Genomic DNA, 72,089 nt, shown 5'->3' on the forward strand with positions numbered 1-72,089 from the left:
TCGCTAAAGTCAAGTCTAAGGTTATAGTAAGGGACAGTTTTATGGTTAGGTTTATGGCTAAATCTATTGTAAATGTCAGATATAGGGTAATAATCAGGTTTAGAGCTAGGGGAATTATTAATGTCATCCTCAGTGTTGGGCTTTGGTTTAGGTTTGAGTTTAGGGATAGGGCTCGAATTAGCTTTAGGTTTAGCATTAGGGTAATGATAAGGTTAGGTTTAGGGTTCAGGTTAGGTTTAGGGTAATTTACAGTTTTGGGGATAGTGATAGGGTTAGGGTTAGGCCTAGGGTTACATTAGCCTAAGGGTAATGTTTAGAGTAATGAATACAGTTAGAGTTAAGGTTATGACTAGTTTTATGGTTAGAATTAGGTCTTGAGTTAGGGGTTAAAATTAGGATTAGTTTTAGGTTTATGTTTAGCATAAGGGTTAGGTTCTGAGCTATGGTTAGGGCTAGGTTGGGAGTTAGCTTCAGGTTTAGGTCTAGAGAAAGGATTATCATAGTTTGGGGGTTAGATTTATGGTTAGAGTTGGACCTAGGATGAGTGGTAGGGTCAGTATAAGGGTCAGGGTTAGGGTTAGAATTTGGGTTAGGGTTAAGATTAGGTTTAGAGCTAGAATGAGAGTTAGGGTTAGGGCTATTAAGAGAGTAAAGGTTTTGGTTAGCCTAAGGATTGGGGATGGGTCAAGGGCTACACTTAGTCTTAGGGGTTTGCTTAGGGTAAGGGATTAGTTTAGAACTAGGTTTAGGGCTATGTTTAGGGCTAGAGTTAAGGTTAAATCTATGTTTAGGTCTTGGATTAGGGCTAGTGTTTGTGTAAGGGTTAGGGATAGGATTAAGGCCACGACTAATGTAAGAACTAGGGTTAAATTTAGGTTAGTTTTAGTGTTATGGTTAGGCTAAGTGTTAGGGTTAGGTTTAAGTTTAGGGTGATATTGAGAGCTAGGGTTTGTGTTAGGATAAGTGACAGGACAGGGTTTGTTTTGGGGTTAGGGATAGGACTCGAATTATTGGTAGGCTTTTTTTTTAGCATTCAGAGTGTTAGGATATGAGTCATGGTCAGTGTCAGTATTAAAGTTAGTGTTAGAACTCAAATTAGGGCTAGGGATAGGTCTAGGTTTAGTTGTAAGTTTTTGGTTTAAGTTAATGTTTAGGGTTAGAGCTATTGCTTGGTTTTTGTTTAGTCCTAGGGATAGGTTTAGGGATAGTGTAAGTGTTAAACTTAGGCTTAATTTTAGGGTTAGATTTGGAGTAAGGGTTACATCTATGGTTACGGTTGGGACTAAGGATAGGGAAAGGGTTAGGGCTAGGGATAGGGTTATGGTAAAGGATAGAGTTAAAACTAGGGATAGATATAGGCTTAGAGTTAGAGTCTTAGGGCTAGGGTTAGTGTTAGGGTTAGAGATAGGGCTAAATTAGTGTAGGATTATGGCTAGGTTTATTGTTTGGCTTGCTCCTGGAGTTAGGTTTAGGGTTGGGTTTAAGTTTAGAGTAAGAGATGGCATTATAGCTAGGTATAGAGGTAGGGTGAAGGTTACAATTTGGCTTAGGGGTAGGGTTAGGGTTAGGGTTATGATTAAAGCTAGGTGTAAGGCTAGGATGAGGGCTAGGTTTTGTTTTAGGTTTAGGACTAAGATTAGGGCTAGGGCTAATTTCGGGCCCAGAATTATGTGTAAAGATAGTTTTAGGGTTAGGTATATGGCTAGATCTAGGGTCAGGGTTAGATGTAGGGTTATGTTCAAGTGTAGAACTAGGGGTTTTATTTGACTGAAGGTCAGGATTAGGGTTTGAGTAGGTTAAGGTTTAAAGTTAGGGCTTGGATTAGTGATAGTGTTAGGATTAGGTTTAAGTTCAGGTTAGGTAATAGATTCGGTTACAATTAGGATTCATGCCTAGAATAAGCATTAGGGTTATGATTTTGATTATGGTAATGTATCAAGTTAGATATCAGTAAGGGCTAGGTATATGGTTATGAACAATGCTAGTGTTAAAGCTAGGATTAGGGCTAGGTTTGGGGTTAAATGAGTGATAGGGTTAGGGGTAGTGCTAATGTAAGTACTATAGGGATGCTTAAAGCTAGTTTTAGGCTTTTATGGCTAGAGTTAGTTTTAGAGTTAGTTTTAGGGTTAGAGTGATATTTAGAGCTAGTAGCGTTAGGGTCAGTTTCAGGTTCAGGGTTAGTTTAAGGGTTCAGCTTAAAACTCATATTAGGGCTAGAATTAGGGCTAGGTTTAAGGTTAGGGTTTGGTTTAGGTTAAGGGTTAGGGTTATAGCTATAGCTAGGTTTTGTTTTAGAGCTAGGGTTAGAGCTAGTTTTAGAATTAGTGTTATTGTTTGGGCTAGAGTTAGGATTTGGCTTAGTCTTTGGGTTAGGGGTCAAATTAGAGTTAGGTTTTGTCTAAGTGTTTGGGCAATGGTTACAGTTTAAATTTGGGTTAAAATTAGGGTTAGGGATAGAGCTATGTTTATGTTTAGGGTTAGGATTAGGGCTCAGTTTAACCTCAGTTAGGGTTAGAGTTACTTTATTCAAATTTCCTTGATAAAATTCAGGATTAATCTTTAATAAACTTTACTGTTTCCCACATTTAGGCATTTTGGTTAAACGTTTTGGTGTCCGGAATCGTTAATATTTTCATTTTACTTCGTTTGGACCTATACTAGTAAATGTAAATTGACCTGGAAATCAAGCAGGATTTATGCTAGCTGCTTGAAACTGCACACATACCCCCAATTCTTTGTGGGGACACTCTGGTATATTCCTTGTGAGTGTAGGCCTAAGCTAAAGCATGGAAAAACAACTTTATCTGAGAGCCCTTTAGGAGAAAGCTGGGAATATGCATGCACTGAAATTCCTCCCATAATTATTGTGTCAGATTTGTTTGATACTGAGTAGCCTTCATTACTTAGCTTGCCCCACAAAGCTCTACAAGTGTGGGACTTCTAGAATCAATGGTTCTCTAATCAGGTTAGGATTAGTGTTAGGTTTAGAGTTCGGGCTAGGTTTAGATGTAATGTTAGAGTGAGAGTAAGTTTTGTACAAATTTCTTTGATAGTTAGAAGGAGTCATCTTTTACCTAGCATTAATATGTTTCTCAGGTTTGGTATTCTCATTTCAATGGTTCTCTAATAGGGACACTGTATTTTAAGGTTTCACTTCATATTGACCTATATAGGTAAATTAAAATGGAGGTTGAAATCAAACCGGGTTGATGCTAGCTGCTTGAAACTTCAAACACTGAATCAGTTCTCTGTGGGAACTCTCTGGTTTGTTCCTTGTGAAAGTATCCCTAAGATGAAGATGACAAAAACAACTTTATCCAAGAGCCCTTTAGCAAAAAAAACAGTGAAATATGCATTAACTAAAATACCATCTCAATTATTTGGTCATATTTTTGATACTGCATAAGATTCATCTAGTACTTTAGCCAAATAGGCTCCCCATGCTTGGGAATTCTAGGGTCAACAGTTTTTCAAGCTGGTTAGTGTTTGTGTTAAGGGTAGTGTTAGGGCTAGTGTTAGATCTAGTATTAGGGTTAGAGTTAGTTTTGTTCAAATTTATTTGATACTTGGCAGGATTCACTTTTTTTCCTATTGTTACAATACTCCACATGTTTGGGCCTCCTAGGTTCATACAATGTTTCATTGTAAGGAACAGTTTGTATTTTAAAGTTTCAGTTCATTTTGTCCTATTCAGGTAAAGGAAAATGGAGCTAGAAATCAAACAGCATTGGTGCTAGCTGCTTGAATCTTCACACTCCAACAATTCCCTATGAGGAATCTTTTGTTTGTTCTTGTGACAGTAGGCCTATGCTGTAGTATGTAAAAACAACTTTACCCAAGAGTCCTTTAGGAGATAACAGAAAAATATGCATGTACTGATATACTCCATCAACTTTTTGGACAGATTTATTTGATACTGTGCAGCATTCATCCCTTAGCTTTCCCCACTAGGCTGCAAAAATTTGGAAAGTCTATGGTCAAATGTTTCATAAAAAACTAGGGTTAGGGGAAGCATTACGATAAGAGCTAGTGTTAGGGTTAGAGTTAGTTTTATTCAAAATTCTTTGATACTTGGCAGGATTTATCTTTTAGCTTGATTTACTCTGTTCCCAAGTTTGAGGCCTTCTCTGTTCACAGGTTCGATGTCAGGAGCATTTTGTATTTTAAGATTTCACTTTATTTTGACCTATATGGAAAAGTTGAAAATCAAACAGGGTTTGTGCTAGCTGCTTGAATCTTCACACATTTCATCACTTCTCTTTGCGGACTCTTTGTATGTTCCTTGTAAAAGTAGGCATGCAAAAACAACTTAATCTGAGAGCCCTTTAGGAGAAAACAGGAAAATATGCATGTACTAAAATACCTCCCATAATTATTTGGTCAGATTTGTTTGATGTTGCATAGGATTCATCACTTAGCTTGCTCCACAAGACTCCCAAAGGGTGGGAATTTTAGAATCATAGGTTTTCTAATCAGGTTAGGGTTAATGTTAGGTTTAGAGTTATGGTTAAGACTAGGATTAGAGGTAATGTTAGAGTGAGAGATAATTTTGCTCAAATTTCTTTGATATTCGGCTGGATTTAATTTTTTCTATCCTTAGTATGCTCCCAAGGTATGTTCCTCAAAATTCAATGGTTCACTATCATGAACACTAAGTGAAGCCCTAAACCTAACACTAAACCTAACCCTAACTATAACTCTTTCCCTGACACTAACCCTAATTCTAACACTAACACTAAAATAACCCTAAACCTAACCAAATGCTAACCCTACCACTAACACTAAACCTATACCTAACACTAACACAAACACTAACCCTATCCCTAAGCCTAAGCCTAAACATAACACTAACCCTAACAATAACCCTAAACCTATCCCTAATTTTAACACTATTTTTAACCCTAACCCTAACTCTAAGTCTAACACGAACACTAACTCTAACTCTAACAATAACCCTAAATCTAATCCTAAACCTAATTCTAAAACAAACCTAACCCTAACACAAATCCTAACCCTAACGCTAAAACTACCCCTAGTCAAAAACTAAAAATAACCCTAACAATAACACTAAACATAAACCAAAACCTAATAATAAAACTAATTCTAATTTTAACCCTATTGTACTCATAAACCTAACCTAACACTTACCCTAACCCTAACTCTAACTTTAAACATAGCCCTAAAATTACCCTAACACTAATGTTAACCCTTATCATAAACATAACCCTAACACTGATGCTAACCCTAACCCTAAACCTAACACAAAATTTAACCCTAATCCTAACCCAAACACTAAGGCTAACCCTAACATTAAACCTAACCCTAACCCTAATGATAACCCTAACACTAACCCTAACCCTAACTCAACCTAAACACTAACCTAAACCCTAACCCAAAATCTAACACAAACCCTAAACATAAACTTAACCCTAACACTCACCCTAACCCTAACCTTAACGCTAATGCTAATCCTAACCGTAATCCCAACCCTAACCCATCTCTAAACCTAACACTAACCCTAACCCTAAACATAACACTAAATGTAACCCTAAACCTAAACCTAACCCTAAAACTAACCTAAACCTAAGACAAACCCTAACCTCAATCATAATTCTAAACTTATCCTAACACTAACTTTGACCACAAACTAACCCTAACCCTAACGCTAATCTTAAGTGTAACCTTAATGCTAACACTAACCTTAAACCTAACACTAACCCTAACTCTAAACCTAAACTTGTCACTGACCCTAACTGTAAATGTAACCCTAAACCTAACACTAACCCTAATGCTAATATTAACAATAACCCTAACACAAACCCTAACCCTAACCCTACACTTAAACCTAAAACTAACAGTAACCTTAACAGTAACCCTAACACTTACCCTAACCCTAAAACTTACCCTAATATTAGTCTTAAACCTAACCCTAAACCTAACACTAAACCCTAATTCTAACACCAAAATTAAATCAACCTGAACTCTACCACTAACCCTAATCCTAACCCTATACATAACCATAACCATAACTCTTACTCTAACTCTGATTCAAACCCTAACACAAATCATAACCCTAAATCTTACACAACTCTAACCCTAAAATTACCGAATTCTAACCCTAACACTAACACTAATCATAAAACTAAAGCTAAAAGTAAACCTAACTCTAAAACCAACAATAATTCTTAACCTAAGCCTATCCGTAAAACTAACCATAACCCTAACCCTAACCCTAAAGTTAAACCCAAACTTTTCTCTAAACCAACTCTATACCTAACAATAACTGTAACCCTAACACTAACACTTATCCTAACACTAAACTTACCCCTATCCATATTACTAAACCTAACACTAGAAGGAAATCTAACCCTAATCCTAAAACTAACCCTAACCCTAACCCTAACCCTTTTACTAATATTAATCCTAACCGTAACCCTAACTCTAACACTAACCATAAACCTAATCCTAACCCTAACCCTAAGATAACACTAGCCATAACCCCAAAACAAAACCCAATCAGAAAACTAACCCTAACACTCTCACTTATGTAACTCTAACCCTAAACGTACAGTAACCCAAACCCTAAGACTAGCACTAAAGCTAAACCTAAAAACAAACCAATCTCTAACACTAACCCTAATCCTAACACTAACCCTGTCTCTAACCCAAATCCTAACCCTGAAACTAACACAAACCCTAACCCTAACCATAACCCTTACACAAATACTATCTTGAACAGGAACGCTTACCCTAAACTTAACAATAACTCTACTCCTAACCATAACCTAACAAAAACCCTAAACACTACCATAAACCTTACCCTAAAATAATCCTAAAACTAACTTATTCCTAACACTAGCACTAACACTAACCCTAATTCTAATCATTACTTTATCACTAACCCTAAATCTAACCTAACCCTAACACTAATCCTAATCCTAATGGTAATGCTAACCTTAAATGCAACACTAAGCCTAACCCGTACCATAATAGTAACCCAAACCCTAATCCTAACCTTATCCTAACCCTAATCTGAACTTAAATCCTAACCCTAAACCTGACCCTAAAGCAAAACTTAACCCTAATCCTAACACTAACCATAACCATAACCATAACTAACCCTAAATCTAATCCTAATCCTAACACTAAACCTAAGCCAAACCCTAATTCTAACACTAACATTAACCCTAATGGTAACACTTTCACTAACCCCAAACCTAACCTTAAACCTAACCATAACACTAAACCTAACCCTAACCCTAATGCTAACACTAACCCTAAACCTAAAAGTATCACTAACATTAACACTTTCCCTAACCCTAACACTAAACCTAATTCTAATGCTAACACTAACTCTAACCCTAACCCTAATGCTTACCTTTTCCCTAATCCTATTCTGAAAAATAACACAAAACCTAACCCTAACACTAACACTAACCCTAACACAAAACCTAACCCTAAACCTAACCCTAACACTAACCCTAAACTTCACCCTATCCCTAACACTAACCATAACTAACACAAAACGTCACACTAATCATAACCCTAACCCTAACCTAATCCTAAATCTAAACCTAACCTAAACCTTTCCCTAACCCTAACACTAACACTAAACCTAAAAGTAACATTAACCTAAATCTAACGGATAATACTAACAATAAACTTAACCCTAAACCAACTCTAAATGTAACCCTAACACAAAACTGAACCCTAACATTAACCCAAACCTAACCATATCCAAACACTAACCCTAATCTGAATCCTAACCATAACCATAATGCTAACCCAAAACTAACCCTCACATTAAGACAAATCCTAACAATAAAGTTAACACTAATGCTAACACTAACCTTAACCCTAACCCTAAACTTAACCATAACCCTAAACTAACACTAACACTTACCCTAACACTAACACTTACTCTATCCATAAGCATAATATTAACCATAGTACTTACCCTAACCAAACTTTAACCCTATCTCTAAAACTAACACTTATGCTAACACTAATTTTAACCCCAACCCGAACACTAACCCTAACACCAACTCTAAACCTATCACTAACATTAATCCTAAACATAAGACTAACACTAACCCTATATCTATCCCTAATCCTAACATTGTCAATAATCCTAACCCTAAAACTAATCCAAACAATAAAACTAACCCAACCCTAAACTTAACCCTATCCCTAAACCTAACAATCACCCTAACCCTAACCCTAACATGAACACTAACGCTAATTCTAGCACTAAACCTAACTCTATCTCTAACCCTAAACTACTCCTAAACCTAACCCTTACCAGAACTCTTATTCTAACCCTAACCCTAACATTAACCCTAATTCTATCCCTAACTCTAACACTACCCCTAAACCTAACCCTTACCATAACTCTCATTCTAACCCTAACCCTAACACTAACCCTAATTCTATCCCTAACTCTAACACTACCCCTAAACCTAACCCTTACCATAACTCTCATTCTAACCCTAACCCTAAAACTAACCCTAACCCTAACACTAACACTAACACTAACACTAATACCAACCCTAAACCTAACCCTAAACTTAATCTGAACTGTAAACTTTACCATAACATAAACCTTAAAACTATGCCAAAAACAAACACTAACCTAACTCTAACACTAAACCTAGCTCTAAACCAAACCCAAACCCTGACACTAAACCTAAACTTATACCTAAACGTAACCCTAAAACAAAACCTTTCCTTAACCCAAAACTTAAACCAAGCACTAATGATAACCCTAATCTTAACCATAAACATAACTGTAACAATAAACCTAAACCAAACACTAACACTAACCCTATCTCTAACCCTGACCCTAAACCTTTCCCTAATTTAACACTATCCCTAACCCTAACCTTACAACTAACCCTAAACCTAATCCTAACTCTAAACCTAAGCCTAAGACAAACTCTAAACCTTATCCTACCACTCACCCAAAACCTAAACCAAAGTCTGACCCTAACATTAACATTAAATTTAACCTTAACCCTAACCATTACCCTAGTACTAAAACCCTAACCCTAACCCTAAACATATCCCTAATTCTAACTTTAACCCTAACACTAACCTTAATCCTAACTCTAACTTTAACCTTAACCCTAACCCTGAACCCAACACTAACCCCAAACCTAACACTCACCCTAAACATAAACCTAACCCTAACCCAAATACTAATACTAAACCTAAATCTCACCTTATCCCTAACCCTAAACATAACACTAAATCTAAATCTAACACTAACCCTAACAAAACCACTTATCCTAACACTAAGACTAACCCTAAATTTACACTAACCATAACCATAACCATAACCCTAAACATATCTCTAACACAAATCTTAACCTTGACCTTAACCATAACTTTAACATAAATCATAAACCTAACTCTAAGCCTAGCCTAAACTGAATCCTAATCATAAAGATAACCATAACCCTAAAACTAACCTAAACCTAACCAATACATAAACCCTAACCTTAATCTTAACCCTAAAACAAACCATAATCCTAACCCTAACCTTAACCTAAGCCTAACCCCATTCTTAAATCTACCACTAACCCTAACCCTAAACCTCAACCTAACCCAAATCTCAATACTAATACTAACTCTAAACTTCACCCTATCACTAACCCTAAAACTAAAACTAAAACTAACACTGACCCTACCCAAAAAATAAACTTAAGCCTAAATCTAACAGTAAACTAACCCTAAACCTAAACCTAATATTTAACCTAAACATACCCCTAACATGAACCCTAACCATAACACTAATTGTACCTCTAACACGAACCCTAAACCTAATCCTAAACCTAACAGTAAACATAAACCTAACCCTAACCCTAAAAATAAACCTAAATTTAATCCTAACCCTACCACTAATCCTAACCCTAACGCTAATACTAACACTAACCCTAACACAAACCCTAACCATAACCCTAAAGCTTACTGTAAAAAAAAAAAACCTAACCCTAACCCAAACACTAACCCTAAACTTAACCCTACAACTATTGCTAACATTAAACTTTCATTAACCTTAAACCTTACCCATCTTTACCACTAACCCTAACACTAAGTTTAACCCTAACCCTAACCCTAATTTTCCCTAAACCTGAACCTAAATCTAAAAGGAATTCTAACCAAAACCATAACCCTAACAGTAACCCTAACACAAAACCTAACTCTAAACCAAACACTAACACTACCCCTAATAATAGCCCTTACCCTAACAATAATATTACACTAACACTAATTCTAATCAGAACCCTAAAGCTAACAATAAACCTTAACCTAACCCTAACTCTAACCCTAAACTAACTTTAACCATAACACTACGACTAATGCTCACCTAACTCTAATGTTAAAACAAAACGTAACATTTACCATAACCCTAACCTTACCCTAACCCTAACCATTACCCTAATCCTAAAACTAAGCTAACATTAACCCTAACCCTAATACTAATACTAATTCTAAAGTAATTTTAACCATAACACTAACTCTAACAATAAACTTAGCCTATAACGAAACCTAACCCTTATCCTAGAGCTAACACTAATCCTAAACTTAACCCTAACACGAACCCTAAACCTAAACCTAAAACAAATCCTAACCCTAACCCAACCCTAACCCAAAACCAAACCCTATTATTAACCCTAAAACTAACATTGAGCCTAACACTAACCCTAACCCTAATCCTAAACCTAAACCTAACTATAACACTAACGATAAAACTAAACCTAACTCTAACAGTAGCCCTAAGGCTAACCCTAAACATGAACCTAACAATAACTTTAACCCTAACACTCACCCTAACCTAAGACTAACCCAAAATTTAACACTAATCCTTACCCTAAACCTAACACTAAACCTAAATCTAAATATAACCCTAACCTGAACACTAAATTTAAACCTAATCGTAACCCTAACACTAACCATAACCTAAACCTAACCCTTAATCTAAACCTAATACTAACATTAACACCCCAACACAAAACCTGTCATTAACCCTAACCCTAACACTAAACCTAACACTAACTTTAACCATAACCCTAACTCAAACACAAACCCTAATCCTAAACCCTTATCCGAAACCTAACCATACCACTAAGCCTAACCCTCACCAAAAGACTATTTCTAAACCTAACACTAACCCCAAAACTAACCTATTCCTAATCTTAACAGATATATTAACCCTAACCCTAACTTTAACACTAACCCTAATACTAATTTAACCTGAACCCTAACACTAACCCCAATACTACTCCTAACAATAACCCTAACCCTAACATTAAACCTAACACTCACCCTAGTCCTAACCCTAAAGCTAACACTAATCCTAATTTTAACACTAACACTAAGCCTAAACCTAAGTATAACCCAACTCAAACACTAACGCTAACACTAACACTAAACCTAAACCTAACCCTAACCCTAACACTAACCATAACCCTAACACAAACCCTAACCCTATCAAAACCCTAAACATAAACCTAACACGAACTATAACCCTAACCCTAACACTAACCAAAGCATAACCCTAAACCTAACACTAATTTTAACCCTAACCCAAACCCTAACCTACCATAATCTAACCCTAAACCTAACCCTAATCCAAACCGTAACCTTAACACTAAACATAACCCAAACCATAACCCTAAAACAAACCCTAACCCTAATCGTACAACTAATCCTAACTTTAACCCTAATTTTATACTAACACTAATTCTAACCATACCCTAAACCTAACCCTAAAACTTAACCTAAATGTAAAACTAAATTTAAACAGAACCCTAACTCTAAACCTAACCCTAAACCTCACTGTAAAACAAAATCTAACTCTAACCATAACACTAACTTTTACACTAACCCTAACTTAATCCTAACCGTAAACCTAAACCTAAACTTAACCCTAAACCTAACGTAACACTAGCCCTAACCCTAAACATTACCCTATCACTAACCCTAACACTAACAATAACTTTACCCTAAACCTAACCATAACCATGACACTTAACCTAACTATAATTCTAACTAACCACTAACACTAATCCGTATCCTAACCCTAACTCGAAACCAAACCCAAAACCTCACTGTAACACAAAACCTAACTATAACCATAACCCTCTTACCCTAAACTAACCCTAAACGTAAATCTAAACCTAACCGTAACCCTAAACCTTTCCTAACACTAACTCTAACTCTAAACCTTACCCTATTACTAACCCTAACACTAACAATAACTCTACCCTTAACCTAAACCTAACCATTACCCTTACCCTAACTATAATTCTAACTCTATCACTAACACTAATTCTTATCCTAAACCTAAGTCTAACCCTAACCCTAACCCTAACCCTAACCCTAACCCTATCACATAACCTTACTGTAACCTTACCACCAACCCAACACTAAGTATAACCATAACCCTATACCTAATACTAAGCATAATACTAACAATAAACCCAATTTTAACACTAATCCTCACCCTAGTCCTAACTCTAACCATAAACCTAACTCTAACACAAACCTTTACCTGAACCGAAACACTAACCCTAACACTAATCCTAACTCTACATGTAACTCTAAAACAAACCCTCACCCTAACCCTAATTCTAACTGTAACACTTACACCAACACTAACCATAATTCTAACCCTAATTGAACACTAACCCTAACCCTAACCATAACCATAACCCTAACACTATACCTAATCCTAAACCTATCCCTAACCTTAAAAGTATCCTTAACCCTAATTCTAACCCTAATACTAACCCTAACCATAAAACTAACCCTAATGCTAACATGATACCAAACTCTAAACTTACCACTAACCCTAAAACTCCTCTGAACCCTAACCCTAACACTAAGCCTAAAGTTAACCCTAACCCAAATTTTAACACTGTCACTAACTTTAACCCTAACCCCAACACAAATCCTAACCCAAACCATAACGCCTACCCTTACTTAATACAAATCCTAACCCTTACCAACCCTAACCCTAACCCAAACACTAACCCTAACACTAAATCTAACCCTAATACTACTCCTAATCCTAATCCTAAACCTAACTTAACCCTAACCAAAACACTTACCATAACCCTAATTCTATCCTTAGCACTTGTCCTATCCCTAATGCTACACCTAAACCTAAAATGAACCCTAAACCTAACCCTAACCCTAACAATAACCCTAACATTAAAACTAACCCTAACTGTAACAACAAACTGAATGCTAACCCTAACCCTAACTTTAACTTTAACAATAAACTTAATCCTAACCCTAACCCTAACATTAATTTCAACACTAATTTTAATCCTAACCTTAATATGAACACAAACTAACCATACCCTAACGCTGAAACTAAACCAAACCCTAAGCCTAACTCTAACACTAAACCTAAACCTAACCCCATTCCTGATACTAAGATTAACACAATCCATAACATGAAGCCTAACACTAACACTAACTCTAAACTTAGCACAAACCCTAACCTAAACCATAACCCTGATGGCAACATAACCCAAACTGTAACCCTTATCTAAACATAAAACTAAACCTAACACTAACCCTAACCCTAAATCTAACACTAACCCTAACCCCAACTCATACACTAATCATAACACAAAACCTCAGCCTAACACTAACACTAAAGCTAACCTTCACCCTAACTCTAACATTAACTCTACCCTAACTCTACCACTATCCCTAACACTAACTCTAACACAAAACCTAAGACTAACACTAATCCTAACCATAACCTGAATGATTACACTACCCCTAACCATAACCCTAACATAAATCCTAAGCTTAACCGTAATACTAAACCTAACAGTAACCCAAAATCTAACCCAACAGTAACCCTAACCCTAATCCTAACACTAACCTCAACCCTAAACTTAAACATAATATGAACCCTAACTTTAACTCTAATCCTAATCTAAACCTAAACCCAAACTTATGCATAAGAGTAACCCTAACCCTAACACTAACATTAAACCTAAAGCCCACCATAACCCTCTCATTAACACTAACATAATAATAACCCTAAACCTAAACCTAACCCTAACACTAACCCTAAACCTAACTGAATCCTTACCCTAAAACTAACCATAACCGTAATTGTAACCCTAAAACTTACCCATATCCTAACACTAAACCTAACTCTAAGTCTAATCCTAACCATAACTCTGACCCTAACCTTAAACTTAACAAAAAACCTATCCATAACACTAACCCTAACACAGATCATATTCCTAAAACTAACACTAACCCTAACACTAACCCTAACCCTAAACCAAATTGTAATACTAAAATTATCCCTAAACCTAATCCAAAAACTATACCTAACCATAACCCTAAACCTAACACTAACCCAAACCCTAAACCTAACCCTAATTCTTACACTAACACTAACCCTAAACCTAACAATAGCCCTAATACAAAACCTAAAACTACCCATAAACAGAACCCAAACACTAAACCTGAGACTAAACTAAACCTAACTGTAAACATATCCCTAACACCTATCCCTAACTGTAGCACCAAACCTAAGCATAACACTTACCCTAACATATACATTAACCCACCTCATAACCCTGAACCTACGCTAACCCTAATCCTAAACATAGCCCTAACTCTAAAACTAACCCTATATTTTACATGAACTGTGACACTAACCCTAACCCTAACACTAACACTAAACTTAACCCCAACCCTAACCATATCAGTAAGGCTAATCGTAACCCTAACTCTAAACCTAACAATAACCATAAAACTAATCCTAATGCTAAAGCTAAACCTAACTATGAACCTAATCCTAACTGTAACCCTCACCCTAAACCCATCTCTAACCCTAAACCTAACACAAACCCTAACAATGATTGTAACACTAACACACACAATATCCTGAACCCTAACATTAACTCTACATTACACTTAAGTCTACACTCAATTCTATAACTAACCATAACCCTTAACCTAACACTAACCCTAAACATAACTTTAAACCTAACACTACCCTAATAATAAACCTAAACTTAATTAGCAACCTAAACCTAAACCTAATCCGAAAAATAACCCTAAACCTAACCTGAACCCTATCCCTAACTTTAACACTAATCCTATCACTAATACTAACCCTAACTCTTACCCTAACCTAACACTAAACATAACATGAACCCTAAGCCTAATTCTAACACTAACCCTAACCCTGACCCTAACCCTAACCCTAACCCTAACACTAACACTAACACTAACTCTTACCCTATCAATAACCCTAAAACTAACCATAACAAGACACCTAACACTAAACCAAACACTAACCCTTAACTTAACTCTAACCCTAACCCAGAAAATAATCTTAAACCTAAACCTAACCCTAATATTAACCTGAATTCTTACACTAACACTAAATCTACCCCTAACCCTAACACAAACCCTAACTTAAACCATAACCCTGACCCTAAGGTAACCCTAACCATAACCTTTACATATCCCTAACCCTAACCACACCTTAACTCTAACATTAAAGCAAACCTCAACCCTAATAGTAACCTTAACACTAACCCTAAACCTAAACCAAACAAAAATAACCCTAATCCTAACACAATTTCTAACCCTAACCAAACACTAACTGAAACCCTAAACTTTACACTAACACAAAAAAAATAACTTTAACCCTAACCCTTACCTAACCCTAACCCTAACCCTAACTGCAACAGGAACCCTGACCATAAACCTAACCCTAAACCTATTTAAAAGGAAGCCTAACCATAACCCTAACACTAACCCTAACCTGAATAATAACCCTCTCACTAACCCTAACCCTAAAACTAACCCTAAACCTAAACCCCACCCTAAACCTAAAACTAACAATAACCCTAACCAAAACCCTTACCATAAAAATAACCGTAACATTCCTGTAAACCTAAAACTAACCCGAAACCTAACCCTAAACTTAACAATAACCCTAATCCTAATCATAACACTCAACCTAAACCTTAAACTAACCCTAACTCTATCCCTAAACCAAAACAAACCCTTAACCCTAACAGTAAAACTAATCCTGAACCCAACCCTAACCCTAACCCTTCACTAACCCAAACCCTAAACCTAACCCTAATTTTTACCCAAACACTAACCATAACCCTAACCCTAGGCCTAACACAAAACCTAACCCTAACCGTAAACAGAACCCTAACACTAAACCTAACACTAAACCTAACACTAACCCTAACCCTAACTCTGTAGAGAATCAAATGTAACTGCGTTACTATTACTGTTCTTGATGGAGTCTGCCTGCAAACGGGATATTCTGTCAAGGTATAGATAAGTAACAGCGGACATGCTTGCAAACGAGGTGTCTGCTGTCCTTGGGAGGGCCTACTTGCAAACAAGAGGCTCCTTCAAGGTTTAGATAAGGTCACAGCGGACATGCTTGCAAACGAGGTGGCTGCTGTCCTTGGGAGGACTTGCCTGCAAAAGGGATGTTCTGCCAAATGGGCTAGGAGGGCGCTGAAAAAAATTTTATTATCTGTTATTAACAAAGAGCAGAGCTCAACATACTCCGAGCCGAGAATAGATTAGCCATGAGAAGCGGGTCACTTCTGCTTAGAAAGTAAAACTCTGTATGCTATGTTTAATTAGCTGAAAGACCTGATTTATTGATATTGGAAGGCTGCCTTTTTTGTTCACAATACTATAAAAAGATTGCTTGTACACAATAAAGGACTTTTTTTCTGCTACTGCTTTGCTTGCTCTGCTTCTTCTTCTTCTTTGTTTCCCCATGCTGACCTGCAAGTGAATTACTGCAACATAAATCTAATTCTATTCTTAACCCTAACCTTGACCGTAGCCCTAAACTTAAGCATAACCCTAACCCTAACATAAACTGTAACCCACACCACAACCCTAATCCTAACCTCAACCTAATCTTAACCATAGCATTAAATTAAACCTAATCCTGTTTCAAATTCGAACAGTGACACCAACACTAACACTAACACTAACCCCAACCCTAAACCAATAACAAAACCTAAACCTAACCTTAACCCTAAACCTAACACTAATCCTAACACTAACCCTCAGCTAATTCTAACCCTAAGTAACCCATAACTTAACCATAACCCTAACCATAATACTAATTCTAACCCTAAACCTAACACAATCCCTAATAATTACCATAACCCAAACACACCATAATGTGAACCCTATCACTAACCATAAACCGACACCTAATTATAAAACTAACCCTAATCCTAACACTAATACTAAACCTAAACCTAAAACTAAACAACACTTACCTAACAGTAAAACTAACAATAAACTTAACTCTAATCCTATACCTAACCCTAACACTAACCCTAACACTAACCCTAACCCTAACCCTTACACTAACCTTAACCCTTACCCTAACCTTAACCCTAATGCTAAGCCTAACAATAACAATAAACATTAAACTAAAACTAATACTAACACTAACACAAACACTAAAAATAACACCAAACCCAAACCTAATGCTAACCCTAACCTTAACCATAAGAGTTACCCTAACACTAACACTAACACTAACACTAACTCTAATCCTAACACTAACCCTAAACCTAAACCTAACCCTTACCCTAACCCTAACAATAACTTTAAACATAATGCTAAACCTAATACTATAACTAAACCTAAACCTAACACAAACCCTAACCTTAACAAAATCCATAACCTGAACCCTAACAATAACCCTAACACTACTTTAAACCTACACTTAACTGTAAAAATAGCCATAAAAATAACCCAAAACCTAACCCTAATCCTAACACTAAACAAATACAAAACCCTAATGCTAACACTAACCCCAAACATTAACCCAAACCTAACCATAACACTAACCCTAATCCTAAACCTAAACCTAACACTACACCTAAAACTAAACCTAACCCTAATCCTAATCGTTACCCTAACACTATTCCTAACCAAAATAGTAATCCTAATCCTAACCTTAAAACTAACCCTACACCTAACACTAACCCTAATCCTAACCATTACCTTAACACTAACACTAACTGTGAAACTAATCCTAACCCTAACCCTAAAACTAACCCAAAATCTAACCATAGACCTAAACCTACACCTAACCCTAACTCTAACCCTAATCCTAACCCTAAACCTAACCTTAATCCTAACCATTATCCTAAAACTAAACCTAACATTAACACTAACAGAAACCCTAACCCTAAACCTAACATTAACCTTAATCCTTACCCTAAACTAATCCCGACCCCAAACCTAATCATACAATTTACAGTAACCCTAATTCTAAACCTAACCCTAACACTAACCCTAATCCTAACACAAATGCTAACCCTAACCCTAACCCAAACACTAACCCAAACTCTAACCCTTACTTTAACTCTAACACTAACCCTAACCCTAACCAAAACCTACACTATAACACTAAACCTAACCCTTATCCTAACTCTAGCCCTAACCATAAATCTAACACTAAAACTAATCCTAAATATAACCATGAACTAACACTAACCCTAAGATTAACCATAAACCTAATTATAACCCTAACCAAAAAACTAATTTTAAACCTAAGCCTAACCCTATCCCTAACATATCGCTAACCCTAGCCCTAATTCTAAACCTAAGACTAACCAACCACTAACCCAAAACCTAACCCTAAATATATCACTAATTCTAACCCTGAAACTAACCCTAAATATTACCAAAAACTTAACACTATACCTAACCCTAAGCATAAGTATAACCCTAACACTAACCCTAATCCTAACCCTCACCCTATTGTAACCCTAATGTAACCCTAACCCTAACACTAAACCTAATTCAAACCATAACCCTAACCCTAAACTAAACCTACCCTAAAACACACTTAACCCTAACAAAAACCTACCCTAAAACATACCTAACCCTAACCGTAACCCTAACCCTAAAACTAAACCTAACACTAACTCTAATCCACAACTTTAAACTAACCCTTATCCCTACCATAAACCTATAACAAACCCTAACCCTAAACCTAAACTTAAACTTAACACTAACCTCAAAACTAACCCTAACACTAACCCTAATCCTAAGACTATCCCTAATTCTAACTGTAACCCTAAAATTGTCCTAACCCTAAGCATAACCCTCACCCTATCCCAAAACCTAACACTAATTCTAATGCTAAACCTAAACCTAAGACTAACTGTAACCCTAAACCTAAACCTAACCATTGCCTAAACATAACCCTAATCCTACTCTAACACTAAAAATAACCCTACACATTATAACCCTCACTCTAAACCTAACCCCAAACCTAACGTAAACTTAACCTTACCGTAACCCAAACCCTAGCCCTAACCGTAACAATTACCTAATACTAACACTAATCCTAACCCTAACTGTGACCCTTACCCTATTTCTAAAGCAAACACTAACCCTAATTCTAAACACAAACCCTAAACCTAACGACAATCAAAACATAACCTAACAATAACCTTCACCATAACACTAACCCCAACCCTAACACTAACACAAACCTTAATCAAATAATAATTTTATAATAATCTTTACCCTAACCCAAACCCCAACCCTAACCCTAAACCTAAAGCTAACCCTAACCGTACACTAACCCTAAAGCTCACCCTAACCCTTACCTTAAACCAAACACTAGCACTAAATGTAATCCAGTCACTAATCCTAAACCTAACTCTAACCCTTACTTAAACACTAATCCTAACCCTAAAAAAATACACTAACCCTAATACTCATCCTAAACATAACACTAACCCTAAAACTTACCATAACCCTAACTCTAACCACAACCCTAACCCTAACAATTAGACTTACTCTAAATGACACCATGACGAAAACCCTAACTCTAACACAAATCTAACCTTAACCCTAATCCTAACAGTACCCTAACCCTAAACATAACACAAACCCTAAATCTTATCCTAACCCTACACAAACCCCTAACCCTAACCCCAAAACAATCAGTAATCTTAATGCTAACCCTAACCCTAACTGCAACCCTCTCCCCAACCCTAACCCTAAACCTAACCCTTACCATAACCCTAACCCTAACCAAACCAGAAACACACCCCTAATGTAACATGCTAATCCAAACTTTATTCCTAACACTAACCCAAACCATACCCACAATCCTAACACTGACCATATCCTACCCTAACCCTAATTTTTTCACTAAGTCTAACCATAAAACTAAACATAATGCTAAAACTAAAACAATCTCTAAAGCTAATGCTAACCCTAAAACTTAACTTAACCCAAACACTAATACTAACCCTAAAACTAACCTTAACCCTAACACTAAATTTAACCATAACCCTAACCCTAAACCTAACCTAAACCTAAGCTTTACCCTAACTGTAACCCTGTCACTAACACTAACCCTAAACCTAACAATATATCCTTAATCTTAAACCTAACACTAACACTAACCCTAACCTTAACCCTAACACTAACACTAAACCTAACCCTAAGTCTAAACCTCATCCTAAACTTAACAATAACACTAACACTAAACCAAACATGTACCCTAACCCTAACTCTAACCCGAATCTAACTCTAACACTAAACCTCATCGTAAAACTAAACCTAACAGTAACCCTAACACAAACCCTAAACCAAATACTAACCTTAACCTAATCTGAACCCTAAAACTAACCCCAACACTAAACCTAAACCTAAAGTTAAACCTTACCCTGACACTTATCCTAAGCAACACTCTAACCCTAATTCAAACCCTAATACAAACCCTAACACTAAACCAAACACTAGCCCTAAACCTAAGTCTAACCTTGAACCAAACACTAAACCTAACCATAACCCTAACTCTATCCATAATATTAACCCTAACCATAACCCTAATCAAACACTAACACAACCCCTAAACCTAACCCTAACACTAACTCTAACTGTAACCTTAAACCTATCCCTAAAATTAGGACTAACCATAACTCTAACCCTAAACTTACACCTAAAACTAACACAACACATAACCCTTACTCTAACATGAACCGTAACACTAACACTAACCCGAATTAAGCCAAACCATAAACTTAACCCTAACAATAATCCTCACCCTAACCCTAACCCTAACACTATCTCTAACCCTTACCCTAATACTAACCCTAAACCTACCCTAACCCTAAACCTCAAGCTAACTCTAAAGCTAATCCTAAAGTTTATCATAACCCTAACTATAACTCTAAATGTAAACCCTACACAACCTATAATACTAAACCTTACACTAACCTAAACCCTAACACTAACACTGAACCTAACCCTAACCAAACACTAACACTAACTCTTACCATAACCCTAAACCTTACCCTAAATTTTACCCAACCGTAATCCTAATACTAACACTACCCTAAACCTAATTCTAACACAAACCCTACTGTAACCCTAACCCTAATCATATAAGAAATCTTAACTCTAACTTTAAAACTAACCCTAACACTAATAATAATAATCCTAACTTTAAAAATAACCCTAATCCTAAACATAACCATAACAATATCTCTAAATCTCACCCTAAACCTAAAGCTATCCCTTAACCTAACCCTAATCCAAATACTAACTCTAAAAAAGTATAACCCTAACCCTCACCCAAACAGTAACCCTAACCATAACCCTAACCATAAATCCAAAGCTAGCACTTACCCTAACATTAACCCCTACACGAACCCTAAATCTAACCTAACCCTAACCTAATGGTTAACCTGAACTTAACTTTAATATTAACCCTAATCCTAACCCTTACCCAAACCCTAACACTAACCTTAACTTTGCCCTAACCCTAAACTAATTTTAACCCTAATCTAATTTTAACCCTAACCCTAATGCTAAACCTAACTGTAATCATAATCTTAAATATAATCCTTACTGTAAACTTAACACAGATCCTAACCCTAACCCTAACACTAACCCTAACCCTAATCCTAACTCTAACCCTAACATTAACCCTAACACTAATACTAACACTAATCCTAAAATTAACTATAGCCATAATTCTAACCCTAACCCTAAACCTAAACCTATCTTAATACTAACCCTTACAGAAATCCTAATGTTAACCATAACCCTAAACCTGACGTAAACCTAACCCTAACCTTAAATATATACCTAACAAAATCCCTAACCCAAAACATAACAGTAAAGATAATCTAACACTAACCCTAACTTTTAACTAACACAGACATTAACACTAACACTAACACACTAAAACTAACCCTTACCTTAACACTAACACTAACCCTAAACATAACAACCCTAACCATAACAGTAATACTAAACATATTGCTAACTCTAACCATAACCCTAACCCTAACCCTAACACTAAATCTAATCCTATTTCTAACACTAATCCTTACACTACCCTAAACCTACTTCTAGCCCTAACACTTACCCAACCCAAATCCTAACTCTAACCCTAACACTAACCATAAAACCAACCATAATGCTCACACCAACCCTAACCCCGAACCTAACACTATGACTAACTCTAAAACTAACCCTAACTGAAAACTAAACCTAACCCTAAGCCTAAAAGAGCCCTAACACTAAAACTGAACCTAATCCTAACACTAACCATATAACCCCCCAAATAACCATATCACTAACTCTAACCCTAAGCCTAAACCTAAACCTAACACTAAACCTATCCCTGTCCCTTATTTTAACCCTAACACTAATACTAGCATTAACCCTTACCTTAACACTATACCTAAACTACACATAAACATAAAACTAATCCTAACCCATTCCTACGCATCACACTAACCTTCTTTATAATTATAACCAAAACCCTAACTTTAACTCTAAAAGTAACACAAAAATTAAACCTTACCCTGACCATAACACAAACCATAATTCTTATCCTAACACAACAGTAACCCTAGCCCAAAACATAACCCCAATTATAAAACTAACCCTAACCCTAACCAGAACCCTAAGCTTAAACCTATTCCTAAAACTAAACATAACCATAAACATAACACTAATCCTAACCCTAACCCTAATGTTAACACTAAACTTAACCCTAATTCTAAACCTAAACCTAAAAGTAAACCTAATCCTATCTCAAACATGAACACTATCCCTAACACTAAACTCAACATTAACTCAAATACTGAACCAAAACCTAAACCTAACCCTAACCCTCACTGTAACCCTTCCCATAAAACAATCATTAACCCTATCTGAAAACTAATCCTAAACCTGAAACAAACACTAATCCTGTCCTACAAGTAACCCTAAAACTAACCCTAACCCTAACCCTAAGCCTCACTTTCACCCTAATCCTAAAGATAACCATAACCCTTACCCTAACTCAAACCTTATCCCTCACACCAACACTAATCCTAACACTAACCCTAACCCTAAACCTAACCCTAAATATAAAACTAATCCTGAACTTAATCCAAACCCTAACCCTAACCCTAGAACTAATTCTAAACTTAACCCTAACCCTAATCCTAAAACGAACCATAACCCTAATGCTAACTGTAACACTAACCTAACCATAGCCCTAACCCTAACACTCTCCCTAAACCTAAACTCTCCCTAACCCTAACCATAACACAAAAGCTAACACTAAACCTAACTCTAACTCTAACACTAACCCTGAAACTAATCCTAATCCCAACCTTTACACTAACCCTAAAACTAAACTTAAACCTAACATTAACCCTAACCCTAATCCTAACCCTAACCCTAACCATAAACCTAACCCTAACAAAAATCCTAACCCTAAACCTTACCCTAACACAATATTTCTCTCACAAACACAATCCTAACACTAAAACTTACCCTAACCCAAACTCTAAAACTAACCCTAACCTAACCTGAATCCTAAAACTAACCGTAAACCTAAAACTAACCCTTAACATAACCCTAACCCTAAGTATAATATGAACCCTAAAACTAACCCTAGCCCTAACTGTATCATTAACACTAACCCTAATGATAGACCTAACTGTAAGCCTATCTCTATCCCTAACACTCTCCCTAACTGTAACCCTAAAACTAACAAAAAAGCTAACCCTAAACCTAACCCTAACCCTAACACTAAACCTATTCCTAACACTAAAGCAAACTCTAAGTTTAAACCAAACACTAACCCTAACCTTAAACCTTACACTAACCCTAAACCAAACATTAACCCTAACCTTAACTCTTACACTAACCCTAAACCTAATTATAACCAAACCATAACCCTAACCCTAAAACTATCGTTAACCATAAAAATTCTAACACAAAGCTAACCCTAACTTTTATTTCAGCCCTAACCCTAAATCTAACCTTAACCCATCCCTAACTCGAATACTATCCTGAAACTAAACACTAACATTAACCCTAATGCTTACAATAACCCAAAACCTAACACTAACCCTAACACTAAACCTAACCCTAATCTTTACACTCTCATGAACCGTAATCCTAACACTAACCCTAACTCTAAACCTCATCATAAATGAAGCTCTGATCCTAACACTTACTCTAACCCTAACGCTAATACTAAGCCTCAACCTAACTCTAACACTAACCCAAACTCTAATCCTAAACTTAGCCCTCATTCTAACTGGTAACACTAACCATAATTGTAACCATAAACCTACAATTAACCCTAAAACTAACCCTAAACAAAACTCTAACACGAAGTCTAAACTTAATGCTATTTGTAATCCTAACACTAACCCACACTCCAACACTAAAGCTAACGCAAACCCTCATCCTAATGCTAACCTTAACAAAAACCCTAACCAAACCATAACCATAAACCTAACCTAACTTTAACCTTAACCCTTACTTAACCCTAACCATAACACTAACCTTAACACTAATCCTGAATCTAACACTAACACTAACCCTAAACCCAGCCCTAACCCTACAACTAGCCATAAACCTAACCCTACCCCTAATCCTAACACTAATCCTGACCTTAACCATCACCCTAAGCCTAACCCTAAAACTAACTCTAATCTTAAACATAAACCTAATGATAAGCTTAACCCTAACTCTATCACAAACACTAACTTAACCCTAACAGTAACCCTAACATAAACACTAAACTGAACCCTAACCATAACTCTAAAACTAACACTACCTCTAACCTAAACTGTAAACCTAAACCTAATCTTATCACAAATTCTAACCCTAAACCTAAAACTAACCCTAACCCCAACACTAATACTAACACTAAATTTAACCATAACCCTAATCTTAACTCTAAACCTAACCCTAAACCAAACCCTAACAAAAACAAAAGCCATAACACTAAACCCAACACTAACAGTAAACCTAAGCATAACCATAATCCTAACACTAAACATAACCCTAACCCTAAGCCTAACACTAATCATAGCACTAAACCTAACCCTAAACATAACCATACTCCTAACACGAACCATAACAATAAACCTAACAATAACCCCAAAACTAAAACTAACCCTAACACTAACCCTAATGCTAACACTTACCCTAAGCTTAACTGCATTCTTAATACTAACCATAACAATAACCCTAAACCTAACCCTAATGCTAACTGTAACACTAAATCTAATTCTAACCCTAACCCTAACACAAATCCTAACCCCAACACGAACCCTAAACCTAACCCTAACTCTAAATTTTAAACTACTCCTAACCTTAACCTTAAAACCTAATCCTACCCCTAAACCTAATGCTAATCCTAATCATAACCCTAACCCTAACCTTAACTCTAATCCTTACCCTAACACGAACAATAACCTATTCCATAACAGTAAACCTAACCCTAAACCTAACCCTAACATTAATACTAATTTAACCCTAAAACAAACAATAACCCTAACCCTAACACTCACCATTATACTAATTCTAAACCTAACCCTAATCTTACCCATAACCACAACATTAACAGTAACCCTAACACAAACCCTAAACAAACCCTAAACCTTACTTTGTCCCTAATCCTAAACTTAACCCTAATCCTAACACTTACCCTAACCTTAACCATTACCCTAATCCTAACACTCACCTAAACCTAACCCTAACCTAATCTAACCCTAACCCTAAACCTAACACTAACTCTAAACCTAACTATTACCCTGAAACTAAACCTTACATTAAAACTAACCTTAACCCTAAACCTAACACTATCACTAATCTTACCCCAAACCCAAACACTAATCTTAACACTAACACTAGTCTTACCCTAAAACTAATAATAACAATAACCCTAAACCTACCCCAACCCTAAAACTAACTCTAAACCTATCCCTAACCCTAACAGTATAATAAACTGTAACCTAACTCTAACATAAACAATAACACTAAACCTCATCCTAACCCCATTCCTCACCCTAACCCTAACCCCAACCCAGACACTCAGAGAAATCCTAACCATAACACAAACACTATTTCTAAACCCAAAACTAACTCTAACCCTAAACATAACCCTAACACGAATCTTAAACTTAACCCTAACCCTAACCCTAAACCTAAAACTAATCCTAAACCCAAACGTAAACCTAACCCTAACCCTAACCTTAACACCATAAGAAAAAATAATAACCCTGACTCTAACACAAACTCTAAGTTTAAACCTAACCCTAAGTCCAAACCTAAGTTTAGCACTAACCCTAACACTAACACCAACCGTAAAACTAAACCTAAACCGAAATCTAACCCTAACAATAATTCTAACCCAATCCTAATGTTATCACTAATTCTAATCCTAAACATAAACACAAACCTAAAATTAACCCTAACCCTAATCATGACTCTAACACTAACACTAATCCTAATTCTACCCCTAAACCCAACACTAACATTAACTTTAACTCTAAATCTCATCATAACCCTAACACTAATCCTAACCCTAATTCTAACCCTAAATATAACTCTAATCTATCTGTAACCCTAAAACTAACCCTAAATATAACCCTTACAAAAAAACCTAACCCTAACCCTAACCATAACCCTAACTCTAACTAACCTTAACCGTAACAGTAACCCTAACACTATCCCAAACACTAACCCTAACACTAACAGTAAACCTAATACTAACCCTCATACTAAACGTAACACTAAACCTAAAACTTACCATAAAACTAATCCTAACCATAACCCTAAAACTAACATTAAACATAATCCTAACCATATCCCTAACCATAACTCTAACCCTTACTATAACCCCAACCCTAACACTAACTCTAAACCTATACCTAACCCTAACACTAACCCTAAAAAAACATAACCATAACCCTAAATCTAACACTAACATTCACCCAAAACTGAACACTAACAGAAACCCCAATTCAAAAACTAACACTAAACCTAACCCTAATTCTAACACTTGCCTTAACCCTAACACTAACCCTAAAATTAACCCTATCCCTAACACTAAAATTAACCCTAGCCCTAACCCTAAGCCTAACTCTAATTTTTACTCTAACCCTCACCCTAAACCTAATCCTAACCCTAACCCTAACACTAAACCTAACAAAAAATTTAACACTAACATTAACCATAAACCTAACCTAAACTTACCTGTAACCCTAACCCTAACAATAACTACAACCCTAATCCTAACTCTAACCCTAAAACTAAACCTAACACTAACCTTAACCCTCACCATAATCCTTATTTTAACACTAAACTTAACCCTAAACCTAATCCTATCACTAATTTTAAGCCTAATCCCAAACCACTACCATAACACTAAACCTAAACACAACTGTAAGTGAAAAATATCTCTAAAACTATCCCTAACAAAAACACTATAACTAACCGTATTCCTAATCCTAATACAAAAACTAACATTAAACCTAACCATAACCATAACCCTAACCCTTACACAAACTCTAACCCTAACTCTAACCATAACCATAACCCTAACTAACCCTAAACCTAACACTAATTATAACACTAACTCTAAACCTAATACTAACCCTGAAACTAACCCTAACACTAACCCTAAACCTAACCCTTACCATAACACTAATCCTAACCATAACCCTTACACTAACACTAACCATAAACCTAACCATATCCCTAACCATAACACTAAACCTTACCGTAACCCTAAACCTAACACTGACTCTAACCCTATAACTTACCCTACCACTAGTTTATGATTAGCATTACCTTCTACCCCCAAACTAATAATATAATTAACTCTAACCATAACCCTAACACAAACCTAACCCTATTTGTAAACCTAACATTTACTCAAACCCTAATTTGAACACTAACAAAAATCCTAATTTGAACACTAACACTAAACCTAAACCCTATTTATAACCATTACCTTAACCCTAACAATAACCCTAAATTTAACCATGAACCTAACCCTAATACTAAACCCACCATAACCCTAAGCCTAACCCTAAATCTAACACTATCCCCCACTTAAACCTAATCCTATCCCTAACACTAGCACTAACCCTAACACAAAATTTAACGTTAACATTAACCCTAATACTAACCTAATCCTAACTCTAATCCTAACCCTAACACTAAAACTAACCCTAACACAAAAATTAAATTTAACATTAACCCTAATACTAAACTAATCCTAACTCTAACCCTAACCCTAAAAATAACACTAACCCTAATCCAAACTGAAAGACTAAACCTAACCTTAACCATAAATGTAACCATAACACTAACCCTAAACCTATACCTAACCCTAACCCTAACTCTAACATTAACCCTAAACATAAACCTGAACAATAACACTAAACACAACCCTTTCCGTAAAACTAAACCTAACGAAACCTAACACTAATGGTTAACCTAACCCTAAAACTTACCGTAACCTGAACATTTACCCTAACTCTAACCTTAAACATAAAACTAACCCGAAGACAAAACTTAACCCTAACCATAACTGTAAACGTAACACTAACCCTAACGCTATCACTGACAATAAAACTAACCCCAATCTTAACCCTAATGCTAAACATAAACCTAATGCTAACCAAAACCTAATCTAACACTTAACCTAAACCTAAACCTAACAGAAACTTTATCACTAACCTTAACCTAACAAAAACTTTAACACTATCCATAAACTTAACATGAACCCTCACCCTAAATCTAACACTAAAACTAACCCTAACCCTAAACCTAATCCTAACCCTAAACCTAACCAATCCCTAATCCTTAACCTAACCCTAAACTTTACCCTAACCCGAACACTAACACTAACTCTAAACTTAAACATAACCCTAACCCTAAGACAAAACCTAACTATAGCCATAACCATAAACATAACACTAACCCTATCCCTATCACTAGCCATAAAAATAACCCTAATCCTAACTCTATTTCTAACCCTTACTCTAACTGAAAACCTAACCCTAATGCTAACCCTAACACAAAATTTAACACTATAATTAACCCTAAACCTAAACTAATCCTTACTGTAAACCTAAGTGTAACAATAACACTAACCCTGATAATAACTCAAACACTATACCTAAACCTAACCATAACTGTAACCATAACACTAGCCCTAAATCTAACCCTGACCCTAATACTAACTCTAAACCCATTACTAAACATATACATAAACTAACTAACCCTAACCATAGCCATTACCCTAACCCTAATCCTAACACTAACTCTAAAAATTACCCTAAACTTAACCCAAACCCTAACAGTAACACTAAACATAACCCTGTTCGTAAAACTAAACCTAACAAAAACCTAACACTAATGCTTAACCTAACCCTAAAAGTAACCACAACACTAACTGTAATGCAGATACTAACTCTAGCACTACTCCTAACACTAATCCTAAACCTAGCCATCACCCTAATACTAACACTAACCCTAACTCTTACCTTAACTAAAACCCTAACCCTAAACCTAACAATAAATCTACCCTAACACTAACACTAAGAGTAACCCTAACACTAACCTTAACCCTAACCATAACATTGACGCTAACATTAACATAAAACCTACACTAACCCTACCACAAACCCTAACCCTAACTTTAAACAAAGGCTAACTCTAACACTAACACTAACCTTAATGCTAACACTAAACCGAAAACTTACCCTAACTCTAACCCTAACCTTAATGCTAAACCTAACACTAAATCTAAACCTAACCCTACCACTAACCCTAACACTAACACTAACACTATTCCTAACCCTACACTTCACAAGAACCTTAACTCTAACTCTAAGCCAGTACAACCCATAACACAAAGCATATCACTAAACCAAATCAAACCCTAACTCTAACATTAGCAGATTCTAAACCTAACCCGAACACTAACCATGAAAATAAAGCTAAAACTAACCCTAACAATAACACATTCCCTAATCCTAACCCTAATCCTAAACGTAACACTAACCATAACTCTAACCCTAACTCTAACCCTAAATCTATTTCTAAACATAACAGTATACTTAACACTAACCATAACTCTATCACTAACACTAACCATAACACTGAACATAACCTTACTTGTATTACTAAAACCAACACTAGCAGGAACCGTAACCCTAATCCCAACACTAATCCTCACCCTTTTACTAATTCTAATCCTAATCATAATTCTAACACAAAACCCAATCAGAACACTAACCTTAACCCTATCACATAACTAACCCTAATCCTAAATCTACACTAACCCTAATCCTAACACTAACCCTAACCCTTTTACTAATTCTAATACTAACCATAATTCTAACACAAAACCCAATCAAAACTCTACCCTTAACCCATCACATAACTAACCCTAATCCTAAATCTACACTAACCCTAATCCTAACACTAACCCTAACCCTTTTACTAATTCTAATACTAACCATAATTCTAACACAAAACCCAATCAAAACTCTACCCTTAACCCATCACATAACTAACCCTAATCCTAAATCTACACTAACCCTAATCCTAAGACTAAACCTAAACCTAAAGCAAAAAATAGACCTAACTCTAACACTAATCCTAACCCTAACACTAAACCTTTCTCTAACCCAAATCCTAACCCTAAATCTAACACTAACTGTAAACCGAACCCTAACTATAAGGCTACACCTAAACCTAACACTAACCCTAACACTAAACCTAGCCCTAACTCTAACCCTAACACTTACCCTAACAGGAACACTCACCCTAACCCAAACCTTAACACAAACCCTAACACTAAACATAAACCTAACCCTAATTCTAACCCTAACACTAACCCTAACCTTATCCCTAAATCAAAACATAACACTAACAGTAACACTAACCTGAACAATAACACTTATCCTAAACCTAACCGTAACCCTAACAGTTACCCTAACAAAAATTGTAACCCTAACCCTAACACAACCCTAACCCAACCCATATACTAACCCTATCTAAACCCTATCACTAACAGTAATTCTAAAAAAAAAAAAATACCCTAAATCTACCCATAAACCTAACCTACATAAAGTCTAACTTCAAAACTAACACAAAAAATAACCCTAAACATAACACTCACACTAACCACAATCCTAACACAACCACTAACACTAACCCTACCCCTAACCATATCAATAACCCTAACCCTAAAATAACAATAACTGTAACCCCAACCCTAAACATAATTCTAAATGTAAACCTAACCCTAACCATAACCCTAACCCTAACACTAATCCTAAACCTAATAATAACTCTAACACCAACCTGAACACAAACCATAACCCTAACATTAACACTAACCCTAACCCACACTAACCCTAACCATAACACTAACCCTATCCAAATCCTATCACTAACAACAATTCTAAAGAAAACCCTATTACTATCTGTAAACCTAACCTAACACGAACCCTAACATTAAAACTAACAGAAAACATAACCCTAAACATACACTAACATTAAACCTATCACAAACCCTAACACTAACCCTAACCCTAAACCTAAGCTTAATTGTAACACTAGCCCTAAATTTAAACACAAAACACAAACTCTAAGTCTTACCCTGATCCTAAACATAACACAAAAATTAACTCTAACCCTAACACTAAACCTAACTCTAAACATAACCCTAAACCTTATCATAACCCTAAAACTAACCCTAACATTAAACCTAACACTAACCCTAACCCTAACACTAACCAAACCCTAACACTAAACCTAACCAAAATCCTAACACTAACCCTAAACTTAACCTCAACCATAACACTAACCCTACCCCTAAGTCTAATGCTAATCCTAACTGTAAATGCCAACCCTAAACTTAATCCTAATTCTAACACAAACACTAATGCTAACCATAACTTAATCCCAACCCTAACCCTAAACCCAACCCTAAAGTTCACAATCAAACAAACCCTAACACAACCACTACCAGTAAACCTACCTCTAACAATTTCACTAACCCTAACCCTAAACCTAACAATAACTGTAATCCTAACCTTAATCATAATTCTTAACCTAAACCTAACCCTAACTGTAACCCTAACTCTAATCCTAAACCTAACCATAATCTTAACACTAACCCAAACACAAATTGTAACCCTAACACTAACACCAACTCTAATCCACCCTAACCCTAACAATAACACTAACCCTATCCAACCCCTATCACTAACAGTAATTCTAAAAAAAAAACCTAATTTTACCTGTAAACCTAACCTAACACGAAACCTAATTTTAACCCAAACACAAAACATAACCCTAACCATAACACTATCCCTAACCATAATGCAAACCCTAACATAACTCTAACCCTAGCCCTAAGCCTAACATTAACTGTAACCCTAACAATAACCATAATTCTAAATGTAAACCTAACTGTAACCCAAAACTTAACACTAACACAAAACTTAAATCTAACCCTAAACATAGCCCTAACTCCAAATCTAACCCTAAATCTAACCTCAACACTAACCCTATCACTAACTTTAACACCAATCCTAAACATAAACCTAACCCTAACACTAAATCTAAACCTAACCCTAATCCTAAAACTTACCCTATCACTATCATTAAAACTAACACTAACATAAACCTAAATTTAACACTAACACTAACCCTAAACCTAACCCTAAACATGACCATAACACTAACCATAACACTAGCCCTTACACTAATTCTAAACTTTTCACTAAATGTAACATTTTTCTTAACCCTAACCCTTTCCCAAACAGTAACACCAAACCTAAACCGAACCCTAATCCTACCACTCACTGTAAACCTAACCCTAATATGAACCTAACACTAAAACTAACACTAACCGTAAAAATAACCCTAATCGATACAGTAAAACTCAACCTAAAACTAACCGTAACCATAAACCTAACCCTAAAACAAACTCTAACAGTAACTCTAATGCAAAGTTGTACACTAACAGTAACCCTAACTCAAACACTAATCCTAATTGTAACCTAACTCAAACACTAATTCTAACTGTAACCCTAGCCCTAACCCTAAACAAAACACTAATCCTAACTCACACTCTTATCCTAATCCTAACACTAACCTAATTCCTAACTCATACCCTAACACTAAATCTAACACCATATCCAAACCTAATCCTACCACTAACCCTAACACTAACACTAAAACTAACCCTTACCCTACACCTAACCATAACACTAACCCTAACTCTAAGGCAGTATAACCCCTAACAAAAACCATAACACTAAACCAAACCAAACCCTAACTCTAACATTAGCAGATTCTAACCCTAACCCAAACACTAACCATAAAAATAAAGCTAAAACTAACCCTAACAATAACACATTCCCTAATCCTAACCCTAATCCTACCATAAAACTAAGCGTAACCCTAACACTAACCCTAAACCTATTTCTAAACCTAACACTATACCTAATACTAATAATAACTCTATCACTAATACTAAACCTAACACTAAACCTAACCTTATCTGTATGACTAAAACTAACACTGGCAGGAACCCTAACCCTAATCATAACACTAACCTTAACCCTATTACTAACTCTTATTCTAACCTTAACCCTAAACATAACCATAACCCTAACACTAACACTAACCATAACCCTAACAAGAAACCAAATCAAAATCCTAACACTAACCCTATCACTTAACTAACCCCAATTCTAAATCAATACTAACCCTAAATCTAAGACTTAACCTAAACCTAAAAATAAACCTAATTCTATCATTAATCTTAACCCTAACACTAACCCTGTCTCTAACCCAAATCCTAGTCCTAAACCTAATACTAACCGTAAACCAATCCCTAACTATAATACTACACCTAAACCTAACACTAAACCTAGCCCTAAGTCTAACCCTAACACTATCCCTCACAGGAACACTCACCCTAACCCTAACCTTAACACAAACCCTAAAAGTAAACATAAATCTAACCCTAATGCTAACCCTAACACTAACCCTATTCCTATCCCTAACTCTAAACATAACACTAACCCTAAACCTAACCCAAACACTAACACTAATACTAAACCTAATCGTAACCCTAACAGTTACCCTAACACAAATTGTAACCCTAACCCTAACACTTACTCTGTGGTGAGCCGTTTCTGTGAACTGTGGCCGCCATTACAAGATGGCGCTGGTTTCCCCTGTAGTCTGTGACAAACAACTCCTTATCAGAATGAGTTGGCACGCTGTGACTTGGCACCCTATAAGAAAAGTCCACGTGGAAGCTTCGCATTGGGGCTTGAGGTGCTTTATTAAGGCTGGGAGGGGCATCCGGGGGGAAGAAGAAAAAGTATCAAGGACCTGAATAAACTGCTGAGAGAAGATTCCCGAGTTGCGTCTTCCTTGCGGGCAAGGGGTCGCGACAAGTGGTGCCGAGACCCGGGAACCAGAACTTTCAGTCAGTCAGGGGTGGTGCACCGGTTAGTCCCAGGTAAGTGGGATCTGCGATCAAAGCAGGGATAGTCCCAGTAAGTGGGATCCGCGTCCAAAGCGGGGTCAGCTCCTCTACAAAGAAAGAGAGAGCCTCATATTTATTGCAGCTGCACTGTGTACTTTCACTTTTGTTTTCTGTGTTTCTTTTGTTGTGTCATCTCGTTTTTGTTTTTTGTGGTATCTCTTGTTGTTTTTTGTGCGTCTTTTGTTGTTGTGTCATGGGTGCCGCATCTTCAAGTCCGCTCCTCCTGGCCCTAGATGACCTGTTACGTTCCAAGGGCCTGGAAGTGAAACGTAGTACTTTAGAGAGACTTTTACAGAAGACAGATATTGCTGCACCGTGGTTTGCATTCTCGGGCAGCCTTACTATACCTAGCTGGGATAAATTAGGCAAAGACCTTGACTTTGCTTCTGAGCAGGGCATATTAGAGGGTGGGGTGATACCCCTTTGGAAGATGGTCCGTAGTTGCCTCACAGATGGCAGATGTCAGGAAGCACTTACTAAAGGACAGGAAGTTTTAGAGCAATTACATGAGGAGAAGTCAGAGACGGCAGAAAGTGAGGTATCTCAGGAGGATGGGAGTGTGCGGAACATGAAACAGGGGAGGAGGCGGCTGTCTCCGGCAAGAAGTGAGATATCTCAGAAGGATGGGAATGTACGGAATGTGAAACAGGGGAGGAGACGATTGTATCCAGATCTCAGTGCGCTGCACACACCCCCATGCGAAAGTGGGTCAGAGAAAGAGGAGGATGAGGAGGAGGAGCTTGGGAGGCTGTCTTGTCAGCTAGGGAGTGTAGGTATGGGAGAAGGGAACAGAAATAGACAGGGGCTCAAGAAAAATGATCCTCCAGATCCACCGCCGTATGGTGGGGGTGTTTCGGGGAGAGCTTTCCATGCCCAAACATGGAGGGCTGTTAATGCTGAGATGGGTCTTGCTTATCCAGTTTTTCAGGATGACAATAGGGGAAGATTCCATGAACCTTTAGATTTCAAAATTGTGAAGACCCTGGTGGAGTCCGTGCGTACTTATGGGGTGGATGCCGCCTTCACACTAACTCAGGTGGAGGGTTTGTCTAGATACTGCATGACTCCCTCTGACTGGGCTAGCCTTGTTCGGGCTTGCGTTTCCCCGGGTAAATATTTGGACTGGAGAGCATTTGTGCTAGAGGGCGCAATAGAGCAGGCCGCCCAAAACCATGCGGCGGGACACCCCGCTTGGGATAAGGACATGCTTTTGGGGCAGGGGAGATTTGCTAATCAACAGACAGGATTTCCTCTTGAGGTATATGACCAAATTAACAGCATTTGCATTCGGGCATGGAAATCACTTCCAAATAGAGGAGAGGTATCTGGTAATTTGACCAAGATTCTACAAGGCCCTACAGAACCCTTTTCAGATTTTGTTGCAAGGATGGTAGATGCCGCTGGAAAGATTTTTGGGGATCCTGATAGAGCCATGCCCCTTATCAAGCAATTGGTTTTTGAGCAATGCACCAAGGAATGTAAAGCAGCAATCACTCCTTATAAAAACAAGGGCATAGAAGCATGGATGAAGGTGTGTAGAGAGATTGGAGGACCTTTAACTAATTCAGGTCTTGCAGCTGCTGTCCTTCGGATTGCCAAAGGGGGCGGTCCTGGTGCCAGAACATGCTTCCATTGTGGTCAATCTGGTCATTTCAGACGGGAATGTCCCAAAAAAGACAGTTTTACTGGACCTCCTTACGGTGGCCCTTCCAATGGCCTTCGTCTACCGGGGTTGTGTCCAAGATGCAAAAAGGGGAAACATTGGGCAAGAGAGTGTCAATCAGTGAGAGACATCCATGGACAGCCTGTTTCAGCTGGGCCAAAAAACGGCCAACGGGGCCCCCGACCCCAGGGCCCACAAATATATGGGGCAATGGAGAATGTCACACCCGAACCCGAGACATGGCCGTCTCTACGCCATCCCATGAAACGCGGAGAGCCACTACAGGCGCCGCAGGATTGGACCTCTGTTCCACCTCCAGACTCGTATTGACACCTAAGATGGGAGTCCAATTGGTAGAAACTGAGTTTAAAGGGCCTTTACCACCTGGCACTGTAGGTTTGCTAATTGGACGTGCATCCTCTATCTTACAAGGTCTTCATATTTTCCCTAGAGTCATCAGCCCTGATGCTGTAGGGACAGTAAAGGTTATGGTGGAAGCTCCAAGGGGCATTGTGTCTATCTCTCCAGGGGATCGGATTGCTCAATTACTAATTTTGCCTAGCTTGCATACCCACTTCCCTTCTGACTCAAGGTCACGGACGGGAGATGAGATTGGTGCCACCGGAGGAAATTGTGCCTATTTGTCACTGAATATGAGCAATCGCCCCACTTTGGAGTTAAGCATAGAAGGTAAATCTATTGTGGGATTGCTGGACACAGGGGCGGACCGTAGCATTATAGCCCTTAAGGACTGGTCTAAGGGATGGCCAGTGCAGACTTCTGATCAATCCCTAAGAGGACTTGGATATGCCCAAGCCCCTCAAATCAGCTGTAGACATCTATCTTGGAAGGACCCGGAAGGACATCATGGTACTTTTCAGCCTTATGTACTTGATTTGACTGTTTCTTTATGGGGCCGTGATCTGATGAATGACATGGGGTTTACTCTTAGCAATGACTATTCCCCGGTGTCTCAACAAATTATGCTAGATATGGGGTATAGGCCAGGTCTAGGACTAGGAAAACACCTACAGGGGCGTAGGCATCCTGTGCAAGGTCATTAAAAGTTTAGCAGATTTGGTCTGGGTTTTTCCTAGGGGCCACTGGGGCTCAAATACCCATAACATGGCTCACCGAGGAGCCTGTTTGGGTGCCTCAGTGGCCTCTTCCCTCGGTTAAATTGGCAGCAGCCCATGACCTAGTTAAAGAACAACTTGACTTGGGTCACATCCAACCTTCTACTTCTCCCTGGAATACTCCCATATTTGTCATTAAGAAAAGGTCAGGGAAGTGGCGCCTACTGCATGATCTACGAGCGGTTAATGCTCAAATGCAACTTATGGGGCCCATTCAAAGAGGGCTGCCTCTGCTCTCCTCTGTTCCTCAGGGCTGGCATATTATTGCTATTGACAGTAAAGACTGTTTCTTTTCTATTCCTTTGCATCCTAAAGACTCACAGCGTTTTGCATTCACCCTTCCCTCGTGTAAGCACGAGGAACCAGATCAAAGGTTTGAGTGGGCAGTGGCACGGGCATGGCCGATGCCGATGCCGGTTCATGGTAATTCTAGTGTTCTCCCTACTCTTTTTTCTACCTCATGTGAGATGTCTGCTCCCTGTGCTTCTCCTAGAGGGGACATAGAGAGAATTTTTAATCAATCTCAAGTTAATCTCACAGGAGTTTTTTGCTTCAGCCTTGGGAACGCTAATTGCATTAGCCTTAAGACCAAAAATTTGACTAACTGGGAGGACCCATTGCGGTCCAGTCAGGACTCAGGGAGCATTATCAGTGCCGTACTGAGCCAAGTAGTTTTGGGGAAGCAATCAGGCTCAGGGACCCCCGCAAATAGCTCTGCTTTAAATATAACTACCTTGGCTATTATCTCCGAGGTGCTAATCCCAGTGCCTCCTTCTTCTAATAGTATCTATCATGCCACTCATTTCAAGGCCTCTCCTTACTGTACCCCTAATCTTGGTTTTCCCCCAACATTTACGCCTTGTCAGGATCATTCTTGGGAGAAACATCAAGTTGCTAAAGGTTTCTCCCTTTCTCCCTCTCTTAAGAGGTATGTTTATAACTTTAATAACAGTGCCAACTCTTCTACAGGAGTGGGTTGGTCCTGGTTTCAGTGGCTGATTTCCAATGAAAGGGGGGCTTCAGCCGATATTTCTACATTGGCTCAATTGCTAGGAGCCAAAAGCTGGTTGGCTAATGTTTCTGGCACTGTTAGGGAGAGTGAACGAGGAAATAGACTTACATCTGTTTCGTTCAACTCTCTGTTATATAGTGCCACATTACCCCCTGCAATGGTCTGTGTCCAATCCCCGTTCCTGTTCCTTTTGGCTAATGACACCTCGTCAGGGATGCTAGATTGTTCTAATGTTACCTGTCTCTTATCTGAGTGTTGGAATGGTTCTTGGACTGTAGCAGTGGTTATGAAAATTCCAACTTTTGTCCCAATCCCGGTAACTGCAGATCCTGAAAAATTCCCCATTGTTGAGCTATTTCGAGTCCGCAGGGATTTTGGAATTACAGCAGCCATAGTGACAGCCGTGGCGGTATCTGCTGCTGCAGCGGTTACGACCGGAGTGGCCATGGCCAATCAAGTACAAACTGCTGCCACTATTAATCAGGTTATTCAACAAACTTCCAACATACTCGAATCTCAAAGTAAAATTAATCAACATATTTTGTCAGGGATTTTAGCTGCCAACCAAAGAATAGATTTACTCCAAGCTCAGGTAGAAGAATTGGCTGACTTGGTGCTTTTGGGTTGTGTTGACCAACGTGCACATTTATGCATAACCTCTGTCAGATTTAATAATTCCAGGAATGCTTCCCGCATCATCGGAGAGTACTTGGCCGGAAACTGGTCCATGGAAGCGGAAGACATGATCCAGTCTCAACTAACCCAAATAGCTGTCTTGAACAGTACCCGTGTCGATCCTGTGACCTTGGGACAATTCACCGATTGGATATCTTATGCCTTTTCCTTTTTTAAAGAGTGGGTGGGGGTAGGCGTTTTTGGTGCAATGTGTTGCTTCGGTATGTTCCTCTGTTTGTGGTTTCTCTGTCGCCTCAAGGCCCGCAATGCTCACGATAAGGCTATGATCATACAAGCTCTTGCAGCTTTAGAAAATGGCAATTCACCTCAAGTCTGGCTTGCGCATCTTAAACAGTAAATCTTTGACATGGTCGTTGCACCCCAAGTTATTATAACATTGCACTGGGATCGACATGTCTTTCCTCGCTATTCTCTTAGTGTTGGAAAGCCCTTGCACTCTGCCGGTCTTGCTGCCATTGCACGCAGATGGGTTTCCACACTAGTGCTTCTCTATCGCTTTAAAGTCCGTGCCTTTCTTTCAGGGTGCTGTCAACTTGTTTGTCGTTGTACACAGCCACAGTTCAGCCTCAGCTATCCCCCTCCGTCCACCATCGTCACGGTACAGGATGCGAGGCAAGGCACTGCACTTGAGTGATCCTTGGAGTGGACCTCAAGGAGAGCATGTCCTATTGCATGCGGGTTTGACGTCCTTCCTTACCCCACCTTATCCACGCCCCGCCCCACGAAAAAAGGCGTCGGCTGATATGGCCTCGGATCTGGGGAAGGCGCCTCCTTAGGGATGAGCCATACTATGCAGCCACTTCTGCACAGTGGGATAGGACCTCTACTCTCGCCTGTATTGTCATACAAAAACAAAAAAGGGGGAACTGTGGTGAGCCGTTTCTGTGAACTGTGGCCGCCATTACAAGATGGCGCTGGTTTCCCCTGTAGTCTGTGACAAACAACTCCTTATCAGAATGAGTTGGCACGCTGTGACTTGGCACCCTATAAGAAAAGTCCACGTTGCAAATTCGCATTGGGGCTTGAGGTGCTTTATTAAGGCTGGGAGGGGCATCCGGGGGGAAGAAGAAAAAGTATCAAGGACCTGAATAAACTGCTGAGAGAAGATTCCCGAGTTGCGTCTTCCTTGCGGGCAAGGGGTCGCGACAGTACTCTAACACAACTCTAACCCTAACCATAATACTAACCCTACCAAACACTATTTCTAACAGTAATTCTAAACAAAACCCTAATCCTACCAGTAAACCTAACCTAACACAAACCCTAACTTTAAACTGACACAAAACATAACCCTAAACATAACACTAATATTAGCCCTATTGCAAACTCTAATCATAACCCTTTCCCTAACACTAAGCTTAATTTTAACCTTATCCCTAAATTTAAACCTAAACCTAACACAAATTCTAAGTCTTACCCTAACCCAAACCCTAACCCTAACTCTAATCCTAACACTAAACCTAACTCTAAACAACCCTAAACCTACCATAATCCTAACACTAACCCTAATACTAAACCTAACTTTAACCCTAACCCAAAACCTAACACTAACTTTAACCGTATACCTGAACCTAACACTAACCCTAGCCCTAACACTAACCCTTACCCTAACACTAAACCTAATGCTAACCCTAACACTCACTCTCAATCTTATCCAAATGCTAACCCTAACACTAATCCTAACTAACCAAATCCTAACACTAACACTAAACCTAACTAAAATCCTAACACTAACCCTAAACTTAACCTCAAACATAACACTAACTCTAACCCTAAGTCTAACACTAATCCTAACCGTAATGCCAACACTAACCTTAATTCTAACCCTAACACAAACCCTAATGCTAACAATAACTTAATCCTGATCATAACCCTAAACCTAAACCTAACTTTAACACTAACCCAAGCCCTAACACAACAATTAACACTAACCCTACCCCTCACCGTATCACTATCCCTAATCCTTAACCTAACAATAACTGTACCCCTAACACTAATCATAATTCTAAATGTAAATCTAAACTGAACCATAACCCTAACAGAAATACCAAACATAATCATAACCCTAACACTAACCTGAACACAAACCGTAACCCTAACACTAACACTAACCCTAACCCACTCTAACCCTAACCGTAACACTAACCCTATCAAAACCCTATCACTCACAGTAATTCTAAAGAAAACTCTAATACTACTCATAAACCTAACCTAACACTAACCCTAACTTTAACCCCAACACAAAACATAACCCTAAATATAACACTATCCCTAACCCTTATGCAAACCATAAACCTAACCCTAACCCTAAACATAACCTTAAAGTTAAAACAAACCCTAATACTAACACTAAACATAACCCTGTCCAGAAGATTAAACCTAACAAAAAAATAACACTAATGCTTAACCTAACCCTAAAACTTACCCTAACTCAAACACTAACCCTAACTCTAACCTTAAACATAATGCCAACCCTAAATAAAAACCTAATCCAAACACAAACCCTATCGCTAATACTTACCCTAACCCTAACACAAACATTATGCAAACCCTAACCCTAATTCTAACCCTAATCCTACCCAAAAACCTAATCTATCACTTACCCTAAACCTAAACGTAACACAAACCCTAACACTAACACTAACCCTAAATCTAAGCCTAAAACTAACCCTAATCCTAACCCTAACTCTCACTGAACTCTAAACCTTAACCTAACCATAAACCTTACCCTGATCCGAACACTAACACTAAATCTAACCTTAAACATAACACTAACCCTAAGACAAAACCTAACCATAGCCATAACCCTAACTGTAACACTAAGCCTAACCGTATCACTAACCATAAAACACTAATCCTAACCCTAATTTTACTCCTAAATCTAAATCTAAACCTTAACCTAAGGCTAACCCTAAACCTAATCTAACACTTACCCTAAACCTAAACTTAACACAAACTGTATCACTAAACTTAACCTAACACAAACCCTATCATTAACCATAACCTTAACAATAACCCTAACCCTAACACTAACTCTAATTCTAACCCTAACCATAACCCTAACACTAACCCAAACCATAACTTAACCTTAATCCTAACTCAAACTGTAACCCTAAAATTATTTTGAACCTTAAGCCTAACCCTAAAAGTAACCCTAACACTAACACTAACACTAAGCCTAAGATGCACCGAAACCCAATCCTAACACTATCCCTAAATGTATCTCTAACCCTAACACTAAACCCATCAATAACACTAATCCCAACACTATATCATAAGCATAGACAGAGCCATAAACCTAGGCTCAGCCTTAATACTAACTCTAGCTCAAATCCTTTCCCAGAAAAGCCCTAATTCTAAACCTAAATATAACCCTAACACTTACTCTAACTCTCACCCTAGCCCTATACACAGTTCTAACCCTATCCCTTATGATAATTAAAACCCTAGTCCTAACCCTAGCCCTAATCTTCACTGTAGCCCTAATCCTAGATCTATCCCTAACTCTAAATCCAACCCTAACCCTAAGCCTAAACCACACCCTAACACTAGCTCTAACCCTAAATGCTAATTTGAAAAGTAGCCCTAACCCTAGCACTTATCCCTCAAGACAAACTGAGCAATAGCACTGACCTAAACCTTAACCTAAACCACACCATAACCCTACACCTAGCCCTAACCTTAGCCCTAATTCGAGTCCTACACTAACTTTAGAACTAATACTAACCCTGACTCTGACCTTAACACGAACCCTAGCTCTACATATCACCCTATCTCTAAAAATGATCTTAAAACTAGATCTCAACCCAAACCTAACTCTGAACCTAGCCTTAATCGTAACCCCAGTACTTACAATAGCCATAGCCTTAAACCTAATACAAAACCTAGCAGCAATCCAAGGCCTAAACCTAGATTTAAACCTAACATTAACCCAGTGACTAACCTTAACCCAATCCCTATTCCTAATCCTTGCTCTATCCCTATTTCTTACACTTAGTCAAACCCTCAACTTATTGCTACCCTAGTCCTTACCCTAATTCTATGCCTACTTCAAACCCTAACTCTATTACTAGTCCTAAACCTAGCCCTCATTCTAGCTCTAAACTTAACCCAAACCCTAAACCTAACACTGATCTTTATTCTGACCCTAACACTAAATTTAGGTTTAAACCTGACCCTAATACTTATCCAAAACCTAACAATAGCCCTACCAGTAACCCTAACCATAAATCTAACATGAACACTAGCACTAGACCTAAACCTAATCTTAAATATAGCCATAACCCTAGCCTTAGCCTAAAAAAAAAAAAAAAAAAAAAAAAAAAAAAAAAAAAAAAAAAAAAAAAAAAAAAAAACCTTAACCTAAACCAAACACTAACTTTCCGCCTAGACTTAACCCTAGTCCTCATTCTGGACTAACCCTAAACCTGATCCTAACCTGAACCCTGACACTTACCCTAAAAAAAACTGCTTACTCTGAACTTTATCCTAAGCCAAAAACTAACCCTAACACTAGACAAACTCTAAATCTAGCCATAATTATAACTCTAGCTCTTACATTACTCATATACCTAACAGTAGCCACAAACCTCACACAAAACCTAGCCCTAATTACAGCCCTAAACCAAACCCTAAGCATAACCCTAACCCTAAACCTAACCCTAACCCTAACCCTCTTTCTAGCCCTAACCTAGATCAAATCCTAAACCTTGCCCTAAACATAACCCTAGTCAAAACCCTAACCCTCACCCTAACTCAGCCCTAATCCTAACTCTAACCATACCCCAAACCCTAGCTCTAACTCTATCTATTACTCTAACCATAACCCTAAAAATAATGCTTACCCTAGCCCCAAACATAACCTAACACTACCCCAGCCAAGACTCTAAGCCTAACCCTCACCCTACGCCTAAACCTACCTCAATCCCTAACCTTTTCCTTAACCTAAACCTAACACTAACCCAAGACCTAACTTTAACCCTAAACCCAGGACTAATTTTAACCTTAACCCTAGCCCTATCCCTAAATTGAACCCTACCCAATAGCCTAACACTAAACTTAACCCTAATAATAACACTAGACCTAAAACTAAACTTACCCCAACTCTAAACATGAATCAAACCCTAGAACTAACAGAGAACCTAGCTCTAACCCTAAATCTCAGCTAGCACAAATGCTAACCTTAATCCTAAACCTTAACCAAATGCTAACCTAAACTTAACCCTGTCTTGAACATGACAACTAAACATATTACCCTAACACTAATGATAACCCTAGCACTTACTATTACAGTAACCAATCATAACCCTAGACCAAACCCTCAATAAATATTAGTCATACCAAAAATCATAGCTCAAACCCTAAACTATAACCTAAAGCTAATCCTAAGTGTAACCCTCGCCCTAACCCTGACCCTAAATCTAATTCCAGCATTAATTCTATCCATTATCCTAGTCCTAACCCTAGGTCTAATCTGATAAATTACCCTAACAATAACCATAACCTTAATGCTAACCCTAGGCCTAACCCTAAACCTATCACAAACCCTAATCATATCCATTACCTTAAACCTAACCTGAACCCTAAACTTAACACTATCCATTACCCTAACCCTAATTCTAATCTTAATGGTAATTTAATCCTTAGCCCTAAACTTTAACCTAACCCAAACCCGAAGCATGACCTTGACCCTAAAAATACCCCAGCTCTTAATCTGACCCTTTCCCTAAACATAACACTTTAATTTGACCTTTCCATAAACCTAACCCTAAAAATAACACTAAATATCAACCTATATCTGACATTAGTCCTATCCCTAATTCTTGCCCTAAACCTAAAACAAAACCTAGCCCTAATCCTAGCCTTAAATCTAGCTTCAATCCTAAACCTAACCCATAACCCTAAACCTAAAGCTCATCATAAAACTAGCATTAACCCAAACTATAGCACTAAAACAAAACCGAGCAACAGGCCTAACACTAACCTTAAATTAAACCAAACATTAGCACTACACCTAGATCTAAACCAAGCCCTAATTCAAGTCCTAATAATAACCTTAAAAATAATCCTGATCCTGACTTATACCTAACACACATCCTAGCTCTAAATACCACCTTAAAGTTAAACTGAACCCTAACAGTAAACCTAGCCCTAATTCGAGTCCTAACCGTAACCCTAAATCTAACGCTGACATGACTGATATCCAAACACTAACCCTAGCTATAAATATCAACCTAATATAAAACCTAACCCTAACACTTGACCTATTCCTACTTCTAACACTAATTGTAACCTTAGTACTTATATTAGCCGTTTCCCTAACCCTAGCCTTAAACCTCACACAAAAACTAGACCTAATCTCAGCCTTAAACCTAGATTTAACCCTAACCATAAACCTAACCCTAGCCCTAACCTTATGCCTTACCCTGAGCAAAACCTTAAACCTAATGGTAACCCAAGACCTATCCCTAATCCTTAGGCTAAACAAATCTTAACCCCATTAATAGTCCTAACTCTATATCTCATTTTACTTCTAATTCTATCCCAAACCCTAAACCTAACCCTGAACTTTATTCTGACATAAACCCTAGGTCTAAACATGACCCTAACCTTAAACCAAACTCTAACACTAGACCTAATTGTAAACTTATACTTAAACCTAATCCTACTCCTAGCTCTAGAGCTAAACCTAATCCTAAATCTAGCCAGAACTCTAGCTCTAGTTCTAAACAAAATTCTAGCCCTAGCCTTAAAAAAAAAATCTTGGCCATTAGGTGGAATCCCGCCAGCCAAGCCCACAATGACCCTTGGGCCGAGTACGGAATTTCAGAAGGGGAAGGAAGCAGTACAGTCCCGTCCCATCCCCCACAGCGGACACTCCATCCAGGCAGTCAGCGGCCACCATCTGGGAAAGCTGAAGGATACACCACCACTCTCCAACAGCTTGCAACATCAAAACAGCCAGCAGCAGGACCCCAGAGATCCAGGCCAACTGATTCGTGAGGCCTGCCCCACGGCTACAGAAGGCATGGCGCCTCAGAGAAGCCATTAATTAGCAAGCAGGGAGGTTAAAGACTGCCATTAGGTGGAATCCCGCCAGCCAAGCCCACACGGACCCTTGGGCCGAGTACGGGATTTCAGAAGGGGAAAGAAGCAGTGCAGTCCCCTCCCATCCCCCACAGCGGACACTCCATCCAGGCAGTCAGCGGCCACCATCCGGGAAAGCTGAAGGATACACCACCACTCTCCTGCAGATTGCAACACCAAAACAGGTTTGTGTCAATCAGCTCACCCCCGAGACATTGGGAATTCGCATAAAATCTCTCCTAAGCTTTCCGGGGGAGGGAGTATCAAAGTAAGCCTGCATAAAGGCTAGGTGGGAAACTTGAGACACCTGACCTCCAACCCCTCCTCCCAGTAGCAGCCAAAACGAAACCTGGCTAGCCAGCGCTGGGGGAGGGGCAAGCAGAAAAAATCAAAGTGATAGAGTGCCTGGGATCCCAACAGCCAGCAGCAGGACCCGGGAGATCCAGGCCAACTGATTCGCGTGGCCTGCCCTGCGGCTACAGAAGGCATAGCGCCTCAGAGAAGCCATTAACTAGCAAGCAGGGAGATTAGAGACTGCCAATAGGTGGAATTCCACCAGCCAAGCCCACACTGACCCTTGGGCCGAGTACAGGATTTCAGAAGGGGAAGGAAGCAGTTACAGTCCCGTCCCATCCCCCACAGCAGACACTCCATCCAGGCAGTCAGCAGCCACCATCCGGGAAAGCTGAAGGATACACCACCACTCTCCAACAGATTGCAACATCAAAACAGGTTTGTGGGGGCTCACGCCAGGGGTACATTGGCGGCCCTTAGTGCTGAGTTCCTGCTTTGAGACAGAGGAGAGAAGCAGTCCAGCCTGGTTCCAGACACCGGTCGGACCACAGTGGAGGACAGTAGCCGCCATTTCAGAGAGATGATGTAATCATCCCCATGTTCTACTGATCTCAGCTCATTCAGCTACGGAACAGGTGATTTCAAGCTGGTAGTTGCCTGTGTCTAGCAGACAGATTTCTTGCTCAGGCTCTGGACTGGGGATCTTGTGGAGAATATTCCTAGAGGCTCGCACCGGGCAAGGTGTGCACCGGGCACTGAGCAGCTGGATTCTGGTTCCCGTGGCTAACCTGGCCCAGGTCTGAGGAAACTGCGGAGACTGCCAGTGGAGGCCAGCTCCAACTGGAGCATGCTCTGAGCTTGGGGCTACTGGGTTCTGACTCCCGGAGCAGTTTTGGCCTGGGGCTGGGGAACCCGTGGGGGTCGCTCGCTGGAGCCAGCTCCCAGCGGAGAGTGTATGGGGATCGGAGAGGTGGGGTTCCGGCTACCTAAGCTGCTTTGGCCCAAGGCTAGGGAACCGGCGGTGACTGCTTCTCAATCAGGGTCCTGCTGGGTGCTGTGGGGGCAGAGTGGAACTTCCACCTGTGCCCAGAGCAGGCCAAGTGACCCACAGGCGTGGTATCATGACACCCCAAACGCAGCTGGAGCTGAAGAGAGCAGCTGCCCACGCCTAGAAGAGGACCAGCGACCCCGAGGAGCGGTAGTCAAGTTACCTCATTTGGAGTAGGGGCTGTGCGGAGCTGCCATCTGAGCAAACAGGGCAGGAAGACCTGCCGCCCACTGGCAAGTCAGGACAGGTAGCTTGCCAGCGTGGGGGACATGTAACACCGAGGCAGTCGCGTCGCACTAGTTGGAGTGGGGGTGGAGCAGGGTCGCCGCCTGAGTCCAGAGGGGCTCAACGGCCTGTTGTAGAGGTAGTCAGGTACCCCCATTGGGAGTTGGGGCTGTGCAGAACTGCGACCCACCGGCCTAGAGGTCTGCCAGTGTGGTAGACACGTCACACCAATTGGAGTGGGGACCCAGCAGAGACGCCACCCACATCCAGATCAGGACCTACAACCCCAGGGCGTGGTAGTTACGTTACCACAATTGGAGTGGGAGCAGAGCAAATCCGCCTCCCGTGCCCGCAGGGGGGGCAGACCTGCGACCGATCAGCGTGGTAGACAGACCACCATAATTAGAGGAGGAGCACAGCCTCTACCCGCCCTGCAAGGGAGACTTTCCAACTATACAAGAGCAACATAAATATATAGGGGGTAAATTTCAAAAACACAACAGTTGCACCAAGCAGAAAGAAACGCTAGCAGTATGAAAAGACAAGGAAAGAAAGGACCACAAGCAATGCAGGTCAACTCAACTTTAGAAGAGGTAATAGCTGCAACAGATGGAATATAAGATAAAGGGTTCAGGATATATATGCTTCTGATGATCTGGAGTCTCAAGGAAGACATGAGACAGCAAAATCAGACAATGAAAGATCACATTGACAAACAAATACAGGAAGTAAAAGATCAATTTCACAGGGAGATAGAGGTAATAAAAAACAAACAAATAGAAATTCTAGAAATGCAGGAAACAATAAACCAACTTAAAAACTCAATTGAGAATACTACCAGCAGAGTAGATCACTTAGAAGAGAGAACATCAGACAATGAAGACAAAGTATTTCAACTGGAAAAGAACATAGACAGCTCAGCAAGTCTGCTAAGAAACCATGAGCAGAACATCCAAGAATTATGGGAAAATATCAAAAGACCAAATTTAAGACTCATTGGGATACAGGAAGGCACAGAGCTCCATTCCAAAGGAATAAACAGTCTATTCAGTGAAATAATACGAGAAAACTTCCCAGACTTGAAGAATGAGACAGAATCCCAAATCCTAGAAGCCTACAGGAAGCCGAATGTTCAGAATCATAAAAGATCCACACCTAGACACATTATAATGAAGATGTCCAACATGCAGAATAAGGAGAGAATTTTAAAAGCTGCAAGAGAAAGAAAGCAGATTACATTTAGGGGTAAACCAATCAGGATAACAGCTGATCTCTCAACACAGACACTGAAAGCTAGAAGATCCTGGAATAACATATTTCAAACACTGAAAGACAATGGGCTCCAACCAAGAATCGTGTATCTGGCGAAATTAAGCTTCAGGTTATAAGATGAAATTAAAACCTTCCACGATAAACAAAAGTTAAAAGATTCGCAGCTAGAAAACCACCTCTTCAAAAAATCCTTGGCAAAACATTACAGGAAGAGGAAATGGAAAATAACATTGAAAACCAACAATGGGAGGTAGGACAGTAAAGGGGGGAAATAATCAAAGAGGAAAACAAATCAGGTTTAGTAACATTAATAAACAAATATGGCTGGAAGTACAAACCATATCTCAATAATAACCCTAAATGTTAATGGCTTAAACTCACCAATTAAGAGACACAGGCTAGTTGAATGGATCACAAAACAAGACACAACAATATGCTGTCTACAGGAGATGCATTTGATAGGAAAAGATATACATAGACTGAAGGTGAAAGGTTGGGAAAAATCATATCACTTATATGGACCGCTGAAACAAGCAGGAGTGTCCATACTCATATCTAATAAAATAGATTTCAAGCCAAAGCTAATCAAAAGGGATAAAGAAGGACACTTCATACTGCTCAAGGGAACCATACACCAACAAGACATAACAATCATAAATATATATGCCCCAAATAATGGTGCAGCTGTGTTCATCAAGCAAACTCTTCTCAAGTTCAAGAGTCTAATAGACCACCATACAATAATCATGGGAGACTTCAACACACCTCTCTCACCACTGGACAGATCTTCCAAACAAAAGTTAAATAAGGAAACTATAGAACTCAATAACACAATTAACAACCTAGACTTAATTGACATATATAGACTATACCACCCAACATCAAGTAGCTACACTTTTTTCTCAGCAGCACATGGAACCTTCTCAAAAATAGACCATATACTATGTCACAGGGCAACTCTTAGACAATACAAAGGGGTAGAGATAATACCATGCATCTTATCTGATCATAATGGAATGAAACTGAAAATCAATGATAAAAGAAGAAAGGAGAAATCAAGCATCACCTGGAGAATGAACAATAGGTTGCTGTGTGATCAATGGGTTTTAGAAGACATCAAGGAGGAAATTAAAAAATTCCTAGAAGTAAATGAAAACACAGACACAACATATCGGAATCTATGGGACACATTGAAAGCAGTTCTAAGAGGAAAACTCATTGCTTGGAGTTCATTCCTCAAAAAAAGAAAAAACCAACAAATAAATTATCTCATACTTCATCTCAAAATCCTAGAAAAAGAAGAGCAAAACAACAGCAAAAGAAGTAGAAGGCAAGAAATAATCAAAATCAGAGCTGAAATTAATGAAATTGAAACAAAAGAAACAATTGAAAAAATTGACAAAACTAAAAGCTGGTTCTTTGAAAAAATAAATAAAATCGACAGACCCTTAGCCATGCTAACTAAGAGAAGAAGAGAGAGAACCCAAATTACTAGCATATGGGATGAAAAAGGCAATATTACAACAGACACTTCAGAAACACAGAAGATAATCAGAAATTACTTTGAATCCTTATACTCCAATAAAATAGAAGATAGTGAAGGCATAGATAAATTCCTTGAGTCTTATGATCTGGCCAGATTGAGCCAGGAGGATATAGACAACCTAAACAGACCAATAACAATAGAGGAAATAGAAGAAACTTTCAAAAGACTACCAACTAAGAACAGCCCAGGACCGGATGGGTATACAGCAGAGTTTTACAAAACCTTTAAAGAGGAACTAACACCAATACTTTTCAAGCTATTTCAGGAAATAGAAAAAGAGGGAGAACTTCCAAATTCATTCTACGAGGCCAACATCACCCTGATTCCGAAACCAGACAAAGACACTTCAAAGAAAGAAAACTACAGACCAATATCTCTAATGAACCTTGACACAAAAATCCTCAATAAAATTCTGGCGAATCGGATTCAAATACATATCAAAAAAATTATACATCATGATCAAGTAGGATTCATCCCTGGGATATAAGGCTGGTTTAATATACGGAAATCAATAAATGTTATTCACCACATCAATAGACTTAAAAATAAGAACCATATGATCATCTCAATAGATGCAGAAAAAGCATTTGACAAAGTTCAGCATCCCTTTATGTTCAAAACGCTAGAAAAATTAGGGATAACAGGAACATACCTCAACATTGTAAAAGCAATCTATGATAAGCCACAGGCCAGCATCATTCTAAATGGAGAAAAATTGAAGGCATTCCCTCTAAGATCTGGTACAAGACAGGGATGCCCTCTCTCACCACTTCTGTTCAACATAGTCCTCGAAACACTGGCCAGAGCAATTAGACAGACGAAAGAAATTAAAGGCATAAAAATAGGAAAAGAAGAACTTAAATTATCACTATTTGCAGATGATATGATTCTATACCTAGCAGACCCAAAAGGGTCTACAAAGAAGCTATTAGAGCTATTAAATGAATTCAGCAAAGTGGCAGGATATAAGATCAACACGCATACATCAAAGGCATTCCTGTATATCAGCGACAAATCCTCTGAAACGGAAATGAGGACAACTACTCCATTCACAATATCCCCCCGAAAAATAAAATACTTGGGAATCACCCTAACAAAAGAGGTAAAAATTTATATAATGAAAATTACAGAACCCTAAAGAAAGATATAGAAGAAGACCTTAGAAGATGGAAAAATATACCCTGCTCATGGATAGGCAGAACCAACATCATCAAGATGGCGATATTACCAAAAGTTCTCTATAAGTTTAATGCAATGCCAATCAAATCCCAGCAGCATTTCTTGTAGAAATAGATAAAAGAATCATGAAATTCATATGGAATAATAAAAGACCCATAATAGCAAAAACAATGCTAAGCAGGAAGTGTGAATCAGGCGGTATAGCGATACCAGACTTCAAACTATACTACAGAGCAATAGTAACAAAAACAGCATGGTACTGGTACCAAAACAGGCGGGTGGACCAATGGTACAGAATAGAGGACACAGTAACCAACCCACAAAACTACAACTATCTTATATTTGATAAAGGGGCTAAAAGCATGCAATGGAGGAAGGATAGCATCTTCAACAAATGGTGCTGGTAAAACTGGAAATCCATTTGCATCAAAATGAATCTGAATCCCTATCTCTCGCCATGCACAAAAGTTAACTCAAAATGGATCAAGGAGCTTGATATTAAATCAGAGACACGGCATCTGATAGAAGAAAAAGTAGGTTATGATCTACATATTGTGGGATCGGGCTCCAAATTCCTCAATAGGACACCCATAGCACAAGAGTTAACAACTAGAATCAACAAATGGGACTTAGTCAAACTAAAAACTTTTTTTCTCAGCAAAAGAAACAATAAGAGAGATAAACAGGGAGCCTACATCCTGGGAACAAATCTTTACTCCACACACTTCAGATAGAGCCCTAATAACCAGAATATACAAAGAACTCAAAAAATTAGACAATAAGATAACAAATAACCCAATCAATAAATGGGCCAAGGACCTGAACAGACACTTCTCAGAGGAGGACATACAATCAATCAATAAGTACATGAAAAAATGCTCACCATCGCTAGCAGTCAGAGAAATGCAAATCAAAACTACCCTAAGATACCATCTCACCCCAGTAAGATTGGCAGCCATTAGAAAGTCAAACAACAATAAGTGCTGGAGAGGTTGCGGGGAAAGGGCACTCTTGTTCATTGCTGGTGGGACTGCAAATTGGTGCAGCCAATTTGGAAAGCAGTATGGAGATTTCTTGGAAAGCTGGGAATGGAACCACCATTTGACCCAGCTATTCCTCTTCTAGGTCTATTCCCTAAAGCCCTAACAAGAGCATGCTACAGGGACACTGCTACATCGATGTTCATAGCAGCACAATTCACGATGGCAAGATTGTGGACTCAGCCTAGATGCCATTCAATAGATGAATGGATAAAAAAAAATGTGGAATTTATACACAATGGAGTATCACTCTGCATTAAAAAATGACAAAATCATAGAATTTGGAGGGAAATTGATGGCATTAGAGCAGATTATGCTAAGTGAAGCTAGTCAATCTTTAAAAAATAAATACCAAATGACCCCTTTGATATAAGGGGAGTAAACAAGGACAGGGTAGGGACGAAAGTTTGAGAAGAAGATTTACATTAAACAGGGATGAGAGGTGGGAGGGAAAGGGAGTCAGAAGGGAAACCGCATGGAAATGGAAGGCGATCCTCAGGGTTATATAAAATGACATATAAGAGGAAAGGAGGGGTAAGACAAGATAATACAAATGGAAGAAATGATTTACAGCAGAAGGGGTAGAGAGAGAAAAGGGGAGGGGAGGGGAGGGGGGATAGTAGAGAATAGGACAGACAGCAGAATACATCAGACACTAGAAAGGCAATTTGTCAATCAATGGAAGGGTAACTTATGTGATACAGCCATCTGTATACGGGGTAAAATTGGGAGTTCATAACCCACTTGAATCAAACTGTGAAATATGATGTATTAAGAACTATGTAATGTTTTGAACGACCAACAATAATAAAAAGAAATTAAATAAATAAATAAATAAATAAATAAATAAATAATAGTCAAAAACTTAAAAAAAAATAAAATCTTTACTTAACCCAAACACTATCTCTACCCCTAGACCTAAACCTAGTTCCTAATTCTTGCTTTAACCCTAACTTTAACCCAAACACTTACCCTGGCTTTAACACTAAACCTACCTCTAAACCTGAAACTAACCAAAACCTTGTCCTAATTCTAGACCCAGCCATAACCCTAATCCTAAAACTAGCCCTAATCATCCCCCCAGATCTTACATTACCCATAACCCTAACCCTAGACTTAAACTTAACTCTAAAAATAGAGCTAATTTTAGGCATAAAACTAGCCCTAAGCATTACCATAACCCTAATACTATCCCTATACCTAACCTTAACCCTCAGTTTAGTCCTAAGATAGCTCAAAGCAAAACCCTTACACTAAACATAAGACAAGACCTATTTCTAACTCTCACAGTAACCCTAGCCCAAATTCTATACTTAACCTAGCCCTAAACCTAGCTCTGAACCTACCTATTACCCTAACCCTAAAACTAAACTTACTGATAATCCTAGCCCGAACCCTAATATAAACCCTAACACTAACCAGAAAACTAACCATAGGCATAACCCTAAAATTAAACTCAGCATATCCTAACTCTAGATCAAACCATAAATCTAAACATAACACTAGCTCTAATCCTAAACCTATCACTAATTCTAACTCTAAACCAAATCTAAACCTAACATAACCCTATCCATTAACTTAACCCTAACTTTAACGTTAATGATAACCCTAGCCCTATCTCTAACCCTACCCTAAAACTACCGTAAACATATCCCTAGACCTAACCATAAACCTAGCCCTAACCCTAGCTCAAAACTTAAGGCTAAACATAACCCTAAACCTAACACTAACCCTAGTTGTTACACTAGCTCTAACCCTAACTCTAGGCATATTTCTAACCATAACTCTTAATTCTAAACTAGAGCTCTAATCCTATCAACTACCATAACCATAACCCTTACAATAATTCTAACCCTAATCCTAACCCTAGCCTTATCACTAATGCTAACTTTATCAATTACCCTATACCAAACCTGAACCTTAAAACAAACCATAACTATACTCCTAACCCTAACACTAATGCTAATTTGAGATGTAAACCTAGATCTTTACCTAAGCCAAATCCTAATCCTAATAATTCCTGAGCTCTAAACCTGAACCTTACACTAAAGCTAACCCTTACACTAGACGTAGCCATAAGTCTAACCCTAAAACTATTTTTAGCTGTAACTTTAGACCTGATATTAGCCCTACCACTAATCCTAGCCCTTAATCTAATACAAACACTAGCCCTCATTCTAGCCCTAAACCTAGCCTTAATCATAACCCCGTCCCCAAACCTAGCCCTAACCCTATCAATCACCCTACATCTAAACCTAGCTATAATGCTATTTTTTATCCTAACCTTAAACCTAACCCTATACCTATCACTAGACCTAAGCTGAACACTAACCCTAAGCCTAATTCTAGCCCTAATTTAACCCTATCCCAAACCCTAACTCTAATTTTAGCCCTATCACTAACTCTAACTCTCACCCTAGCCCTAGCCCTAGTTCTAAACCTATCTCTTACAATAAATCTAACCATGTCTCTAACCCTTTATCTATCCGTAATCCTAAATCTAACCTAACTATAAATGTATCCCTAACTCTAACTCTAAGCCTAACACTAACACTATCCCTAACCCTAATACTAATTGTAAAACTAACACTAACTCTAACCCTAGGACTAAAACAAAACAGAGCAATACACCTAACTCTAAAACTTAACTTAAACCAAACCCTAAACTACTACAAAAACTAATCCTAGCCCTAATAGAGTCTTAACTCCAACCTTAAAACTAACCTTGACCCTGACTCATATCCTACCACTCATTCTACCTCTAAACTTTACACTAATATTAAACCAAACCCTAAGAGTAAACCTAGACCTAATTTGAGTCCTAAATCAAATCCTAAAACTAAACCTGACCCTGACTGCTATCCTAAAATAACTCTAGCTCTGAATATTACCCTAACCTTAAATCTAACACTAACACTAGAAATACCCTTAACCCTAATCCTAAAGCTAACCCTAATTGTAACCCTGGTTCTTACATTACCTGTTGCCGTAAGCCTAGCCCTAACACTAACACAAAAACTAGCCTTAATCCAAGCCCTATGCCTAGCTTTAACCCTAACTTAACCCTAACCCTACCCCTAACACTACCTCTTACACCATCCTTAACCCTAAACAAAATCCTAACCATAATGGTAACGATAAACCTATCTCTAATTCTCAGGCTAATAAAAACTCTCACCATATTAATAGTCCTAACCCTGTCCCTAATTCTAGCTCTAACCCTATCCCAAACCTTAACCCAAACCATGTCGCTTATTCTGACCATAACACTAACCTAGGTCTAAACCTGACCCTAACACTAGACCAAACCATAACACTAGCCCTACCAGTAATCTTATACCTAAACCAGACCCTATCACTAGTCCTAGATCTAAACCAAATCCTAAGTGTAGACTCAACTCTAGCTCTAGACCTAAACAGAAAACCTAACTTTAGTGCTAACAATGACCCTTAACTTAACCCTAACCAGACCCTATCACTAGTTCTAGACCTAAACAAAACCTAACCTTAGTGCTAACAATGACCTTTAACTTAACGCAAATACTAACCCTACCCCTAGACATAAACCTAGTTCCAATTCTGGCATTAAACTTAAGTCTAATACTAACCTGAACACTGACATGGCCTTTAACACTAAACCTATCTTTAAACCTGACCCTAACCAAAAACCAAATCCTAACACTAGATATAGCAATAATTCTAATCATAAAAGTAGCCCTAATCATAATCCTAGCACTTACATTACCCATAGCCCTAACTCTATACCTTAACCTAACACAAAACCTAGAGCGAATTCTAGGTCTAAATCTAGCCCTAAGCATAACCCCAACTCTAACCCTAGCCCTAACCCTTACCCTAAACCTAACCCTAGCCTTAGGCTTAAACCTTACTCAATACCTAACCCTTACCATAAATATAAACTTAGAACTATACCTTACTCTAAAACCCAACCCTATCCCTAACCCTGAACTTAACTCTATTCCTAAAACTAGGTATAAACCCCATACCTTACCTAACCCTAAGGTATGGGGTTTATAGCTAGTTATAACCCTAACTAGAAACCTAATCCTAAACCGAAAACTAGCAATAGGCCTAACTCTAAAACTAACAATTGCCATAGTCCTAACCCTAGCTCAAAACCTAACCTGTACCATGAACCTTAACATAACCATACACTTAACATTAACTCGAAAACTAAATCTAACCCTAACCTTAACCCTAAACGTAAACCTACATCTAACCATTTCCATTAAACTAACCTTTATCCTAACCCTAATGATAACCCTAGCCCTAACCAAAACCCTAACCCTAATCCTAAACCTACCATAATCCTGTCCCTAGACCTAAGGCTGAACCTAATCCTGGACCTAGCCCTACCAATAAAACTAGCTCAAACCCTAGCCCTTAACCTAATGATAACCCCAGCCCCAAACCTAACCATAACACCAGCCCTAATCCTAACTATAACCATAGCCCAAACCCTAGCACTAACTCTATCCATTACCCTAACCATAACCCTAAACCTAATGCTAAACCTAGCCCTAAACCTAACCCTAACCCTAACTCTATCCCTTGTCATGATTCTAACCTGAAGCTTCAAACTAGCCCTAACACTCAATACCTGACCCTTACCCTTAACCTAACTGGAAGAAAAGGATAAGCCTAACCCTAACCCTAAATCTAGCCCTAATACTACACTTAAAACTGGACTTAACCTTAGCTCTAACCCCACCCATTAACCTAACCCTAACCATAAATGTCATGATAACTCTAGCCCTAACCCTAAACCTACTATAACCCTAACTGTAAACTTAAGCCTAGAGTGATCCATAAATCTAACCTTGCCGTAGTCCTAACCCTAGCTCAAAATCTAACAATTATGCTAAAATTTACACTAAACCTAGTCCCAAACCTAAACCTAAACCTAAACCTAACCCAATATCTAAACCTGTCTATGACATTAACTATAATGGTATCCCTAATTCTAAGACCTAATCTTAAACCTAACCCTATCCTTAGCACTAACCCTAGCTTAAAACCCAACCCACAACCTAAACCTAACCCTAGCTTTAACATTAACCCTAAACCTCACTCTAGCCCTAATCCTAAACATAACCCTAGCTTTAACACTAGCTCTAACCCTATCCATTACCCTAATGAAAATCATAAGCCTAATGATAACCCTAGGCCTAACCCTAACCCTATCCATTATCCTAAATCTAACCTGAGCCCTAATCCTAACCTGAAGCCTAAACATAACCTTATCAATTACCCTAACCCTAACTCAAACCTAATGCTAATTTGAACCATAACCCTAAATCTCAACCTAAAACAAACTTAAAATATGACTCTAATACACTACCCCTAGCTCTCAACTTGAACCTCACCCTAAACCTAACTCTGAAACTAGACCTAGCCATAAATCTTACCTGAAAACTATCCCTATTCATAACCCTAGACCTAATAGTTACCCTAGCTCTAATTCTTGCCATAACCATAACACAAATGCTAGTCCTAATTCTAGCCCTAAACCTAGCCTTGATCCCAACCCGAACCCTAACTATAGCCCTATCCATAATTTTATCCCCCACCCTAGTTCTGAACCTTGCTATAACCCCATTCCTTCCCCCAAATCTTACCCTAACTCTAACTCTAGACTTAACCCTTACACTACCTGATCCTAGCCCTAATTTAGCCCTAATCCTACCACTAGTACTAAGAATAACCCTAACTCTCGCCCTAGCCCTAGACCTAACCCTTAACTGAAACCAAAACCTAACCCTACACCTAGCCCTAAGCTTAGCACTAATTCCAGTCTGAACTTACCCCTAAAACTAACCTTGAGCCTGACTCTAACTTAACACTAACCCTAGCTCTAACATCACCCTAAAAGTATATCTAAACCTAAAACTAGTACTAACCCTAACCATAAACCTAAAAGAAGCCCTAATCATAACTCTAGTTCTTACATTCCCCTAGTCCTAACCTAACCCAAAATTATCCCTAAACTGAAACCTACACCTCGTTTTAACCCTAACCTTCGTCCTAAACATTACCCTAAACCTAAACCTAACCCTAAATCTTGGCCTAACACTAAACCTAAACCTAGACTTAATCTTAACCATAATCCTAGCCCTAACTCTGGCTCTAACCCTATCCATTACCCTAAACATATCCCTAACCCTAATGATAACCCTAACCTTAAATTTAACCCTAATCCTAAACCTAGACCTGACACTAACCTTATCCGTCAACCTAGCCCTAACCATAGCTCAAACCCTAACACTTACCCTAAACCTAACCCTTAAACTAACCCTAGACCTAACCCTAACACTAAACCTAGCCCTAATCCTAACCAGAACTCTAGACCTAAACCTATCCATTATCCTAAACATAAGCCTAACCCAAACATAGCACAAACATAGCTCTAACCCCACTCACTACCATAATCCTAATTATAAAGATTATGATAACACTAGCCTTAACACTAAGCCTACTGTAAACTTAACTCACTCCTAAAACTTAACCTACACTAACCCTAAATGTAAACCTAATCCTATACCTAACTGTAAACCTATCCCTTGCCATAGTCCTAATTCTAGCTCAAACCCTAAAAGTTATGCTAAATCTAACACTAACCCTAGTCCTAAACCTAAATTTAACCCTATTCATTTAGGCCTAATCATAAATCTATCACTAACACTAACCTTATCCTTATCTAAACCAAACCTGAACACAAAACTTAACCCTATCAATTACTCTAACCCTAACTCTAAGCCTAACCATAATGTTAATTTGAGCCCTAATACTAAAACAAAACCTAACCTGAACTCTGAGCAAGACACTGACTCTAATAACACACCTACCTCTAAACTGACCCTTACCCTAAACATAACCTTTATACTAGACCTAGCCATAAACTAACCCTAAGAGTATCCCTAACAGTAACCCTAAACCTGACATTAGTACTCTACCTAATTCTTGCCTTAAATCTAACACAAAACCCGAGCCCTCATCCTAGCCCTAAACCTAGCTTTAATCCTAACCAAAAACTAACACTAGCAGAAACCCTAATTTCAACCCTCACACTAGTTCTGAACCTAGGTATAACCACATCCTTTCCCCTATTCCTAACCCTAACCTTAACCCTATTACTAACACCATCACTAGCCCTAACCCTAGACCTAATCATAACACTAACCATAGCTCTAATCCTAGATCTAATTTATTGCTAACTGTAACCCTAACTCTAACCCTAGCTTTAACCATAACCCTAACCCTAATCCTAACACTAACCCAAACTCTAGCTCTAAACCAATTCCTTACCCTAAGCCAAACTCTCACCCTAATGCTACCCTAGTTTAAGTATTAACTCTATTACTAGTCCTAACCCTAGACCTCATTCTATCTCTAACACTAACCAAAGCCTAACCTTAACCCTTACACTTATTCTGACCCTAACACTAACCCTAGAAAAAGCATGACACTAATCCTAAACCAAACCATAACACTAGACCTACCAGTAAATGTATACATAAACATAACCATAACACTAGCACTAGACGTAAACTTAATACTAAATATAGCCATAACTCTAGTCCTAGTCCTAAACAAAAACATAGTCCTAGCCCTAAAATAACTATTAATGTAACACAAAGACTAACACTAGCCCTAGACCTAACCCTAGTTCTAATTCTGGCCCTAAACATAAATCCAATGCTACCCCAAACATTGACACTTAACCTAACACAAACCCTAGCTCTAAACCTTATCCTAACCCAAAATTAAACCTAACACTAGACATATCTATAACCCTAACCCAAACAACTAGCCATAACCATAACCCTAGCTCTTACATTACCCATAGCCCTAACACTAGCCATAAACCTCACACAAAACCTAGCCCTAATACAAGCCCTATACCTAGACCTAAGCATAACCTTTACCCTAACCCTAGCACAAACCCTAAACTTAATTCTTGCACTAGCCCTAACCCTAGCTCAAACTCCAATGTTTCCTCTAAACATAAACCTAGCTCTAAACCTAACCCTAACCCTATCTCTAATCCGAAGTGTAACCATCGCCCAAAACCTAGCTCTAACTTTATCCATTACCTTAAATATAACCCTAACCCTAATGCTGACCCTAGGCCTAACCCTAACCCTAACCCTATCCCTAACTATAGCCCTGATTCTAACCCTAACCCTCAACCTAGCCCTAACCCTAGCTCAAACACTAACACTCTCCCTAAATTGAACCCTAACACAAATCCTAAGAGTAATCCAAACCCTAGCCCTAAACCTAACCTTAACCTAAGCTGTAACATAGCACTAAACCTACTCATTTGGTTAGCCTAAATCAAATGCTAAGCCTAGGCCTAACCCTAATTCTATCCCTAACACTAACCCTATACATTAATGTAAACTTAATCTGAAATGTAAACCTAACTCTATCCATTACTCTAACCCCAACCATGACACTAATGCTAATTTGAGCCCTAACCTTAAACTTTTACCCAAACCAAACACTAATCCATACTCTAACCCTAATAATAATAACTTAGCTCTATACCTGACCCATACACTAAACGTAATCCTTACACTAGACCTAGCCATAAACCTATCCCTAACCCTATCGAAACCATAACCCCACACCTAACGTTATCCCTATGCCTAATCCTAACCCTAACACTAACACAAACCCTAGCCTTCATCATAGCCTAAACCTAGACTTAACCCGAACCCCCACACTACTCCTATCCCTAAATATAATCCTCACCCTAGCACTGAACCTAGCTATAAAACCCCATCCCTTCCCCTAAAACTAACCCTAACCCTAGCCCTAAAAATACGCCTAACCCTAACATAAATTATAGCACAAATCCTAGCTCTATTTGAACCCTAATATTAAACCTATCCCTAATTCTAGCCCTAAGACTAACTCTTAACTCATACCCTAGTCCTATTTCTATTTATAACCCTATTCGTTAACATAACCCTCACAATAGCCCTAAGCTGAGCCCTATTCCTAGCCATAGCTCTTACTTTAGATCTAACCATAACCCTAAATCAAACCCTAAACTTAAGCCTATACTTCATTCTAAAACTAGCTCTAACACTGTTGCTAATTCGAAAACTAACCCTAATCCAAGACCTACCCTAAAACAAAACTGAGCCATTGCTCTAACACTAAACCTTAGCCTACACTGAACCCCATTGCATAAATAGCCATAACCCGAGCTCAAATTCGAGTCCTAAGTCTAAAACTAACCCTCACCCCGACTCATATCCAAATACAAACTCTAGCTCTAAATATCACCCTAACCCTAAAACTAATGCTAACACAAGATCTAGCTGAAACCCTAACCCTAAAACAAACTCTAATCATAACCCCAGTTCTTATTTTGGCCTTAGCCAAACCCTAGCCCTAACTCTAACACAAAAATAGCCCTAACTTGAGTGCTAACACAAGATTTAACCCTAACCCTAACCCTAAAACTGGCCCTGAACCAAACCATAATCCTAGCCCTAACCCTAATCATATCTAGTCCCTAAGCCAAAACCTATTCATAATGCTAACTCTAATCCTATTCCTAATTATGAGCCAAACCCAAACCATAAACCTATTACTAGTCCTGACACTATCCCTCTAGATCTAACCCTAAACCAAAACCTCACCCTAACCTGACCCTAAACTAATTATAAGTCTAAACCTGACCCTAAACCAAAACTGAAACCTGAAACTAGCCTTACCAGTAAACTTATACCTAAACCTAAACCTAAAACTAGCCCCTGACCTAAACCTAATCCTAAATCTAGCTATTACTCTAGCCCTTCACCTAAACAAAACCTAATGCTACTCCTAACAATAACCTTTAACCTAAACCAAACATTAACACTAACACTAGACCTAACCCTAGTTCTATTCTGGCTTTCACCCTAACCCTAATTTTAACCTGAACACTGGCCCTAACACTAACATTAAACCTAGCTCTAAACTAGACCCTAACCCAAAAGCTAAACCTTACACTAGACCTAGCCATAACCCTAATTCTAAAACTAGCTCTAATCAGAACCCTAGAACTTAAATTACACATAGCACTTAGCAGAGGCCTAAACTTAACACAAAATTTAAATAACCCTACCCCTTATCAAGGCCTAAATCTACCCTAAGCATAACTCTCACACTAACCCTAAACCTGGTCTTAACCCTAACCCTAACCTTCACCTTAGTTCTACCCTAGCTCAAAGCCTAAACCTTAGCCTAAACATGAACCTACCACTATCCCTAAACATAACCCTAACTGTAGCCCTAATCCTAACATTAATACTAGACCTAACACTAGCTCTAACCCTAGCCATTACATTAACTCTAACCCTATCCCTAATCCTAACTGAAACACTAACCCAAATCACAAACCTAACGCTAGACCTAAACCTAAACCTTGCCATTGCCTTAACAGTAACTGAAACCCTGACTCTTACCCTAAATCCAACAGTAAACATAGCCCTAAAACTAAACTTAAACCTAAACCTAACCTTAACCATAAAGATAACCTTACATATAACCCAATCTATTACCCTAAACCTAATTCTAAACCTAATGATAACCCTAGCCCTAACCCTAAACTTAACCCTGAACCTAACACTTCAAACCCTAGATGAAAACCTAACCTTTACCCTAAATATAACCCTAAACCTCTGCTAAGCTAGGGTTAATAGCCCTAACCCAAAACCTAATCTAACTCTAGCCCTAATCCTACCCTAAAATTAGCCCTTACCATAGCTCTATACCTATATATTATCCTTATAATAACCATAATCCTAATGCTAACCCTAGGCATAACCCTAATCCTTTCGCTAACCCTGGAGCTCTCCATTGCCCTAAACCTACTCTAAAATCTAAACCTAACCCAATCAATTACTGTAACCCTAAACCTAACCCTAATGCTCACTTGAACCCTATTCCTAAACCTTAACGTAAAACAAACCCTAACCCTGATCCTGACCCTAAAAATACATCTAGCTCTAAAATGGATCCTTACCCTAAGCCTAATACTTACACTAGACATAGACACAAACCTAACTCTAAATCTACCTCAAACTTTTACAATAGACCTGACATTATCCCCAGCCCTAATTATGGACCTAAACCTACAACAAACCCTAGCCCTCACCCTAGACCTAAACTTAGCCTTAATCATAACCCTAATCCCTAGCCTAACACTAATTCTAACCCTCACCCTACCTCTAAACATAGCTATAACACCATACCTTACCCTAAACTTAACTATAACCCTACCTGTAACACTAGACCTAAGCAGAAAAACTAACCCTAGCCCTATTCCTAGACCTAACTTAGCCCTATCCCTAACAAAGACAAAATCTAACTCTCACCCTAGCCTTAGCCCTAGTTCTAACCCTATCTGTTACCATAACCATAACCTTAGCCCTAACCCTTGCCCTATAATTAATCCAAGCCTTAGTCCTAGATACAACACTAAATCTAAATCTAACCCAACCCAAAGCCTAAGCCTAACACTGACACTAGCCCTAACCCTAAGGTTAATTTTATAACTAGCCCAAAACCTAAACCTAGGACTAAAACAAACCTAAGCAACAGCCCTAACCGAAAACATTTACTTAACTCAAACCCTAACACTACAGTAAGACATAACACTAGCCCAAATTTGAGTCCTAAACCTTACTTTATAATTTACCGGGACCTCGACTCATATCCTAACAATTACCCGAGCTCTAAAGACCACCCTAACCTTAAACCAAAGCCTAACATTAACCCTAGGCCTAACTCAGGTCATAAACATTACCTTAAAGCTAACACTGACCCTGACTGATATGCTAACAGTCACCCTGGCTCTAAACACAGACCTCACCTCAAACCAAACACTAACAGTAACTCCAGCTCTTATTTGAGTCCTAATCCTAACCCTAAAACTAACAATGATGCTGACTCATATCCTAACAATAACCCTAGCTCTAAATATTACCCTAACCTTAAATCTAAACCTAACACTACACCTATCCCTAACCCTAACAGTAAAACTAACCCTAATTTTAACCCTGGCCCTTACATTAGCCATTCTGCAAATCTAGCCCTAACCCTAACACAAAAACTAGCCTAAATCTGAGATTTAAACTTATATTTAACCCTAATCATTATCCTAACTCTACCATTAACCCTAGCTCTATGGTATCCCTTAACCTAAGAAAAACCCCCTAATAGTAACCCTATACCTATCTCTAATCCTTAGGCTAACCAATAACCTAACCCTACTAATAGTCCTAACCCTAGCCCTCCTTCTAGATTTAACCTTTTCTAAAACCCTAGCACTAACCCTACCATTATTCAGGCCCTAACACTAACCACAGGTCTAAAACTGATCCTAACCCTAGACCAAACACTAACACTACCCCTACACCTAAATCAAAACCTAAATCTTGCCTTAACTCTAGCCCTAGACTTAAACATAAATCTAGCCCTAGCTCTAACAATAATCTTTAACCTAACTCAAACACTAACCCTATCCCTAGATCTAAACATAGTCATAATTCTGGCTGCATCCCTAACACTAACTCTAACCCAGACACTGACTTTGCCTTTAGAGTAAACCTATCTCTATATCTGACCCTACCCGAAAATCTAAACTTCACACTAGGCCTAGCCATAACCCTAACATTACAGCTAGCCCTCAATATAACCCTAGCTCTTACGTTACCCATTGTCCTAACCCTAGGCCTGAACTTAACACAAAATTAAGAGCTAATCCTAGGCCTAAATCAAGCCTTAAGCATAAACATAACCCTAACCCAACCCTCGCCTTAGGCCAAATCCTAGCTCAAAGCCTAAATGTTATTATAAACATAAACTTACACATATCTCTCAATCTAACCCTAACCCTAGTCCTAATCCTAAACTTAACCCTAGCCCTAAACCTAGCTCTAAACATATGCCTTTCTCTAAACCTAAATCTAAACTTATTGATAATTCTAGGCTTAATACTAAACCTAAACCTAACTGGAAAACTAACCCTAGACCTAACCTTAAACCTCACACTTGCCATAGACCTAACCCTAGCTAAAACCCTAACCCTTAATATAACCTAAACATAACCATAGCCCTAACTCTAAGCCAAAACCTCAATCTAACGGTAAACATAACACTAAATCTACATCTAAACTTATACATTACCCTAACCCTAACCATATCCCTAATGATGTCCCTAGCCCTAATCCTAACCCTAACCCTATAAGTACTATAATCTTATCCCTAGAAATAATTATAAACTTAACACTCACCCTGGTCCTACCCCTAGTTTCAAACCTAACCCTTATTCTAAACATTAACCTAAATCTAACCCTCGATTTAATCCTAACCCTAACCCTAATTCAAGACCTATTCTTAACCACAAACCTAAGCCAAAATTAGTTCTAATCCTATCCATTATACTAAACATAACCATTACCCTAATGTGAACCCTAGGCCTAACCTTAACCCTATTGTTAAACCTAACCCTATCAATTACGCAAAACCTGATGTTAACAGACACACACACACACACACACACACACACACACACACACACACACAAAATCCTTTCATGACCCTAACCCACAACCTAGTTCTAATTCAAGCCCTAACCCTAAAAACTAACCTTAAACAAACTCTAACACTGACCCTGGCCTAATAATTCTCCTAGCTCTAAGGATGACTTTACAATAAATGTAACCCTTACAGTAGACCTAGCCATAACACTAATCCTAAAACTATCCCCAACCCTAAGCTTAGTCCTGACATTATCCAGATCCCTAATCCTAGCCCTAAACCTAACACAAACCCAAGCCCTTATCCTAACCCTAAAACTAGCTTTAATTCTAACCCTAAACCTAAGTTTATACCTAACCAAGAACTAAACCTAGCCATAATCTTAGCACTAATTTAGCCATTTTCATAATCCTAGTTCTAACCTAGCCCTACCACTAACTCTCTCACCGTAGCCCCATTCCTAGTTTGAACCTTATCCCCTACTTGAACCCTAATCCTAACCCTAAACCCAGCTTTAACCCCAGCTCTATCATTAGCTCTAGCCCTAAACTAGTTTTAATTTAATTTTTTTAAATTTTTTAAATTTTTTTATTGTTGGTTGTTCAAAAATTACATAATTCTTGATATATCATATTTCACACTTTGATTCAAGTGGGTTATGAACTCCCATTTTTACCCCATAAACAGATTGCAGAATCACATCAGTTACACCTCCATTGATTTACATATTGACATACTCATGTCTGTTGTATTCTGCTGCCTTTCCTATCCTTCACTATCCCCCCTCCCCTCCCCTCCCCTCTTCTCTCTCTACCCCCTCTACTGTAATTCATTTCCCCCCCTTGTATTATTTTTCCCTTTCCCCTCACTTCTTCTTGTATGTAATTTTGTATAACCATGAGGGTCTCCTTCCATTTCCATGCAATTTCCCTTCTCTCCAACTTTCCCTCCCACCTCTCATCCTTGTTTAATGTTGGTCTTCTTCTCGTTCTATTCTTCCCAAGTCTGTTCTTAGTTACTCTCCTTATATCAAAGAAGACATTTGGCATTTGTTTTTTAGGGCTTGGCTAGCTTCACTTAGCATAATCTGCTCTAATGCCATCAATTTCCCTCCAAATTCTATGATTTTGTCATTTTTTTAATGCAGAGTAATACTCCATTGTGTATAAATGCCACATTTTTTTTTATCCATTTGTCTATTGAAGGGCATCTAGGTTGCTTCCACAGTCTTGCTATTGTGAATTGTGCTGCTATGAACATCAATGTAGCAGTGTCCCTGTAGCATGCTCTTTTTAGGTCTTTAGGGAATAGACCAAGAAGGGGAATAGCTGGGTCAAATGGTAGTTCCATTTCCAGCTTCGAAGAAATCTCCATACTGCTTTCCAAATTGGCTGCACCAATTTTCAGTCCCACCAACAATGTACAAGTGTACCCTTTATCCCACATCCTCGCCAGCACTTGTTGCTGTTGGACTTCATAATTGCTGCCAATCTAACTGGAGTGAGATGGTATCTTAGGGTGGTTTTGATTTGCATTTCTCTGACTGCTAGAGATGGTGAGCATTTTTCCATGTACTTGTTGATTGAATATATGTCCTCCTCTGAGAAGTGTCTGTTCAGTTCCTTGGCCCATTTGTTGATTGTGTTATTTGTTATCTTATTGTCTAATTTTTTGAGTTCTTTATATACTCTGGATACTAGGGCTCTATCTGAAGTGTGAGGAGTAAAGATTTGTTCCCATGATGTAGGCTCCCTATTTACCTCTCTTATTGTTTCTTTTGCTGAGAAAAAACTTTTTAGTTTGACTAAGTACCATTTGTTGATTCTAGATGTTAACTCTTGTGCTATGGGTGTCCTATTGAGGAATTTGGAGCCCGAACCCACAGTATGTAGGTCGTAGCCAACTTTTTCTTCTATCAGATGCCATGTCTCTGATTTGATATCAAGCTCCTTGATCCATTTTGACTTAATTTTTGTGCATGGTGAGAGAAAGGGATTCAGTTTCATTTTGTTGCATATGGATTTCCAGTTTTCCCAACACCATTTGTTGAAGATGCTATCCTTCCTCCATTGCATGCTTTTAGCCCCTTTATCAAATATGAGAAAGTTGTAGTTTTGTGGGTTGGTTTCTGTGTCCTCTATTCTGTACCATTGGTCCACCCGCCTGTTTTGGTACCAGTACCATGCTGTTTTTGTTACTATTGCTCTGTAGTATAGTTTGAAGTCTGGTATCACTATGACACCTGATTCACACTTCCTGCTTAGCATTGTTTTTGCTATTCTGGGTCTTTTATTTTTCCATATGAATTTCATGATTGCTTTCTCTATTTCTACAAGAAACGCCGTTGGGATTTTGATTGGCATTGCATTAAACCTATAGAGAACTTTTGATAATATCACCATTTTGATGATGTTAGTTCTGCCTATCCATGAACAGGGTATATTTTTCCATCTTCTAAGATCGTCTTCTATTTCTCTCTTTAGGGTTCTATAGTTTTCATTGTATAAGTCTTTCACCTCTTTTGTTAGGTTGATTCCAAAGTATTTTATTATTTTTGAGGTTATTGTGAATGGAGTGGTTGTCATCATTTCCATTTCAGAGGATTTGTTGCTGATATACAGGAATGCCTTTGATTTATGCATGTTGATTTTATATCCTGCCACTTTGCTGAATTCATTTATTAGCTCTAATAGTTTCTTTTTAGACCCTTTTGGGTCTGCTAGGTATAGAATCATGTCACTTGCAAATAGTGATAATTTAAGTTCTTCTTTTCCTATTTTTATGCCTTTAATTTCTTTCGTCTGTCTAATTTCTCTGGCCAATGTTTTGAGAACGATGTTGAACAGAAGTGGTGATAGAGGGAATCCCTGTCTTGTTCCAGATTTTAGAAGGAATGCATTCAATATTTCTCCATTCAGAATGATGGTAGCCTGAGGCTTAGCATAGATTGCTTTTACAATGTTGAGGTATGTTCTGTTATCCCTAGTTTTTCCAGAGTTTTGAACACAAAGGGATGCTGTACTTTCTCAAATGCTTTTTCTGCATCTATTGAGATAATCATATGGTTCTTATTTTTAAGTCTATTGATGTGGTGAATAACATTCATTGATTTCCGTGTATTGAACCAGCCTTGCATCCCAGGGATGAATCCTATTTGATCATGGTGCACAATTTTTTGGATATGTTTTTGTATCCGATTTGCCAGAATTTTATTGAGGATTTTTGCATCTAGGTTCATTAGAGATATTGGTCTGTAGTTTTCTTTCTTTGAAGTGTCTTTGTCTGGTTCAGGAATCAGGGTGATGTTGGCCTCGTAGAATGAATTTGGAAGTTCTCCCTCTTTTTCTATTTCCTGAAATAGCTTGAAAAGTATTGGTATTAGTTCCTCATTAAAGGTTTTGTAAAACTCTGCTGTATACCCATCCACTCTTGGACTTTTTTTAGATGATAATGTTTGATGGTTTCTTCTATTTCCTCAATTGATATTGGTCTATTTAGGTTGTCTATATCCTCCTGACTCAATCTGGGCAGATTATATGACTTAAGAAATTTATCGATGCCTTCACTATCTTCTATTTTATTGGAGTATAAGGATTCAAAGTAATTTCTGATTATCTTCTGTATTTCTGAAGTGTCTGTTTTGATATTACCTTTTTTATCCAGTATGCTAGTAATTTGAGTTCTCTTCTCTTTGTTAGCATGGCTAAGGGTCTGTCGATTTTATTTTTTCAAAGAACCAACTTTTAGTTTTGTCAATTTTTTCAATTGTTTCTTTTGTTTCAATTTCATTAATTTCAGCTCTGATTTTAATTATTTCTTGCCTTCTACTTCTTTTGCTGTTGTTTTGCTCTTCTTTTTCTAGGATTTTGAGATGAAGTATGAGATCATTTATTTGTTGTTTTTTTTTTCTCTTTTTAAGGAATGAACTCCAAGCAATGAATTTACCTCTTAGAACTGATTTCAATGTGTCCCATAGATTCCGATATGTTGTATCTGTGTTTTCATTTAACTCTAAGAATTTTTTAATTTCCTCCTTGACGTCTAGTAAAACCCATTGATCATTCAGTAACCTATTGTTCATTCTCCAGGTGATGCTTGATTTCTCCTTCCTTCTTTTGTCATTGATTTTCAGTTTCATTCCATTATGATCAGATAAGATGCATGGTATTATCTCTACTCTTTTATATTGTCTAAGAGTTGCCCTGTGACATAATATATGATCTATTTTTGAGAAGGATCCATGTGCTGCTGAGAAAAAAGTGTAACTGCTTGATTTTGGGTGGTATATTCTATATATGTCATTTAAGTCCAGGTTGTTAATTGTGTTATTGAGTTCTATAGTTTCCTTATTCAACCTTTGTTTGGAAGATCTGTCCAGTGGTGAGAGAGGTGTGTTGAAGTCTCCCATGATTATTGTATGGTGGTCTATTAGACTCTTGAACTTGAGAAGAGTTTGCTTGATGAACATAGCTGCAACATTGTTTGGGTCATATATATTTATGATTGTTATGTCTTGTTGGTGTATGGTTCCCTTGAGCAGTATGTAGTGTCCCTCTTTATCCATTTTGATTAACTTTGGCTTGAAATCTATTTTATTAGATATGAGTATGGACACTCCTGCTTGTTTCCGCAGTCCATATGAGTAATATGATTTTTCCCAACCTTTCACCTTCAGTCTATGTATATCTTTTCCTATCAAATGCATCTCCTGTAGGCAGGATATTGTTGGGTCTTGTTTTGTGATCCATTCAACTAGCCTGTGTCTCTTAATTGGTGAGTTTAGGCCATTAACATTTAGCGTTATTATTGAGATAGGGTTTGTTCTTCCAGCCATATTTGTTTATTAATGTTACTAAACCTGATTTGTTTTCCTCTTTGATTATTTTCCCCCCTTTACTGTCCTACCTCCCACTGTTGGTTTTCATTGTTATTTTCCATTTCCTCTTCCTGTAATGGTTTGCTAAGGATTTTTTGAAGAGATGGTTTTCTAGATGCAAATTCTTTTAACTTTTGTTTATTGTGGAAGGTTTTAATTTCATCTTTCATCCTGACGCTTAATTTCACCAAATACACGATTCTTGGTTGGAACCCATTTTCTTTCAGTGTTTGAAATATGTTATTCCAGGATCTTCTAGCTTTCAGCGTCTCTGTTGAAAGATCAGCTGTTATCCTGATTGGTTTACCCCTAAATGTAATCTGTTTCCTTTCCCTTGTAGCTTTTAAAATTCTCTCCTTATTCTGTATGTTGGGCATCTTCATTATAATATGTCTAGGTGTGGATCTTTTATGATTTTGCACATTTGGCGTCCTGTAGGCTTCTAGGATTTGGGATTCTGTCTCATTCTTCAAGTCTGGGAAGTTTTCTCATATTATTTCATTGAATAGATTGTTTATTCCTTTGGTTTGGA

The sequence above is a fragment of the Urocitellus parryii genome, chromosome Y, assembly GCF_045843805.1.
Source record: "Urocitellus parryii isolate mUroPar1 chromosome Y, mUroPar1.hap1, whole genome shotgun sequence".
Lineage (NCBI taxonomy): Eukaryota > Metazoa > Chordata > Mammalia > Rodentia > Sciuridae > Urocitellus > Urocitellus parryii.